Source organism: Phaethon aethereus (assembly GCF_964289735.1).
Source record: "Phaethon aethereus genome assembly, chromosome: 16".
Classification (NCBI taxonomy): domain Eukaryota; kingdom Metazoa; phylum Chordata; class Aves; order Phaethontiformes; family Phaethontidae; genus Phaethon; species Phaethon aethereus.
Window position 1 is genome coordinate 2,293,192 of NC_138592.1, and position 70,192 is coordinate 2,363,383.

Sequence of the window (70,192 nt, forward strand, 5' to 3'; positions counted from 1 at the left end):
TTTTTGTGGTGGCCTAACATGTTTTATCTGAGAAGAAGAAAAAATGGCGTTTTAAAATATGAAGGTAGTTCTATGATGATTAAACTGGTACTAAAACTGCTTGGGATCTGATTTATGTTCTTCCTTAGAACCTCTGTTCCGATGCTGTCACAAGTAATAACTTTCCAGCAAGATAACTATTGCCAATAGTAACCTCAGCAATAAAAGTTGTAGCTGTCATATTTTTGGATCCCATCCCTGTTTGTTCAAACAGGGAAGTAAAGCATCTCTGGATACCTGATAGCCCTCCTCTTGTGGGAGGAAGAAAATCAAAGTCATTACATGCTGGAATTTAAACTACTCAGCCTTGTGCTGTTACTGTTGTACTGGAAAGCTGCTGATGAGAGGGCTGTATTTTCTTGATGCTGGCAGCAGACTGAAAGTTTTTGGCATGGAAGGTGTTTGCACATAGATGGATGGGTTTTTTTCTCCACAGTTACAGTGCTATTGTTTGAATAGGTGTTCTAAGGAAGACTTTTTTTCTCTCTCCAGAAAAATATAGCTATGAAGTAAAAGTGAGCTGAATTCAGAAATCAACGTGACTGGAAAACTGGCATTGCTGAGAGAAATGGCTGCTGGGTTATGCTGTTAGAACACCGTGTGCAGGAACTGTTAGTTGGCTGCTCTGACTGTCTAGCACGCTCTGCAAAAGCAGAAAGCTTCAGGAAGTGTTTAGGAATAAATAGGTGCTATATTCAGCTTCCTCTAAAGGTACAAGTAGAAGAATGGGTATGTTGTACAACTTCTATCAAAATCAGCCCTTAAATCTGGGGCTTAAAGCTTGTGTAGATTTGGAGCATGTAAGAAAACCAGAAGCACTATAGAATCATTTATTTTGCTTCTAAATTGAATCAGAAATGCTATAGGCGCAAACATTCTTTTTATGAAGGGTGAAATCGCGGTTATTTGAAGCTAATGGCAAAACTTCCATTAGCTTCAGCAAAGCATAATTCTGAAGCATTAGGTTATAGTTCCCCACAACATCTGAAAACCATTTAAAAGCATTTGAAAATGCCAAAAAAAACCCTGGTGCAGTCCTCAAAAGACTTCAATATTTGGAATTGCGGGTCTTATATTTATGTTTGCATATTATAACTGAGTCAGCATCAGGTCACTAAAAATAGCTTGTTCTGAAGAGTTACATGTAACTCAAGTATGAGATTATGCATCCTTATCCTTTGGAGATTTTAATCTATGAATTCTCATCTTACTCTTCTGTGGTTTTGAGACTTCAGGCTGTGGTCTGTTCCAATAATGTCCCGAATATACAGGCTTCAGAGAAGAAATCCCATGAAACTGCTCTTTTAAAGTATTTTTCATTGTTTCATTTTTTCAGGATCATGAAAATAATTAATTTGATAAATTGTAATGTTCTTGTATGATACATGTCTTCATTTTCAGATTTGAATTTTGTGAGCCATCTTTTGTTACTGGCAATTGTTTAGAGATTTCTCCGGACTGTACTCAGTATGACCGTGTTTACTGTGGTGCTGGAGTACAGAAGGAACATGAAGACTACATGAAGAATCTGTTGAAAGTTGGGGGAATTCTTGTCATGCCTCTAGAAGAGAAGGTTGAGTGCCTTTCTACTCATACTTCGCTTTCAGTTATTCCTAATTCTGATCCCGGTTTAGTCTGGTTTAGTTCATCTCTTAGTTTGCCCTTCTTGCAGCAGATTGGAGAAACCAAAAAATGCAGCACTTGTCACTATGAGTGGAAACTGAACTCTGCACTCTTCATAATATTTAAGAAATTCAGAGTGCTGCCAGTCTTTCACATATTCTGATCTGTTGTTGTTAATTGCAAATTTGCTTTCAAGCTGCAGAGAAAATGTAGTCAAGGCTTTGTTCAAGTTATATAACCTAGTGTTGTACTTAAGGTAAAATACAAATTTTTTTGCACCCTAACTAGCTTATGAAAGAGTGTGCACATGGTCCCTATTTACAGGTGTCAGTGGATTCTTTTTAGTAAAATGTGGGTAACTGCCCTGTGTGTGAGCTCAAGATTGTCATTCAGATTGTCTTTTTGGTGTGTTGTTTTAATGGGCTTGTATGGCTGAGGGGTAGGTATCTGACCTTTTAGCTCTGTCAGGGTGGTTGAGATGAGCAGAGTGCAGGGTTTCTTCCTAGTAAGATTCTGTGCATTGAGATAGTGTAAGAGATTTGAGCTGCAAGAGAAATCCAGTGATCTGCAGACTTCCTTCAAGAGTGAACGTTGATCAGTGAGTGACATGTTTTCTCAGTGGTCAGACATAGCTGTTCTGGTTCAGAATTGAGGAACATTTGGGAAAGCAGGGTGACTTAAACTGCCAGTGCCCATACTCTGTTGCAACAGAGGAAGTTACTTGGGGCTAATCCTATAAGGAGTTCTGAATTTTCTCAAAAAAACCCCAGTGTTTCTTCTTATTACCTAACTTCTACTGTTGTAGCTTCTAGTACTTTAGCCACTTGTCTGAGCAGAAAAGTTGTTTGTTCACTTTTTGTTCAAAAATCTTACTGTAGTTCACACAATGGACAATAATCTCCTTGTTTTGGTTTAGTTGACTAAGATAACTCGTACTGGTCCTTCTGCCTGGGAGACCAAGAAGATTCTTGCTGTTTCTTTTGCTCCTTTGATTCAGCCTAACCACGCAGATTCAGGAAAATCAAGGCTTGTTCACTTGCGTGAGTACAGACATTCGTGTGTATGGGGGAGGTTTCTTCTGCTATTTGTCTGTAAGCGGCACCTTACTTCCTGAGATGTAGCATCCCTGTGAATCCTTTCAAGGAAAGTTACTCCAACTACTTCCTCCTTTCAACAGTTGTCCAAGTCTTGTGTTGGATCACAGTCTATCTTTGGGGATATTTACGGAGGCCTGGTGCAAGAATCAGAATTGTATAAAATAGATTCTAACTACAAGTGATCTTTTGTGAAATTGTACCTAAACTTTGTGGGATGTTTGGTTTTTGTTTTTGCACATGCAGACATCTGTTTCAATCCTGAATTATGTACTGTCATGGTTCTCAGTCACTGTGCCATGGTGATAGAAAATACACAAGCTGAACCTGTGAACAAACATTAGATGTACTCAAAGGCTCTCATCACCCAGCGATTCAGAATTATCTTGAACCTGGAATGCTTGAGGGATAGAAGTTTTGCAATTCCTGGTTAATTGTTTGAAATGCAGGTTGTATGCAGTGACCTTAATCTTCAGATTAAGACTTCAGTGTAGAGGGGCCTCTTAAGAACACGTGAAGACAGAGATACTTCCATAAAGAGATTAGTCAGGCTTTGTTCTTATTCTGGAAAGTTGTCTTTCCATGACAAAAAGCAGCTCAGTAAGCAGTCCATACAGTGCTATAAAGTCCATTAAGTGCATATTTCAGCATACTTTGGTGGCTTTGTGGCAAGACCTGCATATATATTACATGTGATTTTTTTTTTTTTTTTTTTTTTTCCTGGTTCCTTCATTCAGGTCACAGGAATGCTTACTTGTCAGTAGAAGACAGGGTTTTTTGTTTTGGGTTTAATTCAGTTTAGTACATGGATGTGTGTGCATCAGTACTTTTTTTTTCTTTATGCTGCATGAGTTATGTTGTGCATATAGGGGCTGGCAGCAAATAAATGTAGAAGACAGAACAGTCTTCCAAACCATTAATGTGGGAGGTATTTTAATACAATAACTTATTGTATGCTTCTATAATTACTTTTACCAAATGGTTTCCAGCCTGTCTTCACCCACTAAATCTGAAGCAGTTTTTGAAGAGCATGAATAGTACTCATGTTTTATAAGTGAAGAACTTGGCAAAGTAACTTCTTCACAATACAAAAATAATTTTATGGAAGAGTTAAATAGACTTAGGTCTAGTTACCTACTGTAGGAAAACATCTTTTTCTGAGTTATTCAACAGTCACAGTTTCAGTCACTAAGTCTACATTCTTCTAATCTTTAAGGCATGTGTATCTTAAAATAATTGTGAGGACTTGACATCAAAATATGAAACTCTTCTTTCATCCCATTCTTTTTCTTCAGTTAATGAGAGAAATGCATAATTACATTTTTTGTTTGGAAAGTTACAATACAGCTTATCTGAGTTGACAGGAGTTGAATAGAGCTGTTTTTGTAATCACAGCAGGGAATTCAAGTGGCCTGATTTAATTTGAGCAAATACAACTTTTCCTATGAGTACTCTTGAAGGGGGGTTTCTCCATATCTGTTCATGGTTTTCATTTTGTTTTAGCCCCAGTGGCTGTTCGCAGTCTCCAGGATCTGGCTCGCATAGCCATCCGAGGAACCATTAAAAAAATTATACATCAAGAAACAATGAGCAAAAATGGAAATGGGCTGAAGAACCCCCCAAGATTTAAACGAAGACGGGTGCGTCGCCGTCGCATGGAAACTATTGTTTTCTTGGACAAAGAGGTCTTCGCTAGTCGTATCTCCAACCCATCAGATGATAACAACAACAGTGAGGATATCGAGGATGAGAGACGAGAAGAGGAAGAAACTAAACCCTCTGAACTAAAGCCAGATCCCCCTGTAAACTTTTTGAGGGAAAAGGTCTTGAGTCTGCCTTTGCCTGATCCCTTGAAGTATTACCTGCTTTATTACAGGGAAAAGTAATTTCTTTTGTCTGGAAAGTGGGAAGTAGGCAGAAAATAAAGTACTACTTAGGGCTTGACAAATGTCTACCACTTGCTTGCCTGCTAATATGACCACCCACGGCAGTAGGCTAGCTGGGGAATGTGGCTGCTGTATACTTAAACATTATAGCTTTTTTGAGTTTCTTCTTTTTTCTCAGTTGTGTGCTATAGTCTTATCCTACAGCAGGGATTCCTTAGGAAGCAAGTTGGTGAAATGCTCAGCTGCTTATGGAAAGGAGGACTTAATTCCCTGAAACAAACTGCACAGAGGTATTCTAAAAATCTCATGGCTACTCTACCAAATTGCAGTTTTTAAATATTCTTAAGCAGTTCCCCAAAGACTTTTGCTGTCTATACTCTCTCCCACTAAACCTGCCATGTGTTTACCGTGGTGTGTGTTTAATGGAGGATGAAAATTATTGGTAAAAACTGACCTGGCAAATCTTATTTCTTCCAGTAATCTGAAAAAGCACAACTTTTACAGAAAGGAAAGAATTTTTGGTGTTACCCTTGTGGCATCCAGGTTTTGAATGAGAAGGAAAACATCAGCTCCCCTTTGGTTGGTCTCAGTTTTGCTTATAAACTATATTATCATTTTTCAGTAAAAGGTAAAAGTGTTTTACAGAATATTGGTTTTAATGGGAAACACCTGTGCTAGTGAATTAGTCTGAGATGCAAGGTTGTTGGTTTTGTAGTGGTGTGTTCTTGGGTTTTTTTAGTGATGGAGGCAAGTGAAGAATTGCAAAGCTGATTAACTTTGACAGGATGCTAGGGTAGTCAGGGTCGTGACTGTTGTCTCTGGAAAAGTTTACAGAGTAATTCTGAATGGGGAAGAGGGTAGAGAGGAGATGCGGAGCAATGAGTTTGTGAAAACTGACTGTGAAAGCAGACTGCAGATTTTGCTGTTAGATGAGATAACTTAAGTCTGCAGGGCTGAACAGAGTGAAGTGCGGAGCGCTAGCCTGAGCGGAGTAGCTTGCGTCCTGGTAGATCAGCCAAATGTAGTTTTGTGGAGAGTATGTAGAACCTTCAGGCAGTCTAGAAAGCCAAATTGATGCAGTTCTGGGGTGTTGCGCTCTGTGTGTGCCACTGCTGTAGCAAGATGGCTAGAATACAACTTGTGTACACACAGTAGGTGGAATGAAGTTGGTTGACTTGGTATGTTATTTTATTCCTGCAACAAATAAGTAGATGCTTTAACAGGCTCGTAAAGAAGGACGTTACACTCTGCAATTTTGTGGATGTGAATTCTGATTTTTTTATTCCCAAGTCTTCCTGTAGTGGTGCTGGAAGGAGATACCATGTTTAGAAGAGGAAGTTTACTTGGTTCAGCCTGTTTGAAAAATACACCTAAATGAGTAAAGGCTGGAACAAAACCCTTGAGCTTGTATTAATGTGAAATACTCTTAAAGCCAGGGGGGTGAAAAACCCACTCTCAACAGTTAATGTAGCTATGTTAAGGCTTTGCTCCATCAGAAGCACTTAAGTTGGTATCACTTTGATATCTTTTTTTTTTTTTTATGCTGTCTCCTCATTTTCTGAGGAGGAATGAATGAAGACTGTCTGGCCAAAAATACGCTGGGTTTTTGGTTAATGGTACTGAGTTGCACAACTTAATGATAAATAGTGTTTTAAAGTTCTGTGTGGCTTTGAAAATAAACAGATGACTCTTGTATGTCTAAGCAGGTGGAGAACTCTTCCTTCCTTAATAGGCTTTTTGTATATCTTTGAGAATACTATCTGATAATACAGTGTCATGTGGCCGCTGGCATGTAACAGTTGTAGGCTGTGTTTTGCCTCTGGTTTCCTAAGTCTCAACTTCTGGTCTAAATGGTACCCCAAGCTATCTTGTTCCCTCAGATTTTTATTTCTTTATTTTAAATGGAGCAGTTCTGTGGCCACTGAGCTGATGGTTTCCTGTAAACAGACAAGTACCCATCTTGTAATTCTGGCAACTACACTGAATTTCTTTCTACAAATGAAACTCCTGAATATGGTGGTAAATGGAGGCTTAATAGAATCTGTTTATAGTATTTCTCTGTGCTTCCCCAAAGGTTGTCACCTCTGTTATGTTAGGCATTTCTGCTTAATAGCTGTCATACCAGGTATGTGCCTTTCTGTATTTTGGCACTATTTCCATACCCCTACATAGTATAGGGAGTACAGGGTGCCTCCTACTTTTGGCTACCAGGTCATCCTTCAGTTTGTTAATTGCAAAATTTCTTTTAAAGAAATTGCTTTAAAAATGACATTAAACTTCAGGTTCATATTAGTAAACCTTGCTGAGATCCTGTTTAAGCTGACCAGTTGAGGGAGAATTATCTTTCCTTCATCCCTGTTTGATTTTACCCCCATCCCACTCCCAGTTGTAGAAGGTATTTTATCAGATTTTTCACCATATTTGCCTTTATTACATTTACTAGATTTTTGTAGCTTTCTATAAGATGCATAAAATACTGCTATTTTTCCTGGATAAGGTTGAATAAATAAATATATATACAGGAAATTTATGTTCTAGGTTGTCAGATTGTCCTCTTGTCAAAAAACCCACAGATCCAAACAAACTCATAGTAGAAATTTTATGTGTAATATAATTGTGAAATAGTGTTGCTTATAGCCTGTAAATGAAGGGGAGCTGTAAATAAGTTTTCCCTGTGCACAAGCACTTGCACTGTAGTTTTGTATGCGTTTCTAAGAGTAATTGTAGCATAACTGTTTTTGTATAGTCTGTAAGCTGTCTAGGAATTTTACCTGCTTGACTGTTTCCTTTTGTGTTCTAAGTAGTCTTTGCTTTAACTGTATGTGGTTCCTTTTAGGTCTTGATACTGTGGTAAATTTGCAAAAAGAAATGAACTTCAAGCTGCTTTAATCATTAGTGTGTAAACTGAAAAATCTGTATGTAGAAACTGGAGTTAAATTGGCCTGAGGCATGCAAAAGTGTTAAGCAATTTAAACTTTATTAATAAGTGTTTCTGTATCAATAAATTCAGTAAAGACTTTTTAGCCTTCTTAACATGGCTTTGCATCATGCTGTGATTAGAATACTTTGTAGATAACTTTCATTTATGGAAATAAGTACTTAAGACACTAGAACACTAGAAAAAGCACTTAATATTGTGCAGGTGCATAGTTTTAGATGAACTCCTCAGAATATTATCTCTCAAAAGAAGCCTGCCCAGCTGATGATTTCTAAACCTTTAGGTAATGGAGTTGTGCAAGATGTATTTTGGAGTTACAGAACTGATCTAGATTTAATATATCAGAATGGTTAAAGAGTGAATTCACTTACCTAGCTGTTAGACCTGTAGACAACAGATATCAAGAGGTCACTTAGTCCATTTCTGTACTTCAAGGAATTGCCTAAAGCAAACACGTCAGGAGCTTGTTTAATGCCTTCTGAACTGCAACTCCCCTCTTGTCTCCGGTGTTTTGTTTTGGTGCTTGCTTAATTAATGCAGATTTTTTAAGAGCTGGTGTTCAAGGCTTCCATTTCACTAGTATTGAGAGTAATATTTTGGCTTCAGCTGTAATGGGAAACCAATTATAATAGCAAATACAGCTGTTGCTGATTAAATGTGTCTTAACTTTTATTCCACAGGATAATTACCTGTAGTCTCTGTTTCTTCCTGTCATCTGTGTGTCTGATAGATGTCCTTTTACCAACTGTAACATGGGACTAGTTCAGTGCTAATCTTTTTCTTCACATGATGCTTGCTTGAAAAAAAATCCTTTTCTGCTTTGGAAAGGTATGGATCTGTTGTACAAATGGTATCACGTAAATTAAATTTGTCAGCAAATGTTTATGTTCCCTTCACAGTAAGATGTACAACATGGCAGTTCCCTGGGAAGAAGTGATGAGCTCTTCAGGGGACCTACTCCAATGAAATCTTTCTACTGTGGCAGAAGTGATAGTTAAAAATAAAACAAAGGGTGTAGGGGGGAACCCCCCCCACATCTGAAAAACAAAACCAAACTTCCTTGTGTGCTAGTGGTGTGAAAAACATGTCTAGCAGAGGCTGGAAATGCTTAAGCATGGGATGCAAGTGTTAACTTTCATTCCTGCTGCTTAGGGAGTTAATTCTTGGTTCTTGTTCAGTGCTGCACACTCATTTTTAAACAGTTTGTCATGATGATGGAAGATAAGATGAATTAATGCAAGAGTAAGGGAACTGTGAATTGCTAGTGTTTCTTAACATCTCGCAAATATCCCATGTGTCAGGAAGGGGTGATGAACAAGGTAGAAGCGGCATGTTTCAAGTTCAAGTGAAGATCAAGTGAAGAAGTAAATGTATAGGTTGCAGGATTTGCCTTTTTTGCACTCAAGTTATTCCCAGTGGTATGGCCTCTGTTACATCTGCTGACTTGGCTAAAGGTCCCATTCCTATAAAGTAGTAGGCAAATACCCATCGATCCTTCCAGAAGCTGCCACCCACCGCACAGCCAGGCGCTGAAATAAGATTCCAAAGACAGTGTGCATAGAAACATGTCCGATGCCTAGCCCAGCTCTCCTGTTAGCAATATAAATAAACCTGGAAGAGATTTTTTTTTTTTTTGCAGATGGTTGGTTTAGAGCTCAGAGTTTATCTACCAAGATGTAATTGGAGGCAGAAAGTAAAAGCCTTGTATTTGTAAAGTGGCCAGATGTGCAAGGGAAGATGTTGATGGCTTTCCTAAGTACTGAAGCATGGTTTGAAGAGAGCATTTTTGTTTCTTTTCCTAGAAATACATCTTTACAGAGCAGCTTCTAAGTAGCTGTGTTACCTTATCCTAAGAGTTTAATGTGTTCTGGAAAGTGATGGTATGGGGAGCAGTCAGGCTGAAAGAATGTACGACTTACGTCAAAGTCTTCAAGACCTAACCTGTGTTGTCTTTACTGATGCACATGATGGATGCCCTTCTAATGCACTTAACTTCTCAAATTGGAATTAAGAGCTGTCATTCACTTGGAGCAATCTGCTCTCAGCTGCCAATTGTTCTATAAAGGCTTGAAGCAGGTAATTTAGCCTTTTACAACCTGTTTTTGGGTTGGGTGGCCACTAGAGGACACTCTGCTCAAAACCATGAGTTGGGTCCAACGGGGGAGCTGGGAGAAGTTCAGCCAGCCTGCTTGGATCTGAGAGTGGTGTCAGGGCAAACAAACGACAGATTGCCTGAGGACTAGATGCAGGAAACCTGCAGTATACTGTCCCTTTTATAGCTGCAACAAAAACACAGCTTTTACCATCTATGACATGAAAATCGTAACTTAAACCCTAAAACCCAGCAACCTCTCCCCAAATGCTTAAGAGACCAAGAATTTGAAGGGAGAAGAGAATTGGGGAGATTTAAATGCCACTCCTGTTAAGTAATGTTTTGTGATGTTAATTATATTGTAGTTTATGGTATAAAGCAGACATGCGGGTTAATGGGAAACTTTCATTTGATCTTCCAGGTAATGTGGAATAGGTATTTGGAATTTCTCAAGTACCTTTATATCCTAATGAGACTTGAAGCCTCCTGCTCATGCTAAACCTGCACATTTAGGTATAATAACTTAAAACCTACAGATACGCTGTTTTCACTCTAAACTGCTTTATAACAGTAAAAGGTGATGAATTCAATGGGAAACAAATCCTTTCTTTTGCATCTCAATTTTTATTATCTGTGGGAGAAACAAACTGGGGTCTGTATTTCCTACAGCAGTTCAAACTCCGTTTCATTGGTTTTTTTTCCCTCTTCACCCCTCAATTGCCTTTAATTTCTCCAAAATTCTGACATTTTTCCAACTGACATCCTTTTAGAAAGAAATTATACTAGCTAAAAGGTCTTTGAAATGAATCAGCTTTCACTCTGCATACAAAACTTTGCAGAATGCATACAGTTGAGGTTTTTTGGTCTTTATTTGCAGATTATTTATCTCTGTTACTGATCTCCCTTTTAAAATCATTTCTCTGTAGCATTCCACACTCCCATCAATGGTTGGAAACATACTTTTTTCTGGGTGCGTAACTACATGTAGTAAGAGACAGTCTCCATCCTAAAGGTCTTACTGCCTGATATATTTGACAGGCTGTTAGATAAGACGCTATCCTTGGTTTGCAGAGAGTGTGCTAAGGCAGAAATTTTGACATAAAGAACTCTACCCTGGGCCATCAGCATCCGAGCTCAGCCCTGGAAGCACAGGGTCATTTTTTGGTCACTGTCCACAGAGGTGCATTCTGCATGCTTTCCGTTAAATGCCTGAGGAGGCGGTGAGGAGTTAACTTGCTGTTCAAAATAAGAAACGGGGCAAAAATAAATCAAAAGTAAGAGTTTGTATTTCAGCGCCACAATTAAAGAGGGGTGGGAACAGTCTGATCTTCAGTGATGTACATAATGGCAGAGAGGGTGGGCGGTTGGACTGTCAAAGTGCCTTAATTTAATTGCAAACACATGCTGATGAGTCCCCTCCTCCTGGACCTCAGGGCTGGGAAACTTTTTTTTCTGTCAGCTCCCTGCAGTTCAGAATTGAGGCAAATACACTCCAGTGAAAACCATGCTGATCAAATCTTCAGCTCTTCGAGGCTTTTTGTGTTTTCTCCTCTTGCCTAGTTTCTCCTGCTCCTGTCCTAGTCGCTGCCTGTGCTTCAGGACTACAGTAAGATGCATGCATCTGATGTTGGAAACCATCCCCGATATCCCACCCCAGACAAACATACTGTGAGTAACCATTTCATTTTACTGCCTTCTTACCTGCTTGGTGTTTAGAAAGAAGAAAGAAAAAGCTAAGGCCAAAGGCATGCTTTTGATCCTCGTCCTTTATTTCTCCAGAACTCTGCATCACAGATTGTTTCATGCCTTTAAAGCATAAACCAGAAACTGCTGCTTCTGGCATCAGTTAATTGTTAACTGGATAATCAAGGGAATTGAAAAATGTGATAATAATGCCAGGGCAATCACTGGAAGACAGTTTTGGAGAGTCAAAGGTCACAAATGTTAAACTGAGCTTATAGAAAGGTACACAGTTTACATTTGAGAAGGCTTTGTATATGAGTGTAGGGGAGAGAGAAGAAAATACAGCAGTTCTGGCTTTTGTCTCTACTGGAAAAAAAAAACCCCACACTTTTCTAATACATACAACCCTATTCCTTTCCTAGACTTGAAGTACCGGTTTTCCAGTTTCTCTCTGAACTATACAAAACTTAAGGCTTATTTGGAAAGCAACAATTGTGGCAACTCACAGATTCCTTGAGAAATAAAGTACCTGTTGGAGAGGGAGCTGCTGGCTGAGTCCATTTGAACAGGAAAAGTGGAGGAAAAGGGCGTCTAAAGCTTGGAGATTCCTCGACAGCTCTTACTGTTAAATCCAGGATAGCACTCCCCTGTGATTCTAAATGAATCCTAAGCTTAAAGGTGGCTTTAAGATGCAGTGGCATGTGACAAAATACTTCCCTTTGTGCTGCTCTTAGCTGATCCCTTTGTTTGGAAGACCTTTTTTGTAAATAGTAGGAAAGACTTGTCAAAAATTTATCTGTATTCTCATCCTCCTTAAACCACTGCCAATTGTAAAACTTTTTCAGCACTAGTTTGAGAAGCTTTTCCCTGTGCCTGGAGCAAACCAAAGTTGGTCTCAGCCAGAACATCTATAGTAGCATTTCTCCTGTAAACGTCTCGCTAATATTGCCAATGCATTTTCTTGGCTGGCAGCCTAAGGAACATGATGTGGGCAGGATGCTGGCATTTTAATTGCTGCCATCCAGATCTGCTTTGGTGGATGGAAACCACAGAGGTTCTAGCATCAGGAAAATGCCTACACTTGCTACAGCTGCCAGAGCTGTGCTGTTGGGGAGACTGATTGCAGCTGGGCTGCTTGGGAGCCACCCTGACATGGGGCAGATCAGAATCTGGACTTGCTCTCTCCCTAGGCTAGTGATGGAGTGGTTATTCTACAGTGTGAAACTGGTCAGTGCTGCATGGCTTGTTGCAAACTGCCTGGGTAATGGTTATCTGCTCTACAGCAGCTTGCAGAGTCTGACTCTCCAAATTGTCACCAAACTTTTTTCCCCCTTTACTCCCCTGCATCTTGAAATATTAAAATATTTTAAATACCCTTACACTGTTTATTTTAGCAAAGTAACTTGTTTCTTCTTGTTTAAACGTAGATGTTATTGTGGGAAAAGTTGGGTTCGTTGGCTGAACTGAGATATTTCTGAGCTCAGTAAAGTTTTATTTCTGTTCTCTGTTTGAAATGAGACAACCTTTACTGTCGCACTGGATAGCCGGAGTGTGTTTCTGGTAAAGATTCTTTGAGTGCAGAGGGAGAGAAATTTATTGTGGTCACCAGCTTCTTTTCAATACTGGAATGGATTTCTAAATGCCCTCTGGCAACAGCACACTCCATTTTCTGTGCTGCAGGGGGCAAAACCTAACTCTGGTCCATGGCTTGTCCTTGCAGCTGTAGTAAAATTCCAGGTAGTATCTCACTATAATGTAAATGGCATTTAGTTGTCTGTAAAACTCAATCTAGAAAGGTGACTGGATTTTCCAGTGCACTGTGTACAGTCGCCCTCATTCCCTCTCTGCTCCTCTAACTAGTCTGCGTGTACACTGCTTGTAAATGGTCCGTATTTTCCCTGCTTAACCATGTGGAAAGCTGGTTTATTTAGTTTAACGTGATAGCCACAGCCTTGAATGAGAAATTGCGTTTTTAAACATTAAATGGTATAAGTGTGAGATGTAAGAGTAGTAATATTCCAATTACTGTCTCCGTAATTATAAGCAAAACCCATACTGACGAGTAGTGATCCGCATAGATAGAAAGAAATGTGAGCCTGGTAAGTGTTCTCTGTTGGCAGATCGTGTGCCTTTGTATGGTGTGTGACAGGTAAAAATCCTGATTTTTCTGGCTATCTTGAGGGTCTAATGTATGTAAATGCATTTGCCAGCAGCATCCCGTTGTATTTGTTATAAATAGCATTTGAATAATTAAACTTTCTTTAATTGTGAAAGATCAAAGAATGATTCTTAACCAAGCCCCTGACTACTCCAGCTTGCTGGTATGTTAATCTTTCTCCTGGGAGGACCATTGTGTCAGAGTGAACGTTCAGAATTACAGCAAGAGTAGTCTTGGTCATGGAGTTATTCTGAGTAGAAAATGCGGGTTTGTGATATTTTCCACATTTGCCCTTTGGTATGAATAGGACCAAGTCGGTGACTGCAGATACACCAATCCCAGGCTCCAGCCCAGTTCCCTTGCGGAACAGCTGTAGTTTCCAGATGGAGTTTGCTTTGAAGTTGGGAGTTTGGGACTTTCTGACCTCCATGACTCTGTGCCACCCTCTCTCTAACAATCCTTGAAGAGTGGGGAAGTCTTCTGGCTGGCACATGCTGTGCTTCAACAAGCCCGGTTGGCAGATGTCCCCCTCGGGGCTGTAGCCAGCTGGCGTAACTTAGAGCAGCCCATAGCCTTCTCCGAGCGATGCTGGGATTGGCATGGAACCAGTTCCAGGATTGATGAGCTGTTACTGGCTCCTTTTTGGTCACCATTTCCCTCCTCCCTCCCACTCCCAGCTGGGTGCAGCTGAGGATCTGGCCCAAGGTCTGCTTTCAGCAATAGACTATTTATCTTTGGTAATGAAGTCTGTTCGTTTTATCCTGAGCAGAGAATAGGATGGCAGGAACGGCTACACGTGTACAGATAAGTTAGCTATAAAAATTCATGGTGTATAACTGCAAACGTATTTTGGCTGCTGTCTCTTCAACTGGAACATGATTATCCAGATGTGATCTGCTGGTTACCGCTGGGATTCAAGCAGTTCTTTTCGCCAGCAGCCCAAAGACGGCAACAGCTGTGAACCATACACTCCGAAAATTTCAATAGGTCTTTAACCTTCTAAGTCATTTATTCTACAGTATGACATTTAAAACAATAAGCTTTGAAAAGTGTGGGCATGAGTAGAAGAAATCCATGGAGAGAAGTGCCCCTCTGGCTGGCAGCTAGTGGATTGCAATCCAATTATCCATGGGTTATTCTCCTTTCTGCATTATGCATAGCACATAATGAATGAGTACTTCTAGGGAAACATAGCTGAGGGCACAAGCAAAGGCGGCACAGTATCTGGGATCTGAGCACATTGCTGGCACCAACTGAAGGTGACCCAGTTGCTCACAGACCTGGTTGCTAATTGGGCAGCGTAAGCACAGCCAGCTTGACGAGTTTTGTTTCCCTTAGTTGTTGTGCTGCGTGTTTGGTGGCCGCTTGGTTCCTTTCTTCCTCCCGCATTACCCTGCACAGGTCATTACACTGCAGTAGGGAAGCTCTAGTAGGACAGGGTGTAGCTCTCTTAGCCTGTCAAAGCAGCAGGGTTTTGAAAAGGAACTTAATACATTTGTTGGGGAAAGGTTTAGTGAGCAAATGAGTTCTTGGAAGTGCTGCTCCCTTTGTGGTCTCTGTCGTGCGCTTTGGGTTAAAGAATGGATTACTCATTTCCTCTGCGTGTGATAGTTTTATATGCAGCCATTAAACCCACGCGTTCTGGATGTGCCAGGTGTGATCTCTTTCTAACTTCTTTCACTGTAGTATTTAATCCTCATTAAACCTTTTCAAGGTGACCAAAAGTCTTCTGTGTGTTCCGTTTTTAGAATTCCCTTCATTGGAAGGAAAATGGGGAGGGAAGGTATTTAAAAGATATTTTCTTCTACAAGTGTTCCAGCATCTTTTGATGAAAGCATCCTAACGGTTGTGATTGTAGCTACCTTAAGTGTTTAGAAATCCTGCCTTTGCTGAACTTCACAGTGCTTCATCATCTGGTTCCCACTTGAGGATTTGCATTTTTGTTGACCTCACCACATCCTTCTCCCCATAGGTATACCGGAATTTTTTTCTGTCCTTTTTACGGAGAAGTCAGTATTTTTTGGTGAAGGAATGTGTGTGTATTCTGAGTAAAGACTTAAAAGGTCATGCTCTTTAAAGAGAAAAAAGCTCATGCCTGTGCTACACGGGACTCGATATTACAGGATGCCCCAGCGTTCATTTAAGCTGGCATGGTGCTACTGCTTCTTGGACTCTATCAAAAAGGTAAACGTATCTTTATGCTTGGCAATTTTCTTTTGCTTCCTCCAGATCAGGGTCAGAAAACACTTCAGGAGGAGGGAAAGTTGTCTTCATTTGATGTGGGCAATATCTTGAATAGATGGTGCAAAGGAAATATGCAGTAGGTTAAGAGAGTCCTGCTCCTTGCTGACATGAATGCCCAAGAATAGACTTAGCTGGTTTGATTAGGATCAGACCCTAATCTCCATACCAGCTGTTAATACATAATAGCTCAAATTATCTGAGATTGATGAGGTCAAGAGTTTGCTGTGTAATCTCCCTACTTGAATATGTGTCTAGGGCCAAAACTGTTTTGGAGAAATTCCTTGCTCCTGCCTTTACTGGCAAGACCTAAAGGGATGCCCTGTGGCATGATGCCACCAGGGATGAAGCACCAGCAGAGCTCTCCTGCCCTGGCACTGCCTTCAGGGCCAGGCTCTGAGGTGCAACATTGACGCCAGCTTACGTGCACGGAAAAGGTGGGATCAAAACAGCTTGGTACGTTGACTGCCAAATTCCTATCTTGCCCCGGCTGGCTCAGAGGGAGTCCTTTTGAAAATCTGACCCCTGTTTGTGGGAGCTGAAATCTTACAGGGCTGGTTTCAGGAATGCCTGTGGTATTTGCTTCATTAAAACGCAGCATGCCCATCCCTGAAACTTCAAAACGTAAGTGGTGTGGCAGTGCAGCGGAGCCTGTTCTGCAGCACCAGGCGCTCTGCCTATGCTCGCTCTCCTGTGTTTCACCCACGATCTTCTAATTTGGTTTACTGGTATTTCCATGCTGAACATATTTTCCTCCCTTTTCACCCTTTGAAGAGTCAAATCTTGATGTATTAAGCTGGTACACCCCAAAATAGCCAGGACTTGGAAAAACCCCCAGCCCTGAGCCTCCCTGCAGTCTCCTCATCTGTCTAGCAGAGATGGCAATGCTCAGCTGTCCATGTAGGGATTTGGAGATGAAGGCTGTCACTTATTAAAGCCATTTGGGGACTCGTGTGTGAGAGGGACATTCCTGAGTTGGGGAGCTGATGACAGTGAATCTGGAAGACTTCATTTCCATCTCAGCAAGGCTCTTTTCCCTTCCTGCCAGGACTGGAGCTGTTTGGCAGGATGGGAAACCTGCAGAGCCGACTCCGATATTCTGTGGATAAGTAAGAGAAACAATCATCTTTCTGATAAATGTTCTGGCTCTTCTTATATATGGGAAATTGGACTTAAAAATTATGTTTAGGATGTTTTTCACACCCTCCCTTCCCCAGGAAGGACTGGAGGGAACCTCAGTGTCTTATCTCTGTTTGTAAAACCACCTTTATTCTCTGTGTCTTTGTTGATAATGATTGGGTGGCTGCCACTTACTCAACCAGTTCTGGGTGAAATGGTCCAGCATCATTGCTATGCACAACGTTTTGAACACAAAAGGTGCTTCAATGAAACAAACCCGGTAATTTCCATGGAACTGCAGTAAAATGCCTCTTGTAGGTAATTATCTGCTTGGTTAACATAGTAATTCATGATTCTGTAAAAGCCTAAATAGATTCAACAGACGTGGAAGTTTCTTGTAAAAGCCATTGATTGCTTTATGTGCTAATCACTGATAATTATTTAATACAGTGCTTTCAGAAATGACTGTTGGGATAGCAACTGAAAGGATCAGAAAGATTCAAGTGTCATTCTGTAAAGACATTTCCCCATTCATTTGCAAATTCTGGTGTTCTTGGTAAGCCTCTGCAATGGGGTTTAAGAATTCCCAGATTCAGCAAAGGCGAGTTATTTCAATACCAGATCCTAGATTATCCATGTATTCCAGCCCAGTTTCCTGTCAGAGCTATGGTGCTTTGGCATGAGGGTTTGGTGAGATACTTTGCTGAGCCAGTCAAGCTGGTATTGCCCGGAGGGATCAGCATTGCGTGCCGCTGTCCCGCGCCTCCAGCGTGGGATCCTTTAGCAGTAGCTATCCCCTTTGTTCCTTGTGGAAAGGTATCTTGTAATCCCAGACCGTTGGCCTTGAAAATGTCAGGGAGAGTTAAATCACAAGAGGTTTTCCCCCCCATTTTGCAAATTCCAAGGTGGAAAGGAGCAGGCGGGCGTGAGGGAGCCCAGCTGCTGGTGCACGCAGCGGCTGGGACGGGAGCAGCCGTGCGGCGGGTCCCCGTAAAAAGCACACTTGCTTGTGAAAAGAAACTTGAAAGTGTCCAGGGTGAGTGCCCTGGGAATAGAGAGAAACAAACATTTCTGTGTAAGAGGGGACAAACTCCGTAGGGAATGTTCTCAATCAAATACACACAAGCCAGGAATTTCCCAGCGCAGCCTTGCGTGGCATTTGTTACCCGCTAAGCTTCAGGCTACGGCAAGGTCTGGAGGAGAACACTATGGAGGAGGCAAAGCCAATTTTTTTAAATGCAGTGGTGAGGAGGAAGATGGGGGTTCCTCTGTGCCTCCAGGGGCTTGCTTTGCTGTGCAGGGACATCCACACTGGCTTCTTTTTACTACTTTACTACTTCTTTTACCTACTGCTTTCGTAGGTACAGGGAGCAACATAGTCTAGTCCATCCTTCTGCCTCCAGGGCAGCATCCACACTACCTAAACCATGTGCAGCTAATGTCTGTCTCACCTGCAGTCCCCCTGAGTGTTTTAATACCCTTGCTACTTAAGATACTGAAAACCAAAATCTGAATCTGCAGTTTTAGTCAGTGACTATTTTCCCTTTTCTGTTTGTGGCAATGTTCTGACATAGTTATTGTATCTATGGTTAAATAAGCCATTTCGGTTCTTCTCATTGTCATGTTTTCTAGACTTCAGATTGTTCCCATTGCTTTCCTCTGCATTCTCTCTGGTTAATTCACATAATTTCTTGAAATGAAGCACTCAGAGTAGACATGCACTGTTTCAGTTTCCTTTTTTGTCTGTGGGGAAAGCTGTTGCCTTTGTGTGATGGAGAGCAAACCGGAGAGTGAGCTTTCCAAAGGAGCACAAGACAGCTGGGGTCCAGGGAATCATTTGAAGGTCTTATCTGGAACAGAAGGAAAATCCAGATATTTCATTAAAATAATAAGCTACGTTTTATTATATGCTCCTTAGGGATGATGTAGGGGAAAAGTTCCTTCACGAACCCAGACCCCCGTTGCTTGCTCAGCGATGGAACTATCAGGACGCATCTCTCCATCCACGCGCTTCTCAGCCACAGGAGCACCACTGAGAGGTGGTCCAGCCAAGCGACAGCCGTGAGACCTCTCTTAGTGACACAGGGCCACTCCTGCCGGGCTATGCAGCCCAGGTTTGCGTTATTGCTCTCGCAGGTGAAGAAACCCACCTCCCGGGAGGTCAGACTTGCTTAGGGAGCTGGAGGCCCAGTGCAGACTTGCACAGCACCGTTTCCAAGGAGTTGTTTTCGGCAAGCGACGGATAGTGGAAACAAGCCCGGGAGCGGAGGAGCTTGTGTTTTATTTTTCTGGCTCTTCGGACTGTTTTCAGTCACCTCTGGTTCTGGGTTTTGCTTTTAGTTTCAGCTGTGGAAGCTGCGAGCTTATGTGTGAATGCGGGGGTGTGAAGGATTGCAGTTGTCTTTGTTCATTAAAATACTCTGATTTTTTTTTTTTTTTTTACCCACCTGCAGCCCATGACCCAAAGTGGTGTTTTACACTTCACTGCCTGCTTCCTGCTGCCTTCCATGAGCATCAACAGCTTCAGCCCTGACCCCTCTGTATTTCTTCCATTTATTTGTTATGTTCCCTATTACCTGTAGCCAGCTGCCTGGACTAATTACGCAGCTCTTTACAGCCCCTTGGGGCAGGCAGAGTTGGTGTCTGTGTTACAGTGTGTAAATCAAGTTTGCATTTCTTCACCTTTTTTCATGGTCTAGTCTTTCCTCATTTCCTTTTAACGAGGCCGTGGAGAATAGTCAGCACGTTGTGCTATCGCTTTTGCCAGTGTTTAATTGTATTTGGCTTTATGGTGTCAGCCATTGCCTTGAAAAATCTGTACAGATATCCTCAAATTCACATCATCAGGGGAGAGGGATATGTAACACCTTCCAACAAGAAGAGTGAGAAACGCACATTTGAAGCAGTGCAAGTAAAGCCAAACACACCAGAAAATGTCAAAGGTAAAGTTACTGTTAAAAACTGCAATTCCAAAGGGTGATCCTTCGGGACTGCGGTTTGCAGTGGCAAATGGTGCTTCTAAGTTAAATTCCAACACTTTTTTTGAAATACTGAAGCTGTGTTCCTTCCTGCCCTCTAACTCTTCTCGGTCCAATACTTGTCACTAAGAAAGGGGAGAGACTTCTCCCTATGTTAGTCTTCTCATTCCTTTATTCAAAGTTGAAAAGTTACAGAAAGGAAAAAACAACAACAGAAAAGGCAACTTCCACTGGCATGTGTTCTGTTGTGTTAGTGATGACGGTAACAAGGCAGAGATTGAGTATTTCAGTGTAACGGGTTAAGTAGAAAGGTTGTGCATTTTCTGCCTAAAAAGTAAGAAAATTTAGTAGGAATTTTTAACATAGAATATCTAGTTTTGCAAACTCTTAAGCTAACGAAACATTACATCTTAAAATAAAATCAGCTTTACTTACTGTGTATCCTCTTCTTGAGTACTTGCTCAAAGATGTGTCAGCCCCGTTGGGCTGAACAGTGATACTCACTGTCAGTTCAAGTTTACAGCCACCTGCAATGAATGTCCCTCTTTCTAATCTTGATTTTATAAAGGCCTTGTTGATGCCGGTTCTAAAAATGAGTGTTGAACTTGTAGCTATTTGTAGCATTCTTGTTTTAAACTCTGCCTCGAAATGCTCTGTAACTCACCACCAGTGATGGGCGATTCGGCACGTTCATGTGTTTTTTTAGCTCTTAAAGCAAATGCCCTTAAAAGGCTGCCTTAAACCAAGAAATAGCTGCGTATTCTCTAAATGTGATAGATCAGGCAGCGTAGAACAAAAAAAAAAAGCAACTTCATTGTTGTGCTTTGGAGAGAAGCTAGCAGCAAAGAACATTCGTCAGTCTTTTGCCGTTTGTTATAATACGTTGGACGATGGAAGGTGCCAAATCAATGCACATTCCCTATAGAAGTGTTTCTACTTGGTTAACCAGGTTAAACCGCTTAGCTCTTCTTTTATTATCTCATTAGCAATCAAAAACCTATGTTTTAGGGCTCCAAGTCGATGTAGTTACATGGACAGCCCTTGAAATTTGCCAGAATCCCCTGGACTCCACTAATTCTAATTGAAGTTGGCACAAATGTGAAATGCAGGCAGCGATAAGCCGTTGTGAGTCTTGGAGCATTGCGAAGCAAAATGTGAAATGCTTATTATATGAGGTTATTTGATCAGATTTAACCATTTTAGGGCAAAGATAATTTTGCTAAGGAGCTAAAAAATGGGTCACGTGATGATGTGCATTCCTCTACAAATCACTATGAGATGCAAGTGTTATTGCACGTGAACTTGGGGTGTTGAGCAGCAGACCTTGTCAGATGTTCATGGAAATGATCACTTGAGTCCTTTCAGTCTTTAGTTTTCTATGAAATTAAAATGAATTTTGTAAACGTAGGCTTGTCCTCGCTGTTGGCTGACATTGCGGACAAGAGTAGACCCCAGCCATCATTCCCACTCCTTCTCCACTCCTTTCCCTGGTCTTTGTCTCCATTTCTCCAGTTTATATAGGCCTGGTATAATAGACCCTCCCCGCAACCCTCTTCCCTTCCTCCCGTGGATGATGCTGATTGCTAATGGCTTGCCTATATTACGAGTGCAATGATTGTATTTTCTGCTTTCAGAGATTTACGCTTCAACCACATCAAGGAGATACAACCTGGAGCCTTCAGAAGACTGAAGAACCTCAACACACTGTAAGTTCCACTCAGTGATCCTGCAGTGAGGATCAATGCATTTATTACTTGTGTTGGTACTATCTCCTATAATGGTTTAAAGATGGCCTTGGTCTTCTAGTTATTTCAGCTAAGCTGTGCATATCCAGCTAAAGCTTTAAAATTACCTCTGTTCTACCCTGGATCATGTGTCTCACATTTTTAATTAAATGTGCTGCTTAATAACTTTAATTTTTCACAATTAACCCGTCCTTTTTTAAAAAAAAAAAAATCCTGATGCATACTATTACTGACTGAGGATGTTTGAGCAGGTATGGCCTTAGAGTAGCCCGTAAAAACAGTTCTGGCCTGGGATCAAGGTAGTGGAGGGATGCATTGAAAGCTTCTTCCTTTCCACGGCTGCCTCAAATGCGTGAACCACATTAGCTGCTCTACACGATTTTGAATGAAGTGAGAGTGCATCCCTCCAAATGCCACCTTGTCCCTGTGCCTTGCCCTAGAACAAATGCCTACACCTACCCTACTGCAGATAGGAATGGGAGTAGAAGGCAGGTCCTTTGTCTGGCGTCCCAGCCAGAGCAGGCATGCTCACGTCGGTATGACACACTGCTCTACTAACAAGTTTCTCACTCTGCTCAAAGGAAATAGTGGGAGCCTTTGCTGCTTCTTGCCGCTGTAAGGCTGAGGGTTTGAAGATGGATATGAGTACATCTGCACTGGGTAGCCAAGAAGTTGAAAACAAACGAGCTCCCAAATCAGGAACAGAAGCTGTGTCAGCACAGCGCTGTGCTGGATGTAATTGGCCTGTTGAGACTCAGATCTGATTATTCAAGCTGTAACACAGCGCTAACAGCTATAGGATTTCCAGGTCCAAGCTTGAGTCTCTCTGTGAGGCAAACCAGCTAGCTTAGGAACCCGCACTGCACAGTAGATATGCTCAGATTTCCTGGGTTCATACATTCATGGTCCCAAATGGTAAGAGAAAGTCCAGATTGTTTTTTTTTTTTTTTTCTCTGACCTTGAGAGATCTGACGTCCCTGATCCTGTGAAGATGGCAATGCTGAAAGAAGGAAGACCTGGGCAATAGGAATTCAGTCAATTGTATGAAGATGTAGGAAGAGTGGGAATACAGCAGAACTCTAGCATAGAGCACTGTTCAATAGCTATCTTTTAAAAATCAGCATTTGCTAAAGATTGTCCCACTGTGTGTGTGGGACTCATTGGCCAAACCATGACTGCACGATGCTTCAGAGTATCGTGGCGCAGGCCCCTGCTCACAGGACGGGGTCAGCAGGTAGATAGGTAGAAAACTTCATTGCCAGTGATGCTGTTCATCCAGAGCACAAGAACAGCCCACGTTAGTCACTCAAGCAGCACCATGTAGTACTTAGTTACCAAAAATAATAGAGAGAAAGGATACTTTGGATGGATTTTTGGCATTTGAGATAAGGTCAGATAGGTGATAAGTGTGACTAAAATATCTAGAGAGAAAATAGCGTCCAAGTCCATTGGGTTTTACCTTATCACAAAGCTCTGCTGAGGCATCTTGATCTCCAGACCTGCTCTTCCACCCCTGAAGCTCTCCTGAGTCGAGAAAACAAACCGTTCCAAATTATGTCATCTCTGTGTGATGCAGACAGATGTTTGGCAGGCAGCACGGCAGGACCGCCAGGCTAGTTTCAGCCAAACCCTGGGGAAACTAAGGATGCTGGCAGACCTTCACTTGGAGAGACACTCCACCCAACCTGTGGAGCTTTGTAAGAGATCCCAGATCCTGCCCTGCCGGTGCCTGGGCAGCAACTTGACATCTGCAAGACTTCTGCTTCTGTCTTCTGGCTCCTGCCACTCTGCTTACAGCTAGATAAAGATACGCAGCCTGACTGAGCTGGAAAGACCTGTCTCTCTATAACACTCGTTTATGCTCCATGAATTTGTCCGATTCTTTTTGTTTTCTGTCTCCGCACCCTCCTGGACAGGGACCTCAAGGACAGCAAGTCTATGAACAGATGCTAAAGGGACTAGGCATGAATGTACCCCGTAATATCCCTAATCTCATGATTGTGGATGCCGGGGCAGAAATGTGTTTTCGCACAGATGATGAGCAGATTCTCCTGCTTTCCCTAAGTAGCGTCCTACGGCCATGGTCAGAGCTGGAATACTGGACTAGACGAAACACTGCTCTAACAAAATACAGCATTTTTGTATTTGAATTCTGAAATCGACTAGTTTTGCAAATTCAGCCTTTCCATTTAGGTAGCACTCTGTATGCTTGGTTGTATTTCCTGCTCTGGCAAACTGGAAGGATCAGTTTTTCTCACACTCGTAGTAGTTAACTCCCATGGATGAGCAGCATGATAACTGAATGAGAGAACGTCAGACCTCACACGCCTAAAGCAGCTTTCTCTCCAGGAACTTTGGTTTGTCCAATTCCCACATCAAAACTGACAAGAGCTGAAGAATTTGCTGATGTTTCTTAGATGGTAAACTTTTACCTGAGGACTCATACAGGTCTTCAAGTGATAAGGAGAATAAATCCTTTAAAATCCCTGAGAGACTTGCTGGGAAAGTTTGGCCAGAATATTTGAAGTAAGAGGTTTGGCGGACAGAGTAGCTCAGGTTCCATTATGCAGAGCTCTGAGCTTGCAGCTTTCTGCTATGAGACTTAAATCTTCCTTAAGCAAATAAATGTTTTTAAAAGAGCCTTTTCCTACAATGCTTTGACCTGGTGCAGGAAGGGCAGCAGATTCTGGTGAAGTTTCTGTTCTGCATCTCCTTTTGGGCAGGATGGCTGTAGTATATCCAGGTTTGACAGTTTATAAACCCTGATAAGGAAACCTTTGTAGCCTGCGTTGGATGTGAAGAGATGGGCTGTGAGACCGACGGAAGAGGAGCCTGCCGTGAATGCCCAGTGGGGCTTTTCAACAGTTCAGACCTTCCCCCGGCTCTCCTCTCTTCTCTCCCTGGTGTGGGAGATTTGATAAGTCACAGAGCACTACTTTAAAATTAAAAATAGGAGCCCTGCTTGTCTGTGGAAGAGATACAGTCATATGCTTCTGGCTGGGGTGTCCTGGTACAGCACCGCAGGTAATTAGCAATTATACTAAATGCTGCACCCGCTGGGAGCTTGCTTGTTGGCTCTCTGCAATGTTGTGTGCATTGGAGAAGTCCTCTTGGGCCAAAGGTCTTGGAGTTGTAAGGTTTCCTCATCCCTTCCTATTACTTCTTCTCACTTCCCATGCAGATGTTGGTGTCAGGGTCTCCTTTGTGTATTTTTAAATTCTTAATATGTTCCCTTGCTAAAAAAAATAGGGTGGCAGGGAGAGGGAGGGGAAAAAACCTCTTTTATGCCATCCACAAAATACCCACAGCTCCTCAACAGCTGTTTTGCTTGAGTTTGCCAACGCCAACTGTGTCGCTTAACCCAACATTAGCTCATAGCAGGTGGTGGACTGTGGAGAAGAGCAAACACATTGCGAGCCCATGGTGAGGCATAGCATCTCATTGCTTTCCAGTTTTTGCTCCTTTAGGTCATCTTTGGGTGGGGATGGATGATGACAGCCCTGCATGACTGTCCCCTTATGTGTTTCCACAGGTCAGCACCCTGCCGTGTTGACCCAATTCGTTGATTGCTGTACTTTCAAACCAAGACCATTACAGCCAAATGGTTGCTGCTACTTGGGTCTCTCCAGCATCAACTATAGAAATGTCCAGCCCTGGGACCAAAGCAGTATTTCTTAACTTCCCCAGTATGTATGTTCTGCCTGTGGAGACCGCATCATCGTCTGTGCTTCTGCCTGGGCCTTTGCCCTGTCAGTGTCATTGCTCACATCATATTTCTCTTTCTGCTTAGGTGAGAGCAGGAGGCACTTCTGGTGAGCTCTGCAGCTCTCCTTCAGATGCTGCTTGTAAAGGGTTTCAGGGTGGACGACAGGAGTAACATGGAGGTTCTGTCTTAAACCCTCTAGTAGCTCTTGAGCGAACGTGTTCCTGCCAGTAAGGAGGGGATGTCGGAGCCTGCTTGGATCTCAGAATAAAAGTTTCCCCCTCAAATATGGGAAGTGGCTATTCCAGATCATTCTGTCAACAAGGGAGGATGCATGGCTGAACATTAAACTCACTTGTTCTCCCACTTTAAATACACTATGTGATGATTTCTGCTAATGGTGGGAGGAAGAAAATAGCTGTTATGTCACAATGACTGTAGCAAGTGGTTTGTCAAATGAAAAGAGGAAAGAGTGCACATTTTGAGTCTGAATTCTGCACGGCCACATCATTTAATACATTCTTCAAAACAGAAAACGACTCATTTCACGCAACTTAAGCCTGTGCTTGGCAACCCGGAGAGAGGGTGGGGAAGGAGAAGGGAGGGGCAGTCAGGACATAAAACCTAAAGGAAACTGAATGTAAAATGTTCTCTTAGTGAATCTGGGCCAGATCTCATGATGCTTGTATATCTCAAACCTCCCAGAAGAAGTTTTCAGGAATTAAACCTGTATGATTGAGTCCACCTACTCATTTGGAGCCCGGTTCACCAGCTGGCACCAAGGGGAATGCCACATCATTTTGCTGTCTTTTGATAAGCTCCAGGAAACGTACTTCTGATACTTTTAATTTAGCTTGTTTTGCTACAGGGTATACTTAGGATACGCATCGATAACAATCTTTCCAGCTTCTCTCTGCCAGAGCATTTATTCCCAGCAGATCTGGTTAGCAGTAGGTCTTAGTTTTCAATCTTCTTTAACATTTAGCAGAAATTTGGGCATTTTTGCTATTGATTGCAGCTGGGATCAATATCCAGGTCATGCCAGGAGTTTGCATACTTCTCTGCCTGGGTGACATGCACAGGAGTCAAGGAGCAGACAGCTGTGCAGAAGCCATCTAAATTCTTTCTAGGAGGCAGATGTGCTGCCTCATTTATGGATTTCTCTGAAAGCAGCATTTTGGAATATGTGGACTATGATGGACTTCATAAATTATCTCACTTCTGAGTTTTTTCCAGGACGTATCCTTCTATTACAATGGGGGATCCTGAGACAGGAAACAGAGATGGCTTCTTCCATACGCTTTTTAAACTTTAATCGGGCAAATGAACAATTTCTTAAGTATTAGATGATGAGATAAGAGGCTTGCATATGCATGCCATCTGAACTTCCAGAATTTGTCTTATTTGGCTTGGATGACTGGTTACACCCCCTTGAGCTGTCCTAAATAGCCAAGACAACAAAACAGACTAGGTTGATGCTTTTAAATAGCACCAAAATGCAGCCAGACAACATGTTGCAATTTGAAATCCCCGCCGGACTTCAATCCTGGTCTAAACTCATTGTGTTAAAGATAAATGGCATGGGGTGCTGCTCAGGTTGTTGGCGTGTCCTTGCCTCCAAGACCTGGTCATTGTCCCATGTTCCCTATGAAGTGAGTGGCCGATGCCAGTTGCGTTGCAGGGGACAGGTGCTCATGTCCATGGAAGTGACGTCATAGCTGGCACCCGTCTATCAGGCCATCGAGCGTCCTCAGAAGTGGGGCCAAGGATCAGATAACGGAGCACAAGCTGCCTTCGTCCTCCGCTGGCTGAAGATGAAAGCACGCTGATAGAGGGCAGGGAAGGAAGCGTGCACGGCTGGTGCCTGTGTTGTCTTTGTCCTGTGGGTAAATAGACAAAAGCCCTCTCCCGTGCCGCTCTGAAGCGGTTATTTCCAGTCCTTGGGTGTTCAGTCATCAAATAAATCTTTGGGTTGGTGTTCAGGGGCTGTATTTCCACTCAGCGTATCTGGCTGTCAAAGCAGGACCGTGTGTTCCAAGAACTTGACATCACTTTTGCATCCTTATGAGTGAAATCGGGTTGTTTAACCTCAGCCGTCTGTATTGAGCCATTGCTTCCAGCTGTGCAGAAACTTTCCAGCCACTTTCTGCCTTAACCTCTTCGGGCTGCTTGTCCACAGCCCTGGCAGTGCGCGGTGTGTAGTAGCGCACATGTCCGTGGTAGCAGGGTAGCTAATCAAGAGAGGATAATCAAATCAAGGATACTGAGATTTTTCTCAAATCCTTGTTGCTCTGACTTCCAAAAGTTTCTTTGTACTCGTGTTTCTCGTGTGCTTTTTGGATGCTTAGTGTAATGCTCCACCCGAGAACAAGCTGGTGGAAAGCTGGCGTGACTCGGGTGCCTGGCAGTAACTGGTGAAGCTGCCGTAGCACATGCATGTTTCTGACATCTTTTATCTTTGCGTCCCTGACGCGTTTGATTTTATCTTCATCATCTTTTCCCACGTGTTTTCTTCCGTTTCGCTGTCTCTCTTTGTCTTTTCTCTCCGTCCTTTACCTGCACAACTGTTCTTCCCGGGAAAGAACCTTCGCTTGTAGTGCCGGAGGCTGGATGATGCACTGCCTACCTACCCTATTTTCTCCAGCAAAGGAGGGCAGAAGATTGGGCTTTATTGCTAGGAAAGTGCTGAACTGTCTTCTCACCTGCTCTCTGGTGGCAGATCATTTCTGAGGAGCATGGCTATCACAAAAAGGAGCTTGTAAAACAAAAGATGCACATCCAATGCACATGCTGAATTTGACCCAACATTGTAAGGTCTGGCTGCTTCCAGAGGGAATAGCAGTTTTTCCTACAACACTAGAAAAACAGATCTTTGCAGTACACGGTTGTAGCTCTCCATCCACATCTCCATTTACAAATTTTAAAAATAAGTGTAGCTGATGAAATCCTTGCTTTGAGCTATTGGGCTATAAGCTCCACTGGCTCTGCGGACGCAGTGAGGTTTGCCAGATATGAACATCAGTGGGACACCACAGTGAAAGGCCCGCAGGACTGCGGTTGGGCAGCCACGATGAATAGTCAAACGTCGTATATTAAAGAGCTATTTATAAGTGATTTATTTCGTTTTCTCGGTGTTGGGCTTGGCAGTGGTTGCAGAAGAGGTTTTCGTAGCGTTCAGCTGCGTGGTTACCGCTGTTGCACACAGCATGGTTATTACAAGGTTGAGCTGTGGTTCCGGTTGTTGGCACTGGCCATCATTTGCATGCACAGTCATGGCAACTGCACATACAAGGCAGAGGTTGCTTGCCAACACGACATTGTCCACAGGTTTTGTATTAAAATCTGGCACGAGGCTCTCTAGATCGAAAGAGGCTGTCTCTGAATAGCCTTGGGAGTCAGGTCTGTGCATTTATTTATTTTTCATTTGCACACGTTTGTATACAAAGTGATTAGAACAAAGCATTACCATTTTATAACTCCACTATGAACTGCTATTTTAAACTGGGTTTGTACTCTTAAAAACTGGCTCTGCATGCCCCTGCTCACACATTGTTGAACACAACCATGGACCTTCAAAAACCGTTGCGGTTGTATAGGAGTGGCAGCAATGATTTAATTTCTCCTTCCTCTCCACTTCCTTCTGCCTGTCTCTCTTCTGCTCATCTTCTTCCTGGCCGAAATTGTAACTTTCGAGGTGAAAACCACTGTGGCAAAAGGTAAAGAAAAGTACATTGTACATATTGGAAGTGCTTGGCACTTCTGGACGAGAAACCTTCTCATTGACTTAGCTGGTGCGAGTATCCAAACTTTGATCTGCTAACTCCTTTAAATCTTAAACTCTGTGAAACATGGGCTCAGGATTTTGCAGTGGACATCAGGAACAGAAATGCCACAAGTCCCACACGTGCTGAATTCACTGGCTGTGTTTTTCTTTTTTGATTTGAACAGGCTGCTGAACAATAATCAGATAAAACAAATTGTGAGAAGATCCTTTGAAGATCTGGAGAACCTGAAATACCTGTGAGTTGGTAGCTCAGTAATTTCTTAACCTCTTTGAAATTCAACAACCCACTTTTAATGTTTGCCACAGAGACATATTTTCTGTGCTCAGAATTTCTGGATATTAATGTCACAGGCATAAAACATTGCCCTTGAATCCAATCAGCAAGCTCTGCTTTGGGTTGAGGTTCATAGCTGTTTTCTGTGTCTTTTTAAAACAACTGTTGATCAGTTAGCCTAATGTTTTTTATTTCTCTCTTTTTGAAAGCTACCTTTATAAAAATGAAATTCAGAGCATCCAGCAACATGCCTTCAACGGGCTCCATTCTCTGGAACAGCTGTAAGTACAAATGAGCCTTTTTTGTTGCTGAACGTGATGTGCCTAAGAGCTGCTTTATTGGCTCTTCTAACCTGAGTGCTGCGTTTCCAGTAGTGGAGAGTACCAGACACTTAGCAAAGAGTAGGATGAGGCTTCTACTGTTTTATCATCCAGCTTTGCAAGACTACACTGGCTTCATTTGAAAACAGCTGGTCCCAGTACTGATTTTGGTTAGTTAATGCTGAGGTCTTTTCCTACGGACGTCCTATATGTTTTCTCCTGACCCTAAGCCTCTGGAGCATAGGAAGAGCCCAGCTGTGCTTCTGATTCCCTTTAAGTCCAAGCACCTTACGACGGGAGGAGATAGGGGTCTGTAGGATGGCTTGAAGTGGAAGGCAACTGGCCTGCTGTGTTTATGTCTGCTGGGACTCCTGGAGCAGAGAGTAGGATCTGGCCCTTTGCTTGAATTGAGGGTGCTGGTTGAGTTTCTCTCTTATCCAAACCTTTGCTGAAAACGCACGGAAGAAGTGCAAGCTGAGAGCTGGGGCAGCGGGGTATTTTTGGGAGCGATGGTGGTGCTCGCATGCTTTAAAGCATCTGGAAATTGCACGGGGGGCGGATGATGGATCCAACCAAAGTTCTGACCTTCCCTCCAAGCTGTGTGGCACTCCGGGATGAAAGGAGCCTCGCATGTTTTCCTGGCAGCTGGAGCCCATCACAGTGACGCTCTAGCAGTCCTTATTTGCTCCCCTTCTGTGTATTGCAAATCTGTGCTGTGTATGCAATCAAAGAAGTTTTGTTTCTTGACTCTTAGTGCTCCATGCTCAAGGTGAGATGAGAAGACTGAGGTCTGACTCTTCTAAAAGTGTCTTGCTAAAGTGAGATGGGATTTTTCATGCCAGGGTCATGATATATTATGTACATGTGTGTAAATACATGTGTATATATGGAGAGAGTGTGAGCATGGATATTTGAAGTATAGGAATTATTTGCATCGTTGGAGAACTGGGACCAAAGGTGAAACCGTTCTAATTCATGGATTGCGCCAAATGGCAGCGTTTATAGGGCTGGAATGTAACTAAGGATTTTGCTGTAAAAGGGATAGGATGCAGCTTGTTCTCCAGGCTGGCAGCAGAAGTGGACCGAGTGTCACGGGAAGTTTCAGGAAAGCGTAATAATAGGTGTGCTGCCAGCCTTGTGTACAAGATGGTTTTTCACCAGCCTGCTCGGCAAGGAAGCCTGGGAGAAAACATAGGAAGCAGATACCAGCTTAGCTACACTTAGAGGGGTGATGATGCTGGCCACAGTGATATTTTAACAATAAGCGTTCCAGACTTGATGTCATGAATAAAAGAAAAAAAACCCCAACAAAACCACAAAACCAACAAACAACCTGCAGAACGTCCCATCTGTTTTCAATCTTGGGCAGGCATGATTCCAAAAGAATTAGATTTGCTCAAATCCTACCCCGTTTTCCTGTACCCCACAAGGCAGCTTTTCAAGAAAAAGCGTAACCCAGTTGATGGACAGTATCAGATGCCTTCCTCAAGGTCCAAACCAATGACAGCAGACATCTGAGACTTATTAAAACATGTAGGTCTCTCCCCACTGTTGCCCTCCACTGCAGAATCTGAGTCACAGTCTCTTGGTTTGTGCTCTGATAGTGGACCATTTATCACGAATCCTTCCATTACAAATCAAACAGCCATGTGGTGGCTTAGGCAATTATTTCTCAACGCAGTCAGCTACAATAGCAGAACGAGTATTTGTAGATCCGTGATTAATCAGTATCTGCTGTGAAACTTAGGTCTGTGTAAAAATAACGGGGAAAAGTTTAGGCAACTTTGAAAGCATCTAAAGGTCAGGAACATGTCACTTATACTGGTGAATGTCACAGCTAGTGGGTGTCTTGGGTGTCGTGGGTGTGTTGCTCTGCAGATGCCACGTTTTCTGTGCTGATGCCAAGGGGTGACCTGGGGCAGTGCAGAAGGTCTACCAGGCCTCTGGAATAGGTCACACTCGAGATTTTAGTGGAACAAAAAATATTAACCTGCATTAGCAAGAACTCGGCTGTTCACATCAGTGTGCCGTTTAGGTCCAAGTGTTCCAACTGACTGAACCATCTCTTGTCTTTGGAGACTGTGCCTTCCCTCTGCAGAAACAGAATAGCCTGACGGCAGCATTTCCAGATGTTTCTGCTCTTGCTGGGTGGATGCACATGCTGGGAGCCCCTGTTAGAATCACAGACAAATGCAGGCTGGAAGAGACCTTTGGATGTCTCCAGTCCCAGCTTTAGCAACAAGCAGGACCAATTTCAGAGTTTTATTAGGTTGTTTGGGGCCTTTATCTACAAATTAATTCTTAGCAAACTCATGAACCCACTCAGAAATGTTGCAATTCCTAAGCTAGGAAAAAGTGCCTTGTAGTAAGGCTATTTATTCCTCCCCGACGATCCAAGGATGTGTTGGGGAATGCTGAGAGGCACTAGGGGAAAGGTAGGGAAAATTCCCGTACGGTGCTCAGATGGGAGCAGCTGCTGCTGGCTCTCCCTGGGCAGCGGTTTCATCCTGACCCTTAACAGTGCAACAGGCGATTCACAGTGAAGGTGGTGGTCTTAGACTTCAGGGAAGAGCAAATCTGTCCTCCTCTGTGTATGTGTTTTAGTTTATTAAGTGAGACTAAATAATTGATGGAATAGGGAAAAGCCAGTGTTGGCTACTATGTTTGCATGTAGACAGCGAAGACACTAAAGTGAATGCTGGCTTCTCCACATCTGTCCTGCGACATGTGGTGACGAATTGCTGGGTGTTGGTGGATTGATCCAAAAAGATCTTCTGTCTTTTAAATTGCAATCTGTAACTCTGCCTTTTGTGATTTCCTGTGTGACAGCTACCTGCATTTCAACAACCTGGAAAGCCTGGAGCCGGAGACTTTTAGTGACCTGCCTAAACTTGAAAGGCTGTAAGTAAAGATGGGACCTTTCTTGTGAGTGAGGGGATGAGGAGAGGGGGAAAAAACCCTCAGCATGAAGCGTGATCTTCAAAATGGAGCGGAATGCAAAAATAAGCTTCCTTAAAGAAGGAGATTTTACATACTTGCCAAATAGAAGGGTTACTGAGAATAGGAAGGGAATTTCCCGTGTTGTGTTATGTTCACAATTCCACCTAAGTAGGAGTAAATCTGCAGAAAGCCCTACAGTTGGCCAAGCCAACTGGAATTTTACTCTGACCATAAGGTCAACATTAGTCACTGTTGGGCTGTGTGTACAAAAAAAGGGGGTGGAAAAGGAATAAAGTCAGAAGAAAGTCTAACAAGAAAAACACACATCCTTCTTGAAAGCACTTAGGAAAAGAAGTCCTGCATCTCCTGCTCCCCAGGATTGCTTCTAGTGGTAATGTAGCCACTAGGACAAAAGTTCACATGGTGGTTCCCACTCTGTGGTGAAACCAACAGACCCTTCTATGCTGCATGGAAATGTGCCCTATGTCCAATGATGCTAGGAAAATAAAATCATGGGATCCAAACACCCTTAGGAAAATTCAGACCTGGATCAGTACCCTATGGCTGATCTCAGTCTCTGTATTTGATCCAACAAAAATTCTGGATTTAAATTTTAGAGGAAGGTTTGTCAGCATCCAACTAGGCTGACCTCACACATACGCGTGTGTATGCAGACATTTGCGTGCAAGCTGTACTGCTGCTGTATGTATTTCCTGTTCCACCATCTACTAAAATTGCTTCCCGTCTTTTGTCAATGGTCTCTTATGAGTTTTAGGTGTAACCGACAACTACATTTCCCCCTCCATTATGGGAACGGAGAGTTAATTATCCCACCTGGGTCCCCACTGATGCATTTTAGTGCAATCAGGGTTTTTTTTTTCTAAAAACTGGGGAGTCTTACCTGTGTGCTAAGACTCTGGAAATGTGGATTTGCTTCAGCTTTGTTCAGAGGTAAGCCCAGTTCAGGCTGTTGTCTGAATTAGATTTACTCATGGATTTGGGTTAATAACTACGTTGAGTCTAGGGCGTGAGTTGTTTAGCCTCTTCTGCTGGAGCCTTACTTCAATGGCTGCCCTTGTAAAATGGCCATATCTTCTGCAGGGGGGAAAAGAAGAGGTCCCTTCTAAACTGGAGCTGACCCAGGCACAGAAAACATAGGGTGGGTCCAGCCTGTGGGGATTTCGTGCCCTTTCTCCTCCCTTTGCAGAGCATGAAGCAGATTAACTTTAAGGTTCCAGTTTAAACCTGTTACATCACATCTTGAGTCACCGTTTCCAGTCCACGCCCACTCGCCACTTTGGTGTATTGCATTGCACTTGCAAATGAATGAAATCCCTATAGCTCATGGAAACAAACACAGTAAATTTAAAAACTAAGCTCCATTTTGATGACCCTTTGTATTTAAACTGAGTTTTGACCTGGGATGTTATGGTCTGCATAGTGCAAATATTGAATAATGTTTTGGCATGGGTTCTCCCGTTGCAGATTCTTGCACAACAACAAGATTTCCAGGATTCATCCAGGGACATTCTCTCAACTGGAATCCCTCAAACGGCTGTAAGTAAAAAACATTGCCTGCAAAGAGCAATTGTTTATCTTTGATCAGATGGCCAGGACCCAAGGAAGAATGTGCCTGGTTGGCAAAGCTTTTAGTTGTTGCACTTCTAAGGTCACTGCTAAGTTTATAAAACAGTTTTGATTGGACATGAGAGCTGATTTAACCAGTTAGTAGTTTATTCATGCTAGTGTCTAATTACAATCTAACTGTAATCATCTTACAGCTCAATAATGACACAGGAATGAACATTCCTGGAAAGTCCTCACAACCCTTTGCTGGCCTACCCAGTTTGAACCCATAAAATATCCGTCAAAAATGTAGGAAGTCCAGGTCACAGCTATGACCTCGATCATGACTTCAGATCAGTATCTAACATGGAAGGAAAAATCAGTCGTAAAGGAAAAGGCTTTTTTTCTAGAGATTGAAAATGCTCAGAGGGGTGCCGAGGTACTCAGTTCTCATCCTGTGCAGGAATGCCCTGGTGTGTTATTCCCACATAACCTGGCTGTCTCTTAAGCTTTCTTTTTGCTTGCTTAAACCCCCAGAGCTTTGCTTTGTTTGCCTTTCATGAACTCTGGAAATAAGTTCTATGATGTGTTTTGGGGGAAAAGGAAAAACTAAAGAATTTTGATTTTCTGCCATGATTTTAAACTACAAGAAAATAATGTGTTTCTCACTGCAGCCCTCTGTGATTTCTGCAAGCAGGTAAAATTCTTCACTTTTCTTTAACGGGGAATAACTTGTGAAATGTTGTCTGTATGTGTCAGAGAAAAAGGTGGGGTGTCTATAAAATGCTCTGTCATGGCCTTGTGCGAAATCTCACAATTCTCAAACGTTTGTCCCTGGAAACATTAGACCTTTCTTCCATGTTTTTTTTCAATGGCCTGACCCATCTACTGTAAAACTGTCAGTGGGGAAGGAGGCATCAACTAATCCCCGGTGGATGGTCGGTGGAGGGAAAAGCATGGGTGCGCTGGGAGGTCAGTGCTCCCATTTGATGTGGGTCAGACTTATGTTGCAGTAATAAAAGTTCTTATAGTTGTGCAGGAACATTACAGCCTCTAGCAGCTGGCCGCAGAGAGAGATTGAGCCAAAGCACACTAAAATCAAGGGGGAGGTTTTTTTGAGCTAAGAGTAAAAGGGCATGGAAAGCTCTAACAGAGACGGTGTTATCTGCCGCTCTCACAGAATTCAGTAAAGGTGGAAATCTCCATCCTGAGGGAAATACCAGTATTTCAGTGCCTCTCTTTGCCTCAAATTAAACCAAAAATGCATAATCCAGTTTAACAGAATAATTTTCATTTGAAACTGGAATGGCTGATGGGTAATAGTTTTTCAATTAAACCTTTCCGACTTGGTTAAGCATCCTATTTAAACGTTGTGGGAATAAAAAAAATCTCGAATTTTCTTTCAGGATATAATCACATGCAAGGAAAAATAACCAAGCGTTCCTTCACTCCGGCAGACTGTTCCCCTCCTGTGTCCTGGAGAAGGAGGCAGCAGCCAGAGGCTGGGAAATGAATCGCCTTTTCCTTGGTCTTGCAGGCGGCTGGACTCCAACGCCTTGCTTTGCGACTGCGACCTGATGTGGCTGGCTGAGCTGCTGAAGAAGTACGCGGAGCAGGGCAGTATCCAGACAGCCGCCACCTGCGAGGCTCCTCGGGAGCTGCACGGGCGCTCCATCGTCACCTTGACCGCCCAGGAGTTCAACTGCGGTGAGTGAGGTCAAACCCCTCCACCAGCCACCCTCAGCCCGTGGAGCTGGGCTTTGGTCTAGGAATTGCTTCTTTCACCTTTTTCCTCCCTCTTCCCCATCCTGGCATCCTGCTTAGACTAGATATTAGGAAAAATTTCTTTACTGAGAGAGCGGTCAAGCATTGGCACAGGCTGCCCAGGGAGATGGTGGAGTCACCATCACTGGAAGTGTTCAAAAAATATGTAGACGTGGCACCTTCAGGAGATGGTGGGAGGAGGTGGGCACGGTGGTGTTGGGTTGATGGTTGGTCTTGATGATGTTAAAGGTCTTTTCCAACCTTAATGATTCTGTGATTTCTCCCTCTTTCTACTGCCGAAATGGAAAAGTCCCAGTGGGGTCACAGGAGTGATCGGGATAACGCAGGGAAAGCTGACAGTTTGCTTGGGGTTGAAAGCAGCTCTGCTTTGGCTGGCAGGTGTTGTCGTGGTTTTTAGGTAGAGTAGGGCCAGTAAAGGACCTGCTGGGTCAGTGGTTGAACCAGCAACCAGAAGAAATGTCCCACAGTGGGCTGAACAGCAGGGGAGAACTGCAACGGCTGGAAACACAACTGAAAACCTGAGCAAACTCTTAGCAGATACGTAGCTGAATGCTTTGTTTGACTGTGGTAATATTTTGTGTTCGTTAAGCTGTTATTCTTTAAGTTCAGATAATTTCTCACTGAAAAATGCCATTTTGAAACAAAAGGTTTTGTTCTGAAAAATTCCCAAGTTAAATATTTAATATAGAAAAAGACAGAACTCTGACTTTCAAGTGCAGGCATCAGCAGAAGATGGTACAAGCGTCAGCTGTGGTTCCCTGATCCTTCACTGCCGGTAGATTCAGTTTGAGATGTTGCCACTAGCCCAGGCCAGCTATCAGCATCCCTCCCAGTCCAGCTGTGAGTGTGGCCATGCTGTGAGCCAGATGTTTGAGATCAGCTGGATTTTGAAGAGCGCTCCCTTGAATTCAACTTTTCTCCTATGATTTTATTAATTATTTTTTTTTAAAATCTTGACCACTTCGCAGCTTAATTTAGGGCACAGCCACGCAAAGAGTTGAACTGGTACTAATGGGTCCGTAACCTCAAGTCAGGGGGGAATAGGGGGGGTCTAGAGAAAGCAGCTGGGGACACACGGAGTGGGACCCGCTGCAAGCGGATGTGCCATACAACGAGCTGTCCCTGACGCACACCCAGTGCCACGGTACAGCCGTTAATGTAAATTTGTTCTGGTTTAGGCATGGGCACACAGTGGGGTGTCTGTCAAATTAGCCAGAGCACCTGGTGGGAAAATTTTGCTGGCATTAGGCTTTTACGCTGGTATTGTGCCAGCTGGGGAAGACAAATGATGCTTAACTCAGCGTAGAGCTCTGATGATGCAGGCAGCGGATATCTGAGTCAGTACGAAGCCTGCTGGCAGCAAGTGAACCCATCGCTTTTCAGCAGATGTGGACCAGCGGGGCAAACCTGCAATGGATCGGCATTTTGTACCCTGGGGCTGTGGTGGCTTTGGTCCTGCACTGGCATCGTGGAGGCTGGTTGCCAAGCCGTTGGCTTGCAGCCTAAGGAGTGAGAGCACAGGTCTTCCACTGGAGAAGGTGGCAGGTTCTCACTTAATCTTACGAATAATCCAGCTGGATTATTGGTGAGCGTACATATTGTTAAGCGGGTAAGTATTCTACTGAATCAAGATCAAGTGCTCCAGACCACGTACATAAATTCCTTCCTATTTTAGCACATCCTTTAAATGTTTAACTTAGTGCTTGAGTACATCTTTAAGCGAAGCACATAGCGAAAGGCTTGTCTGCATAGGGGTAGGCTGATGAATTAGGGACATAATGAATGAAATCCCATTGCAAGGGAAGTGGTGTGGTTTGCAGAGAGCTGACACTGTGTTCAGGTGGAGCAGGCGGTTGCTGAGAGCAGCAGGATGCCGGGGCAGACAAACAACCCGAGTGAGGATGCCAGTGACTTCTTTGCTTATTTTGGGGGAGACAGGGCCCAACTCCTGGGGCAGCTAGAGTGAACCAGTGTACAGCCAGGTCTGTTTTTTCCCAGTGCTGCCGTGGGGCTGTGCGGGGAGCTGATGCGCTGCCCGATGTACCAGCAATAGGAACAGCCACTTCGCTTCTGCAGGGCTTTTCCTATTGCGGGCTCAGGTGAACGATGCTGTTCCCTCCCCGATACCACTAGTTTTGCTGATGTTGGTGAGAAGTCTTGGGGTGGCTCTGAGCATTGTACCTAGGGCTCTGCTGGTGCCTGCTCGCTCGGGGGCTGCAGGGTGGGTTGCGTTACCCACCGCACTGGGGTTGGGCTGTAGGTGGTTTTGTGCTGCTCTAGACTGGGTTGTGTTAAAACGGTCTTTTGCAGAGAGGCCTCGTATAACCTCAGAGCCCCACGATGTCGACGTCCTCTTGGGAAACACAGTTTATTTCACCTGCAGGGCAGAAGGCAACCCAAAGCCTGCTATTATTTGGCTGCACAACAAGTAAGTCACACACAATGAGCCCTGGGGTATCAAATGTTTTCAAGCACTGAGCTCTTCAGTGACTGCCTGTAATTACAAAAGCTGTTTCACGCAACATTAAAAAAAAAAAGTGGATATTCCATGGGTTGTATTTACCTTCCTTTTAATAGCATTCTCTGGTGACCATGTAATCCAAGTGGTGTTTTCATCTGCGTTTGAAATGTTTCATCTAGATTTGTAATGGATTCCAAGAGCTTATAACCTTCCCATAAACATACTCTGCAGGCTGAAAGCAATTGTCTTTTGACCAGAAAAAAAATAAAATTAGTATTTCATGTTTCTCTAAGACATCATGCTTGCCATTTATTAACTGCTGAAACGCTTCTAGTTTCTATGTTTTTCTCACTGAAGGCCTAGCATGCTGGGAGAATGGCTCTTTTTCAAAGGGAAAAATCACTGTGCTCCACCGAAAGACAGACCTTGCAAAGCAGTGTATAGATTATCATTCTATACAGCAACACTGGAAAACACGGCTACGCTAGATGCCAGAGTGTTTCTGGGAAATGCTACACAGTAAAATATTCTGTGCTCGAGCAGTTGCCCACTGTGGAAGTGAAGTTACTTTGCTGCTTTATGAGCTTCTTGTGTGTGGGAGCCTGAATAGGGCTCGGTTATTAATAAAAATGATCAATGTGTGCTTCTTCAGCTAACTCCTCGCCAGCCAGAGTTTCAGCACAGAGCGAAAGTTTATGGCTGAGTTAAGTCCCCCTGGAAGGAAGGTTTTGTTAGGGAAATGCTGGCAGGATCCCAAAGACAGCATTGTAAGAGGGGTAATGATAATAAATGCTCCGCAAACGAGATATAACTCGAGTGAGGAGACATCAGGGGAATTAAATAAATGCCCAGCAAGCGTATTAGTTTGCGTAGTGGATTCAGCCTTTGTCCTAGGGGCAGAGAAGTCCCTTCTCCCTTTTCAATCATCTGCTGCCATCCAAGATTCCTTCGTGCTGGGACAAATGGGATGCAGCAGTGGGACCTTCTGCCACGGGCTGGGATCCAGGAGTTGCAGGTCATTGTAGAAAGAAGGAAGACGTTTCACAGCGCTAGGGTTGGAGTCCAAGCTGTGTTGGGGTCCCACAGAGAGATTTTTGCCCCCCTGAGATCTTTGAGCCTGTTTGAATAGAAATGGCTGCACACAATAACAATATTAATTCATTATTGTATTTGCACTTAGTAAATAATGAGAACAAGCTTTCTGGGCCTAGATGCCCTGACAATACAACAATGCTATTGCATGGGAACAGTCTGCTCTCCTGATGGACTGTAAATGTCGCATGTAATCAGTGGTGAGAGAAAAAGTAGCTCACCCGGGGAGTAAATTGGAGCTGGAGCTGAAGTTCACTGCTGTAAATCATAACTCTTGCTATAAATTTAATATTTATATTAAAGAATAGCTCCAAGGAACACCAACTTACTGCAATGCATGCCCCCACCCCTCCAGCAGCTCGGGGGAAGACCCACCAGTCTTTACTCCTTTCAGATTTTGCCTCTTTGTGGCTGTTTTTCAGTAACAAGATCGACATGAAAGATGACAACCGCCTGAACCTGTTGCAAGACGGTACCCTGATGATCCAGAATACCAAGGAGTCGGACAAAGGCGTCTACCAGTGCATGGCCAAGAACATAGCCGGGGAGGTCAAGACACAAGAAGTCGTGCTGCGCTATTTTGGCACCCCATGTAATTGAGCTTGTGCACCCCTTGAAGGCCCCCCTCCGGTTGGGGCTGGCAGTGGAGCTAAGTCAGAGCCAGTCCCGGCTTTGTATGTGCCAAGATGTTCTCGGTGTGCTGGGGAAGAGAGTGCCTAACAGCACAGCGTGGTCTGAGCTGTAAGGGGGTTCCTTCATGGCAGTCGGAAATTGGGGGTTTAGAGATCAAAGGTAATTTGGGGCTGGGGAGGTTGTTTGGAGGCTGGGATGAATTCTGCAGCACCGAAGTATCAAGGGTGAAGGGGACACACGGGTGGGGATGCTCCAGCATGAAGTGACTGGGAGGGAGGAGGTGGTAGGAAGAAAGTAGTGCTGGGGGAATTGCTCACATCGAGGATTTGGAGGTCAAGGAAGAGCCAGGTGACTGCTAGCTGGGCTGCGTGAGGAGTCCAAGTGATTTAAGCCGGTAATTGAGCAGCCAGCAAGGCTTCTTGTTTCTGAAGCGCTCGTTTCCTTCCAGCCAAGCCCACTTTTGTGATCCAGCCGCAGAACACTGAAGTGCTGATTGGAGAAAGCGTCACCTTGGAGTGTGGGGTCTCTGGGCACCCCCACCCTCGCATCAGCTGGACCCTTGGCACAGGCTCTCCTTTACCCCAGGATTCCCGTTTCGCTATTACCAGCTCTGGAGGACTCTTCATTCAGAACGTCACCTTCTCAGACCAGGGGCAGTACAATTGCAACGCCAGCAACACTGAGGGGTCCATCCAGGCGACGGCAAGGATCATAGTGCAGGGTGAGAAGTCCCAGGCTGATGACATTTCTGGGATACAGTGCTCTGTCAGGAGGGTGTATTTAAGCCCTGTGACTGATTCTGCTCCCGTGAACTGAGAATTAACCTGAGCTTGCTGCCTGAGTTTTTCCTGCTGCTCAGTCATTGTTTTCTCCTCCAGATTCTCCCAGGTTTCTCCTCATTCCCACTGATCAGACAGTAACTGAGGGACAAAGCGTGGATTTCCCCTGCTCTGCTGAGGGTCACCCTCCACCTGTGATTGCCTGGACGAGGGCAGGTACTGCCTCACTTGACTCGCAGTTTCTTTCTCTCCCATGTCATCATTCACGGGGTGTGGGTGAGAACAACTGAGCTGCTGGTCCGGGGCGATGACTTGCAGTGGTGACACAGGACAGCTGGAGATCAGCACAGACCTAGTCACATTAGGAGGTACGTTGTAGATCACCAAGGATGGTGTTAAGCACTGAGGAGGAAGCGTAGCCTCAAGGTCTTTGACACACTAAGTCATCGTGTCAGAAAGAAGGAATATGCCATTTTTCATCAGCATGAAACCCATGGAAAGCCTCAAACTTCCTCCTGTGGTGGCTTCCTACCTACTTTGAAAAGGCAGAGCCTGGACCCTCCAGGTTGGTGGGTATCACCATGTACCAGCTCTTCATCGTTGTCATTGATTTGCTCCTCTTGGGGAGCACGTTGCAGGAGACATGCCGCTGACAGCCCTCTGAGGTTTCTTTTAGTTTAGGAAAAACCACTCTGGGCCAACAGGTGGTGCTGAACTTTTAAAGTCTCGGACAATTGTTAGAGCTGGCTCCACTGAACTGATCCCATCCAACATTTCTGGGACAGGAGCCAATAACGCTTGGCCCAGAGGCCCTCCAACTTTTACTTATGCTTCACAAGCCATAATTAATGGTTTAGTGCTGTGGAGAATTCATGGCTATTGTATTCCAGCTTCCACAGCAATAGCCCTGATGCAGAGTTAAGAAGGATCAGCTGAAATTCTCCTCCACCAGCATGTTCTCCATCTCCTTTAACCTGTTTTCCTCCACTGCCCAGATTTCAGAAGGTATCCCTTAGAGATGTGGAAAGGAGCATGGTGACAAGAAGTAAGGTTAATAACTGTTTTGTAACCAGGTTTGCTAGGTCACTCAGAAATCCACAGATTAACCAGGCTTTACCGTGCTTTCGCAGAAGGCATGCTAAGAACCAGATAAGAGGGGGAGAAGTGATGGAGCATTGCTCATTCTCAAAGCCACTTTTGACAGTGTGGCGAGGATTCAGATTCCTTTTGGTATTTGGGATGAATAAATAAAGCCCTTATTTGTAGGAAAATGGAATATTAAAAAAAAGTCACTAAACTGAGAAATTCTAATAATTTTGTTTGGGTTTGGTAAAGCATTTTAATTTTGAACTTTTCTCCTTAAATAGAGGAAATACTGAAACAATGCAGTTTCCAAACCAAAGAAAATCAAAATACCAAATGTTAAATGTTTCCATTTATTTGATTAAACAGCCAGTTTGGATAATTGAACACAGATTTTCTATCCATCAGGTGTCAGTAAATCTGCAGTTTGCACTAAGAAAAACCTTATGAGGAAAGAAAAAGGGTACCAGCTCCTTTCCAGCTGCTTCGATAAGACAATTCAGTCATGATCCTAGGTGTGGGAAGAGCAGCATCTGTCCTGTTCCTCACTTAGCCAGATGAAGATGGTATTTCAGGGTGGCTGATGTCATGCTGGGAAGGAAATGAAATTTTAAGTGTTGCACTGATACCTCCAGTGACGGGAAGGGAAATCTCGCAGACAATTAACAATTTGCACTGCTTGTTTGACCAGGTGGGCCACTGCCGAATGACCGGAGGCACAGCATCCTCTCCACGGGCACCCTGCGGGTGATGAGGGTTGCTTTGCATGACCAAGGCCAATATGAATGCCATGCCATCAGTGCCATCGGCGTGAGGACCCTCCCGGTACAGCTGTCTGTGACCCCACGAGGTAAGCTGGTGAGGCTGTGGGGAATAAGGGCTGGCAAATGTGCGTCATTAATTTAATGTTGTGGTAGATAACACACTGTCTGACAAGGCAGGGAGCTGCCCTGGTTCCTATGGGACAGGATTTTGCTTTTCCCTGGGAGCAGACATCTAGCCATGAGAGCTTCATAAGTTGGTGGGAAACTTTAAAGAGGTTCCCAGAGTGCCAAGATTTCTAAATTGGAAGAAGCTGCTTCGGTTTTCCTTGAAAATTTATCTGGTAGTCTAGAAAAAGTATAACCGTGGGAATGAAGCTCATCTAGCGTGGCCAGGGAACAGGATGGTATCGGTTGGCATCTGCACGAGTAAACACTTGGGCAGGGTTATGTGATCAGAAATAACCTTTAACGCCCATCCGATGGGCTCTGATATATCTGGCCAGTTTGAGTGAAAAATGGGGCCCTTTAATGTGTTTGGGAGTTGTTATTAAGAAAATTATTTGGTAAAGGAAAGGAGACAAAGGATTTTTGTCAGAGAATTTACAAAAAATTGTATTAATTAAATTATTCTTAGTGATTTTTCTTTCGCTATTTTTAAATTTTGGCTTTCTTACAGACTGAATGGTAAGATTCATTTTAAAGCGAAATATTCTAAAAAAATAAAAAAGATCCCTTCCATGGAAGATTTAAGTCTGGCTCCAGATACATTTTTCTTAAACATTAGCTACCAGGTCATAGGTTCAACCTAAATTTAGGTATTCTAAAATCAAGCCTCTGTAAAATACAAGTCCTACAGGAACACTTTCATATTTTAATTTTCTTTTTTGTTCGCATATAAATAGTCATTCTAAACAAGAAAACGTCCTTGCTCTTTCACAAACGTGGCAAAATTTTACTAATGCTAAACTGGAGGGAAGGAAACTATCTAGAAACCTGAAATTAGTGATGCTTCAAGCCCAGAATTTACAGAATAGTTTAGGACCAGCAAGATCAATATGATTATTTAATCTAACCTGACGAGCACTTGTCAGGGATCCTCTTCAATAATTCCTGAATCAGAGTCACAATCCTTGTTTCAGCTAGAGCATCTTTTCTAGAAAGCCTTTGAATTAAAGATTTTTAGATGACAGAGAACCCAGCACATTCCTATGTAATTGCCCCAAGTAAAGACACACAGGAGCAAAAAATAATGAACATAAATTACAGATGACTTGGTGGAGAGACAGAGAGCTTGGGTAAACTGACACCCCTTTGAAGAGCCCTTGCAACAGCAGAAAGAGCCCAGCAGCTCTGGCCTGCCCATGCTGAGATGTTTTGCATGCAGATTTCTCTATTTTCCTTGATGCATGTCTTACACTTACGACTTTTTTCCCAATGTCGCACAGTGATACCCGTGTTCCTTCACCCCCCGCAAGACGTGGTGGCAGAGACAGGCCAGGACGTTGCCATTACCTGCACCGCCCAAGGAGATCCACGGCCCACCATAACATGGGTCAAAGTAAGAGATGATGCCATGTACTCAACAGACACCGGGGAGCAGGACGGCTCCTCCGCGCAGGCTCTCCCGTTGAACACCTCTCCCAGCTAAACTAGCTAAATCCGCTTGTGCAATGCCCAGGGAAGAAGTCGTGTTTGATGAAAATTTGAGGACCAACATTTCCACTGATTTGGGTTTTTTAATGGTCTAAAAGAATGTTGCTCTTTCTCAGGCTCCAAGCCTTGCAATGCACATTCCTGTTTTCTTGTGCTTCCTTCCAAACAAGTAACTTGAAGCCAGTGACCTTCCAGGATGTTAGAAACACTTGATTCACTATTCCTGGAAAAAAATGAAAATGGATTTTTTTCTAAGTAGATTGTCCTTATTTCCAGGATTCCCACTGGTGGAACTGGATGATGCTGGTTGGCTCCAGCTTTGATGGGGCAAAGCCACGGTCCTTCACAATCACGCTGCAGCCTGGCTGCTCTTTTCAAGAATTCATTAGACGAAGCTCTTCAGGCTTTTTCCTGCTGTGCTGTAGTACAACACCCGTGACCTTCACTGGGACCTGCCCTGCCTATAAGCACAGTCAGGAAGAGAATAAATTAGAGAGGAAAATGCTTGAGCCTCAGTTGCCCTGCAGAGGCCTCGTGGGAGGTGAGCTTGCACCTTGCCTTGGGCTCCAGCCAACAGTGGGAGCAGAAGAGAAGAGCCTGGGAGGGCAGCAGAGTAAGCAGTAGATTGGGGCAGGGCAGCAGAAACATGTTGAAAAACAGGAGAATAAAAAAGTAAAACCTGAAGGCACCAGCCAGGTTGAGAGGTGAGTTTTGAACACGCTGCTGCTCAAAGCACTTGATGAGCGATGCTGCCCAGAGCCAGCAAAAGCCGGTATCCGCAGTTCAAGGCCAGTAAAAATCCATTGGTTTCAGGTTGTCCCAAAACTGAAGACATTTAGACTTACTTATGTGCCATGAAACTTCTGTGACAGCATCAGGGCACAGCACTGGCTCCAGCCAGCCTGTCTGCAAGAAGTGCAGAGAAAGGCAGTGAGTGCCTGGAGGTAGACCAGGGTGAAGGAGCTGAGCAAGGACCTCATCGCAGTGCGTCCAGGCAGGAGCCGATGTCCTTGGACGGCTTTCTGGTTTCTCTGGAAGAGCAGTGCTAACATCTGGTGGCCACATTAGCGCGTTGCAGCCATCTGCGGGTTTGCTGCATAGGCTGAAGGCTGGGACGGTGGGAAGCTTTCCGCACCCTGACACGTTTTCTGTCTTTTGGTGGTGCAACAGGAGGGTATCCAGATCACGGAGAGCGGCAAGTTCCACATAAGCCAAGACGGGACCCTTTTCATTCAAGACCTCGGCGTGGCTGACCAGGGCAGATACGAGTGCATAGCAAGAAACCCCTTTGGCTTCACCTCCAGCGCTATGCAGCTCACCATCACCGGTAGGGTATCTCCTGTAGTCCTCGGGAGCCTTCTCTCGCCCTCGCGTGAAGAGGGGCCACGCTGCGTGGAAGCCTCGGCTTTGGAGGGATACCCGTCATCTCTTCAGCTTCTTTGCAGACGGGTCCCTCGCAGGCGCGATCGGGGTCCTCAGTTGCGTGAGCTGTTTCCTCGGCTGAGCTGCAGTTGCTCCCTGCAAAGCCAAAGGTGTCGTCTTAAACGGCTGCCGGCGTGTGCATAGTTCCTGCCTCCGCTGGGAGGGAGAAACTGATTAAAATGTGCCAACACGCTCACGAGTCATCGTCTGGCCGTAACCTCGCGTGCCAGAGGAGGCGGGAGGAGAACAGCGTTGTCGCTGCAAATACGGGGCTTTAAGCGTTGGCTCGGCCCCTTGGGGATGGGAGAGAAGTCGCCCGTTTGCAAGCTACTGCTCCGTGCGTTAGGGAAGCCGTAATGAATAAAGAGGAGTAGCACTCCTCTGCCGGTCAAAGCAGAGGTCAGGAGTGGAAATTGTACTTCTTAGAGGGTAAGGAAGAACTGACAAGGGAAAAAAATCAAAGGCAAGCAAGAAGGTTAAAAGTATAAGTAGAGGGCTATTCCTCAAGCACGTGGGAATAATCAGCGTGAATAGAGAGCAGCTTATTAGATTAATTTAGTATCATTTTCTATACAGGGATTGTGTGCGAGAAGCTGAGAACGATCTGAAATTTCTTCGTTGTTTGAAATTATGCCTAAGATAATTTCTGTGATTTATTCTTGATTGGTACCTCATTTTCCAGCTGGCTGTTGCATACGTGGTAGCCAAATGGGAACTGGCTTGTTCAGCTGTGACAAAGACCCTGGCTTAAAAAATGTATTCTGTAGGAATTTTTAAGAATTCATGTGTTTACTTCCAAAGGTATTCAAACAGCAGCTTTCTTTTTTGTTTTAAAATGATGTATCTGATGTGTTAACAGTAAATTTGAACTGAATTAGAAGTGTTCCACAAATGGGAAATTAATATATGAACAATACATTCAAATTAGTTTCATGACTTTTAGAAGCTTCCTTTGTGGGAAGTAAATACATTATTTTGGGTTAACTTGCTGTGATTTTTACATTTTCTTTTTCCAGTTTAACCACCAACCAAACTAGGCATTTATTTGCAAGGCTGTACAGGAGCAAACTCTGGATATGTGTTCCACGGCCGTCTCCTGAAAAAATCACCTTTTTCAGGCTGTTAATGTCTTCTTCAGAATATCTGGGTTTTTTTTTAAAAAAAAAAAAAAGCTTAATGGTGTTTATATTGCAAATGGAAACGGAATTCGACCTGCAGTGGAGTTACTACAGGGCTTGTACTGACATGCAGATTTTTTTGAGCTTGGAAGACAAATTAATGTCAAAGTAAATTTAGGATTTTTTGTTCTTTCTGCTCTGGAAAGCCACAGATGTCCGTCGGAGCGGCGACACGTTTGTAGCCACATCGATACGGGAAGCCATCAGCAGCGTGGACCACGCCATCAATTCGACACGCACTGAACTGTTTAGCAAGTAAGTGCCTGAAGCAGCACGACCTGAGCCTTGAAGCAGAAAAGAGATAAAAAAGACAATGAATGAAGCTTTCTCAAATCTCATTTTATCGTTGACAATCCCCAAATGAAGGCTGCAGTATTGTTTTGGGTATTGGAGGGTGAAGGTGCACCATGTAGATGTAAGGATGTGATAGAGCTTCGTACCAGGCATTTGGGATTCTGGAAAAATCTGATACACAAATATCACCTCTTGTGTCACTTGTATCTGCAACGTGCATTTTGTCAGCTGGAGTTGGCTCCAGAGACAGTGCGTAGAAAAGAAAATAATCAGCATAGTCCTTTTATAAATGCAGCTGACTTTGTGTAGGGTGAACAGAAATAATATAATAATTCTAACCATTTCCTCAATGAAAAATGACTTCCCGAGTGAATGGTAATTCCCCTGTCTTCCACCCCAATATATGTTTTTATTGAAAAGACAGACAGTTTGTATTAAGCCCAAAACCTCTGGGTTTCAGCTGTTGAAAAGTGAAGAATAAATTACTATGGCAGACAAAAACAGAGATGCTGAGGAAATTAAATATGTGTATTTTCCTGGGGAAGAATGTCCTTTCTTTAATCATCTGCAATACGCAGGCAAGCCACATCCTTCTTCTGCACTAGTTTTGGGGGTCGAGCACCAGCCCAGGCTTAGAGCCTGACTCTTGCTGCCTGTAGGATCTCATTGCTCTGAACATAGTCTATTTATTTTAATGTTCCTGCGTCACTTCTAACTCCTTGTAACAGACGCCCCAAGACACCCAATGACTTGCTGGCTCTCTTCCGCTACCCCCGGGACCCCTACACCCTCGAAACAGCCAGGGCAGGCGAGATCTTTGAAAGGACCTTGCAGCTGATTCAGGAACACGTGCAACAAGGTCTAATCGTGGATATGAATGTCACAGGTAGGAGAGATTTTATCTCCCTTCTTAACTTTGTGCAGAGGATTAAATTAAAGCGACAATGTGTAGACATCCAGAAAGTTTAAAAAGTGCGATTTTGGGTGTGTCAAGAGATGTGTTGTCTGAGCTGCAATGCTCTCTTACATCTCACGGTTTTCATAACGGCTGGAGGGCTGGTCTTGATGTTACTGTACCAACCCAGGACTCGGGAAAGTGACTCCGTTCCCCGTTCTGCTAAAGATTTCTTGACTGGCTATGAAAGCCCTAATCTTTAAAATTATTTACCTGTCTAACTCGCAAAGGAGTACCTTTGTGGATCTGAGGTTCAGGCCCTCAGCAGCGTGGTCAGAGAAGTTTCCTGCCCTCCAAGCGGCGATGAGAATAATACTGACAACTCTGGCGTATTTGGTGCTGTAACAGAGGAAGGGGGATATCACTCCTGACTTTCTCCTCTGTCTCTCTGCCACTTTGACCTCTTAGCTACAAACTCAGATGAGTTCCAGCCACTCAGGCTTCCTTTTATCGAGGCAGGATAGCAAGCAACAAAGCAGTGCAACACCAAAAATGCCTGGTGAGGTCCAAGCATCCAGCAGCTGGACTCCAAAACTTGCTAACTGGAACTTCCTTTATACACAACAGACATCCCCATACACTGCATGTTTCTACCTGTACGTGTAAGTCATCATGTAACAGGCGTGTACGTTCGGGGCTGTCTTTTTTTCCTGCCTGGATGTGTTCCAGGCTGCAAGGAGTCTCTCTGCAGGCTGCAGGTCTCGTCTGGGCTGGTCGGACTGCCAGCCTCTCCTCCTCATTGCCCTGTCAGCATCCGCAGAGCGCAGCGTTATTCAGCGCTTTCGCGTGGCGTAGCGCCCTGGCAGTCACCCACAGCTTCCCTGCTGCGCGTCACGTAGGGTTTAAATGGTCCATAATAACCCAGAGATACATAAAATAAACCTGGGATGGAGACCAAGACCACCCCCACAGTTTGGTCTGCCAGTCACAACATTTCTGGTTTCCACCTCCGCACAGGTGGAAATACTAAACTCTTTCCCCCTTCTTTTCTTCTTTGTGGGCCTGATATGATCCTGTGCTTCATTTGCCTTCCATAAATTACGTAGCAACACCATGATCGGAGACCCGGCCTTCCCGTGCCCACCCTGACAATCCCAGCAGCGGGTTTCACACGCAGCCCTTAGGCGGGATGGTAGGAACTGGCTGGCTACGACGGCCGTGGTCTGACCCTGGTGCTTTGCCTTTACCTTCGCAGGCTACCGGTACAATGACTTGGTGTCCCCTCACTACCTGAACATGATTGCCAACCTGTCGGGCTGCTCTGCCCACCGCCGCACACCGAACTGCTCGGATATCTGCTTCCACAAGAAGTACCGGACCCACGATGGGTCTTGCAACAACCTCCAGCACCCGATGTGGGGTGCATCTCTCACAGCCTTCCAGAGGCTCCTCAAACCCGCCTACCAGAACGGATTTAACCTCCCCCGGGGGTTTTCCTTGGCGGAAGATGCCAGGGACCTGCCCCTTCCTCTACCCCGCCTCGTCTCCACCGCCATGGTCGGGACTGAGACCATCACCCCCGATGACCAGTTCACACACATGCTCATGCAGTGGGGCCAGTTTCTGGACCACGACCTGGACCAGACAGTGGCAGCCATTAGCATGTCCCGCTTCTCAGATGGAGCACCCTGCAGCGAGGTGTGCAGCAACGACCCGCCTTGCTTCTCCGTCATGGTCCCTGCCAACGACCCCCGCGTGAGGAACGGGCGCTGCATGTTCTTCGTCCGCTCAAGCCCCGTGTGTGGCAGCGGGATGACCTCCCTGCTGATGAACTCTGTCTACGCCAGGGAGCAGATCAACCACTTGACATCTTACATCGATGCCTCCAATGTTTACGGCAGCACAGAACAGGAATCGCGGGAGCTGCGGGATCTGCCCAGCCAAAATGGGCTGCTGAAGCAAGGGCAAGTTGTGCCCAGCTCGGGGAAGCATCTCCTTCCCTTTGCTGTGGGGCCACCCACTGAGTGCATGAGAGATGAGAACGAGAGCCCTGTGCCATGCTTCCTGGCAGGAGACCACCGTGCCAATGAGCAGCTGGGTCTCACGGCCATGCACACGCTTTGGTTCAGGGAGCACAACCGCATTGCCATGGAGCTCTCATCCCTCAACCCCCACTGGGATGGAGACCTCCTGTATCACGAGGCACGGAAGATTGTGGGTGCCCAGATGCAGCATATCACCTATGCCCAGTGGCTTCCCAAGGTCCTTGGGGAAGCTGGGATGAAGATGCTGGGTGAGTACAAAGGCTACAACCCCAACATCAATGCGGGGATTCTCAACGCCTTTGCCACTGCTGCCTTCCGCTTTGGGCACACCTTGATCAACCCCATCCTGTACCGGCTGAACGAAACCTTCCAGCCCATCCGCCAAGGCCACATCCCCCTGCACAAGGCCTTCTTCTCCCCTTTCAGGATCACGCAGGAGGGTGGGATCGACCCCCTCCTCCGTGGGCTGTTTGGGGTTCCTGGGAAAATGCGGGTCCCCTCCGAACTCCTCAACATGGAGCTGACAGAGAAACTCTTCTCCATGGCACACTCTGTCTCACTGGACTTGGCCGCTATCAACATCCAGAGAGGGAGAGACCATGGCATCCCACCTTACAATGACTTCAGGGTCTTCTGCAACCTCTCATCTGCACAGGAGTTTGAGGACCTCAGAAATGAGATAAAGAACTTGGAGATCAGGGAGAAGCTCAGGAGGTACAGTAGCCTGGACTCGGAAGCATCAAAATCACTGGAGATCAGTCAGTGAAAAGTTTCTGCTCCTCCCAGGACACCCATCAAATAACCTTCCCAGATATTGCTACCCACAGATGTTAAGACAGGGTAATAGCTGTGGTTTAAGAACGGGGTAAGACAAATGAGGTCTCTCCAAGTGATCGGTCTGGTTCTGAGTGGAATGTCACCAGGCACTGCTGTGGTGTAGTTTGGGAGCAGATTGAACCTTGGAGCGATTTTCCAGTGAGACTAAACTGCATCGTATCTGCACTGGCTGCCTCTTTCCGAGGCAGGCCTTTATCCCATTGTCTTTTAGATAAGACCATTATAAATATTGTCCAGAAGATTTCCTTGCATACAAATTCCTATGATGTGATCAGATTTATTTTATCGCCACTCTTTGACAGTCTTTTAACTTTTTTTTTTTTTTTATAATATCTTTTATCCTGCAGTTTATATGGAACTACCAAAAATATTGACTTGTTTCCAGCACTGATGGTGGAAGATCTTGTCCCTGGTACCAGAGTTGGACCAACGCTGATGTGCCTGTTAACGACACAGTTCAGAAGGCTGAGGGATGGAGATAGGTATTATCATCAGATCTTTGGTATTCTGCTTGAGGGGGGATTTGCTCCCTACAGGGAGAAACAGAACCTATAATTTTTGATTATTTCTGGTCTTACGATATGAGGAAGGGTCTCCCCTGTCCAGCATGTTTGCAAAAGGATGCACCACAGTTACTGCCAATGTGTCCTTTCCCGATTTAATGATTCTTATTTCACTCCAGGACACTGGGCACCATGGGGCACGTGCCCAGTGTCTTCTGAAAATGCTAGAAAATGTCTGCAGGAGCTTCTTTCTAAGTCCTGTTTGCTGCTTGTGCGAATGACACGTCTTTGCCTGGTGATGCACGTAGGGCAGGAGCGTTGTTCACCCGTGTCCCAGCCTGCTGCAGCAGAGCTGTCTGAGCCTTGGGATTCCCCTGCAAGGGGCTGTACCTGCAGGTGGTGGCACCCTGCAGCCCTGGCCAGCAGCTCACGGGGGTTCCTGGGTTCAGAAAAGGGCAGTCTGCGTTCGCAGCTGCCTGACGCCAGGATAAAAGCTCCTTTTTAGGGGTGTGGGTGCTGCCGCACAGATGCAGGGGAACTCTTCTCCCTCTCCCAGCCTCATTCCCCTTCCTCCTCTCTTACTCCTGAGTCATGCTGTGATTACAACCCGCTGCAGATTTTGGTATGAGAATCCTGGAGTCTTCACGCCAGCGCAGCTGACTCAGATCAGACAGACATCCCTTGCTCGTGTCATCTGTGACAACAGTGACCACATCCAGCAGCTCCAGAGAGACGTCTTCCGAGTGGCATCTTACCCACAGGGCATGGTTGGTTGTGAAGAGATTCCCGTGGTGGACCTCCGCTTGTGGCAGGACTGTTGTGAGGGTAAGGAAGGAGGAGGCTGCTGCAGCACCGACTGACGTGGGGATGGCTCTGGGTGGCATTCGTCACATGCCGTCAGCTTATAGGAAATGCCAGGAGCTGGTTTCATGCTACACCATGAGAACCGTGTGTCAGCAAATGGATGCAAAGAGGAGAATAGAGTAGAGTAGAATAGAGTATTTCAGTTGGAATGACCTGCAATGATCATCTAGTCCAACTGCCTGACCACTTCAGGGCTGACCAAAAGTTAAAGCAAATTACTAAGGGCATTGTCCAAATGCTTCTTCAACGCTGACAGGCTTGGGACATCACCCACCTCACTAGGAAGCCTGTTAGCTTCATTGAATCTGGCTGAAGGTCCACCTGGTTGAGGGCTTCTGTGTCTGGCAGCAGCCAGTAGCGGGGGGATGCCTGGGGGAGAGACTGAAGCAGGACATAGGCATGGTGGTCCCCACCACGTATGACTTTACAGATTCGTTTGGGAGTCTCTAAAACTCTGCCATTAAATCACAGATCCTGCCATGGTCCCTTTGTGCTATATTCTGGGTACAGATACCCAGCTGAGACATATGGGAATCCATGCACGATGTGTGCCCTGTTACACACCCTTGTTTCCTCCTCCTCTCCCGAATAAGAGATGTACCAAGGGGGGATGGTGGAGTGGAGCAGCGCTGCCTTGTGCTGCCTGCAATCCATATGGTTCTGCTTTAAACGTGAGTGCTGACTGCAGACTTTCCCTTCCTTCCCAAGACTGCCGGACACGTGGGCAATTCAGGGCTCTCTCTCAGCGGTTCCGAAGCAAGAGGTCTCCTGGCTTCAGCTACCCAGAAGAAAACCCTGCCAAGCATAAGCCTGCCTTCCTCAGGTATAGTATCACCGCTTCTTTTACCTCCATTTTGTGAAGCATAAGAAAAGTTTTTAATAACTCAGTCCATGCAGGCCTTTGAAATTGGCATTCTGCAGAGGTCTGGAGGTCAGGGGTAGATAGATTCTGAGCTCGGTCAAAGTCCTCCAATGCTTTACTGCAGAGCCCCACTCTGATATTTAAATGTTTGGGCCGAGTGGCTGTTTGGTTGGCATTTCTCGGCGGGTGGATTTGGGTGTTGGGCCCTTCTGTTTGATGCTTACTTGGAGGTTGATGTTGGAGAAGACAGAATGATTCTCTCATCCAGGAATCTGGCATTTGCATAATCCCTTTCACTTTTTATCCCTGACCCCAGAAATGAGGTGCCTTCTCCAAGCCCTTCCTCCAGAGAGAATCTCGAGTCCCTTGTGGCTGAACTGGAGAAGACAGTTGCTTCCCTACGGAAACAGGTAAAACTTTGTGCCCCAGAGTTTGGCTTCTGTGGAGTCACTCCAGGAGCAGGATTTATCTATTTGCGATGGGCAGCCCCTGCGACTCCTGTGCCCTCCAGAGCCAAGAGCAACCACCCGATCAGAGGGAACTAGCAGCAGGTACAGAAGAGTAGGGAGAGAAGAACTGAAGCTGAGCTCTGTGGGCTCAGACCTTTACAACTGTAGGGTAAAACGCAAGTTTGAGCCTTAGTGAAGGTAACTTGAGCCGGCACTTTCTTCTTGTATTTGGGACGGTTTCAAGATTATCTGTGCAATGGTGCACGCTCCTTTTAGAGCTGCTGCTTTTTCGTCCCCACCAGGTGAATGCACTGGAGAGCCAGCTGAGGTGGCCCCAGAGGAACACCAGCACGCACGGACAGGGGAAGAAGACTGGAGACAAATGGAGAAAAAGATGACCATGTTGCCTGTTTGTATAAGGTCTGTGTGTTTGTTCTGGCCTGGGGTCCGAGAGGTGGATCAACACGAGCGTGTGGTGGGACGCCTCGGTAGTCTCCACATAGAGAAGAGACTGTTGCAGAAAGGAATGGAGCAATCTGGTGATGAATGGGACAGGAGTTAATAGGCTTAAATACAGCAGGTTAGACACCTATTTCTACCAGTAATGATTAGTGACTCACTGGAATGGGTTGTCTGGGGACTTTGTGGCGTATCCATTCCTGGAGGTCTTTTAAGAACTGGTTTGGCAAAGATGGGGAAAGACATAAGTATAGGATGGATTAGGTGGACTGGGTGAGGTCTCTCAGGCCTATTCTCCTGGGACTGTGTGTAGGTTTCTTCTAGCAACACTTAATATCCCAACCCCAAATCCAACAGCCACCAAAGGACCTTTGTGGGGAAGATATCACAAAGCGCAGTGATGGAGTAGATGGACTGGTTCCTCCTCAGGGCAACAAGGACATCTGGGCAGATGGAGCAATCCATCATTTGCTTACATATTGACAGAGATTTCCCCCTCAACAACTTAGTCACCATGCACACCTCTTCTGAAGGCACCAGCCCTCTGTTTGCTCAGCTCGAGCTGAGGGAGCAAGGCTGTCCAAGTGCGTGTTTAAAGTCACTGTCAGCACCTGCCAGCCTGAGGACTCCTGCTGCTGCTCAGCGGCGGCGGGGTGCTGGCAGAAAGCCGCAAGACCTCTGGTCCCTTGCGTAAGGGAGCACAGACTGAGCTCCCTTAGCCCGCTTTCCGTGGAGATTCCTGCAGCCTTGAAAGGGAGGATGAACAACTCGCTGGCACCTGCCGGTCTGGAGGAGGTGTTTAATGGTTTTTATGTGTTGCAAATGATTACTCCAGGGATAGGAGCAGAGGAGTTGTGCAGAAGCGCTGCTCTGCCAGGCAGCCTGTACTAGAAGGGGCATCCTCTGGAAGTTAGATTACAGGATAGGGCAAGCAAAGGCTGGTCAGTGCCGATAATCTCAGCAAAAAGCAGAAGGGGAAGCCTGTAGGCTGGCCACACTGTTTCTCAGTCTGATTTGGTGTGCTGGTCCTCTATAGATTTTCCAGTCGAACAGCAATTCCCCTTTAGAGATCTGACATAAGCCAACTCGTGTCACACTGTAATTTTTCCTTGCCAGATCCTTGAAGATCCTTTTCAGATCCTTGAAGAGCATTCTAGGATTTACAGGGCCCCTGAAAAGTATTTCTGTGGGTTTAAAGGGCTGCTGCTGTTTTCGTGCTGCAGTCATGCGCGCCCCAGACCCGCCAGGCACTGCACAACCAGCTCGCTCTGCCTCCAGCTGCCTCCCATAGAGTTTTTCTGCTTTCCTGTGCTATTTCAGGTGGCCTGTGACCTGCACTCGTGCTCTCCCCCAGCCAGTCCAACCCACTCCTACAGGGCTAAGACACAGCAGCCACGAGACCCCACGATGCTCTGCCTCCTCCCACACCTCCCGTTCCGCTCCCTGTCCCAGGACGACTGTACTTCTGCCTGTATTGAACCCTCTGCACCGACTGCCCACGAGCCCCTCAGCCCCTGGACCGTTCCTGCCCGTGTCAGCCTCCCAGGGATGGGCTCTGCCCTCTTTGATGGTGACAGACCAGCAGTCTGCCGAGATGCCACTTTCTTCCACAGGCCCCAGGAAATGGAGAGTAATTGAAGCTGCTTTAGTGCCGCCGTTCTGCTCCTCTCCTCTTCCCCTGCAATGCTGGCATCATCCACCACCCCTTGTCTGAAACGCCCCATGAGCACTCAACCGAAACAATTCATTAAAAAGGCAAAACCTTTCTCAAATGCACCGTGGTGCCAGGAAGCATCTGGAGGAATCTGAAAAAAAATGACATAAATTAAACACGAAACTCCAACCAAACCCCCAGCCATCTTCTCGTGCCGACGGCAAGAGGAGCCTCAGGGCCCTGGCAAGCACTGTCTGGGCTGGGCTTGCAGCCCCTGCCGGCAGCGCGGGGGTGAGCCCAGGGCCAGGGGAAGTCTCGCGGCTGTTCGGGTGCTTCAGCACAGGATGCCAGACGCTGCCGACTGCGGCCGCCCATGATGCCGAGAGCAGCCGCAGCTCTTTGCCCGTCGTTGGGTAACGACTGGTGCGGCCTCAGTGACCCTGCGAGCGACCCACCGTTACGTGCCCGGTGCTCAGAAACGCCTTCCTCCGTGTGACCCGTGTTCTCCGACCTCCTGATGCTTTGGGGGGTTAATTGGATTTAAGTTGCTCTTCCTTCCCCCACCCCCCCCAAGGCTCTTTTTCTGGAAGATGTATTTGGAGTGTAAATGTAACAGGACCTGGAACAGAACCTCAGATAATTAGATGTAATGGGCATTCTCATTAGTGGAGGGGAGCTGCTGGTTCCTGTCAATTAGTACAGGAGAACACGATGTGCAGTATTTGACACACGGATGAATGCAAAGTGCTGTTTGTGTTTATTGCTCCCAGGTGCTCTGCAACAAAACCAGGACTATGTAGCCAGCTCCACTGAACAAATCTTCTGGTTTTGTTGCTCTTTGGAGGTGCTCTTTAGTGGTGCTAGAACTAAAGTCCCTGTGTATCCACCTTAGCCCCAAATCTGTGGAACAATCGGGTTTTATACATCCTTGTAAGCTGGTCACAGAGACTAAAGAGAAAATACTTGATCCGTTAGATATCTGTGCCTTCCTTATCTTTCCTCCCACCTTCCTTCCCGCAGTGCAAGGACCAGAAACTTTTGTGAACGTGCTTGTTCTTTTTCTCCCCACCCCACCCCCCATTTTTTTTTAGGTGTGTTATAGTACCAAAGGGATTCAAAGCAGCAAGGATGCTCCTGGAACTTAATAGGAAAATAAAAAAGGTACTAGAAAAAGGTTGTGATTTATCAGCGATTTCCTGGCGTGGGCCTCTGAGCTGTGCGCGCGTCCCGCGCAGACGCGGGTTGCAGCGCTGAGCCTGTGCTATGCATGCCTGGTGCGTTCAGCTCAGAGGCAGTATTTAGTCCTCAGGGATGTTTGTCATTTCGGAGTACTCTTTCATTTAGGTGCAAATCAAGATCCAAAGCCTTGTTATAAATCAGCTGCACTTGTCTATCGCCTGTACCACTGGAGAGTCCGATCTGGCAAAGGTCAATAAAGGTAATCGGTCTCCAGTCTCCTTCTGCAAACCGCAAGTTCACCAAGTCCCCATTCAAAACAGTAAAGCATAAACGTTCAGTGCTTGATCTGATCAGATGATCTCTAAATGCATAACCAAGCAGCCCATTTGCCTCCTGATGGAGCGTGAGGTGAGGAGCAGACTCGTCGGAAGCGCTGCGGAAGGACAGCAGAGGGGATGTCCCTTCCCCAGGTGCCGCGAAACCTTCTGCGCTCCATCCTCTGCTCCCCTCCCCGCGCCGAAGCGCGAAGGATACCCCGAGAAATGACACATCCCTGCGTGCCACCAAGAGCGAGGATGTGTGCTGGGCGACCTCGGGGGAATTAACCATATATTCAGGTGCTACTTTGGTAGGCAGGGAGCTGAATATTTTATTAGAGAGTCCCTTTTTTCAGAGTTCCCATCTTCCCATCTGTGCAGCAACAGGCAGAAGCTCGCTCACAGAGCGCTGCGTACTCCTTCCCTCTGCCCTGGGCTTCTCTGCCTGGGAGAGGGTGGGGGAAAACGCTGACCCCCGAACGCAAGATGTTGAAATCCAGCTTTTGCAGGGTGATGGGGTGTCGTGGGACACGCAGGACAGGGCAAGCCCAGAGCTGCTGACCCAGGGACAGCTCCAGTTTGTTCTTCACATACCGTATGGTTGCAGTCCGCAGCCAAGACCCCTACAATAAAGTTTCCTCTTTTTTTTTTTTTTTTTTTTAAACAATCTCTTTCAAAACCCAACTGCATACCCAAAATGAGCTACCCAGGCCAATTACAAGCAGAGGAGGATTGAAATAATGGGCTCAAGGCCAGGAGGGGAGTTGCCAGGCACAAAACTCCCGCTAATTAGATGGAACAGTTAAGTGGCAAAACCCAGGGGAGGCTGGCATTGGAATTTCTCACCGGAGCAGCGATCTTCAGGCGGCTCAAAGTGCAGATGAAAGATGCGAGGTGGAAATCTCCGTCCTTTGGCTGACGTCTGTGGTTGCTGGGCTTGAGCAGGGGTGTCGTAGCACGTCTGCATCCGAGCGTGCCCGGGGCTGTGGGCAGCGTGGGTGTGCTGATGGCAGCGGGAGCTGCGGGTCGCGTGCCCGGCTCAGCTCCGGCTGCCACGCAGGCGCCTGGGGCTGATCCAGACCCCGCGCCAGGCAGGAGCCTCCTGATGCTAAGAGGGACCCATCTCTGCTGGAGGCTGAGCAAGCACCGGATCCTGGTGGATCTGGGAAGCGGATTCCCTAGAGATCTTCTGCAATGGGGAATTAGTGGGAGGAGGCAAATGCTTTAGTAGGGTGACCCTGGGAAGCCACTGCAGTCTGAAAAGAAAAAGGATCTTGCATTATAAGCCCCACACTATCTACCCAGCAGATTTCCAGACCACTTCAGATATCTTGTAAGGTTATGTCCTTAATTCTGTTTTAACTCTCGCACATTCGTGGGTGCAGTTGTTTTCCTATGGAAAAAAAAATACCCTCCCACACAAGTGAGATCAAGACTATTAACTGGAGTCAGCCACTTGTCACAAGAGCTGCTTGAAGAACTCTGGTAACAAGCAGGAGAGCACGCTTTAAAATAATAATTAAGAAGAAAAAAAGCCGTTCTCCTCCTTCGAGAGCGGCAAGCCTGGCTCCAGCTGTGCTCGTCTCCCAGATGTGCCCGCGGGTCTGAGCGTGGGACTCCCGCCTGCAGACTCATCCCGCCTGCAGACTCGTCCCACCAGATCAACCAGTTTCACTTTCAGAAATAGGAAGTTCGCCGGGAAGGGCCGGCGAGCGCCCAGACGCGCGCGAGGGACGCGGGACGGCGGCATGAGCCGCCCAGCCGGTGACATGAGTCCGGGATCACCCCTTCCTCCGGCCTCGAGAAGCGCGGTGGCATAGACCACCTCATCCACCGCATCCGCTGGGGATGGAGCAGTTTGTCCGGAAGCGTTTGACCTTCCTGACATCCTTCTGGAACAAACTCCGTCCTCGCTCCGTGCCGGAGAGCTGCTCGCTGGCGTATCTTGGTTCCGATTCCGTTTCGCTGCACTCGGAGCCGAACTCCATTTCCTTCATCCCCAAGTCCTCCCTCTTTATCGCTTTATACGCTTTCACAGCCCGGAGCGCAGAGGAACTGAGCGTAAGCGCAGGGGACAAGCTGCGTGTCCTCAGAGAAGAAGGAGAGTATGTCTTAGCCCGGCGGCTGCTGGGGGAGCCGGCCATGGGCTACGTTCCTTCTGCGTACGTGGCCAACCTCAGCCAGGGCACCTCCGCTCACCGGCCGTAAGTATCCCATGCTCTGGACCCGCAGGGGGATGGAGGCTGGACCAGGGTGGCGCGTCCCTGCCCAGGGAAAGGCAGCGCTTGCCCTCTGCGACGGTGGGGAGCACGAGCTCGTCCCCTGCTGTTGCTACCAGCGGTGGTGGGACCGAGCGGGGACATCCCCTCCCCTGGGCATCCCCACCGCGAAGCTCCTGCAGCTCACAGCAGCGGGGTGGAGGTATTCAGCACATCCTGGCTGGGGGGTGCACAGGAGGGGCAGAGATGCTGGACCCTCTTCCTGGGCGCATCACCCTCACACAGGATGGGGTGGCTCCGGGCTGGGACATGGTGCAACGGTGCGCATGGGTGCAGCTACGGTGCCGAATGGAAGGGCTGCTGCTTGTTCCGGCTCCTCTCCCTCTCACGCGGTGTTAAAGGGGAGGGAGAGAGCTGGGGAAGCTTGTACCTCAGCCCTGCCAGCTCCAAAGAGCCTGGGAGTGTGGGGAGAAGCTGCTGGGTTGGGACCTGCCGGGGAAGCCTGGAGCCCTGTAGGGCCAAGCCCTGCCACTGCCGCTGCCGTCCGGCTCCTGCTGATCCGGGGCCAGGGGCTCTGTCGGTGCCTCTCCCAGCCGGCGTGGAGCTCCGGTTGATGTCTCAGCCCTCTCGCAGCTGGGGAAAGCCCAGGCTCATCACTGCATAAGGCAGCCTGGTCCTGACACGCTGGGCGAAGCGCCCCGAGACACTGCTGCTCCCTCGGTGCCAGGCCCTGAGTCACGCCGAGCGACGGGGAGCGCACGGACGGGGCGGGTGCCATCACCCCGCAGACTCCCCCGGAGCTCGCCCTGTGCTGCCCGGGTGCAGGGGTAGAGGAAAGGAGCCCGGGAAGGGGTCCCAAAGCGCAGGGGCAATGGCTACAGCCGGCAGGATGGGAGAGATCTCGCTTTGGAGAAAGGTGAATCCAGCTGGCTGGGACCGCGCTGGGACCAGGGGGGTCGGCTCGCTGCTTTAGTCCCGTTGCACAGAGCAGCTGGGCAAGCTACAGCTGAGGGTGCGTGGGTGCGTGTGGGTGCACAACCTGTGCGCAGTTCCTGCCCAGCCCCGTCCCGTGGCTAGCGGGATGCCGCGGGGCGGGAGGGCGGTTGGCAGCAAACGTGCGTGGCTTTGCAGCCGGAGCGAGCCAGGAGCACGCCGGCTCTGCAGAGCCGCGGGTTGGAGCTGGGCGGTAATTTGTTCAGCTGCCGTAACCCCATCACGTGTAATTTCCCGCATGGCTTCGCAGGCGCCGGTGATCCCAGCTCATGACGAAACCTTCGGCTTCACGCATCCCGGCATCCAGCCGGGCCACCTGCCTTCCCTCGCCGGAGATTTGGCCATGAATCTCGGCGCTGCTCAGGCGCAGATGAGGGCTTTGGCCGGGTCCTCTCTCCTGGCTCCTTGCTGCCGAGGTGCCCACCCGGCACTGCTGTGTCCGGAGACACCTGGAGATGGTTTCATTGGTGTGGTTTGCTCATGGACTCTGAAACCTGCTTGTGTCCATGAGCCACAGGTCGGGAAGCGCAAAGCGGTCCTGTGCCTGTAGCTGTTGCTCTCGTGGCAGGACGCGTGGGCGCAACCCCACCAGAGCATCTTCCACGCAGCACCGGCTGGTTGGTGCTTTACTGATCGCGCGCTCTCGGCCCGGGGGCTCACCTCCCGCAGCACTGAGCCACGGGCATAAACCTCCCGATTTTGGGATGGAGCTGAGACCTGGCCCGGTCGATACAGGATACAGCGATGGAGGAGAGGGTCTGCAGTCAGCAAGCGGCAACAAAATGCAACAAGCGCCTGCAGAACCAGCCCAAGGAAGCAGCCCCGACGCGGGCTGGCGACGGCGTGCGTGGCAGCCGCGCTTACGGGCGCCGCGCCGCGGGCTGGCCGCCGTGCCGCTCGCTCGCTGGCTGCCAGGCGTCAGCAAATGGCGGCGGGGGGGGAGCTGCGACCCCTCCCCGGCTCGGAAGGCGCGGGACCCCCCGGGGGGGACACGGCCCCGTCCGTGCCCCATCTCCTTGCGCCGCGCTAACCCCTCTGCTCTGCCCCCCCAGCTGGTACTTCAGCAAGATCAGCCGCAACGAAGCCGAGCAGCTTCTCCTCTCGCCTCCCAACCAGCACGGCTCCTTCCTCGTCCGGGACAGTGAGAGCAGCAAGGGCGAGTACTCCCTCTCAGGTGATTTTGTGGCAATTATCCAGAGAAAACGAGCACGGGGAAAGGAACCGGGCTGTTCCTTAGGGGCAGCTCCTGGCTTGGTCAGCACAGGGTGAAAAACACGGGAATACGTTTAAAGCGCTTTACAGACCTCGTTAAGGTGAATTGCTTGCTGTCTAAAAGCACGGGGAAAGCTAATAGATGCAGGTGCGGATTGCCAAATTACTGTGGCAAAAGAAAGTACGTCGCTGCCGTCCGGGGTATGAAAGCCATAAACAGTTCACAGCGGCTTAATGATGGTTTCGTAGCGCTAACTCTCAGGATTCCATTCCAGCAGCTTTGGTCATCTGAGGGTTGTCCATAAAAATATGCTGCCGCTGCAGGTTGCCAGGGCCTGGGCTGCTCCCACGTACGGAAATAGGAATTCGGGGAGTTTTGGACCAAGCAAGCGCCGTTACGATCTGGTCCGATCCATGCAAAAATGACCCCAAGAAATTCGGGGCGAGCCCTGCGTCCCGCCCGTCGGCCCCCCGGGCTGCGGCGTGCCCGCAGGAGGTCCAGCCGCCGCTGGTTTAGCCGCCTCGAGCAGCCACCGACTCCGCCAGGCTCCGAGCAGCGCGTTTGCGTGGGGAATCACCCCTTCTCCTAAAGCATCGCCGCCCCGGGCCGGGGGAGCCCCGCTCGCCCGCAGCCCCCCGTCTCCTGAGCGAAGGGGGTGACGGGGAGGGGGGGGCGATACCCCAGGGGCGGGGTGGGTTGCTGTTGGGTGAGTTGATAGACCTGGTGGCCGGAAGGCAGAGAGGGAGAGAGTCCGCAGGGAGGTGGGAAGGAGCTGGCGGCTGCACGCGCCGAGTTTTCCCCGCAGTGCGCAACCACGCGAAGGTCAGCCACTTCCGAATCTGCAAGAGCCCCGCGGGCAGCCTCTACATCCAGAAGGGACATCCCTTCCCCGACATGGAGGAGCTCCTCGCCTTCTACACCGAGCACTGGAAGGTCATCCAGAGCCCCTTGCTGCAGCCCTGCAGCCCCGCGGTGCGTATGCCGACGGCACGGCTTGGCCAAGGTGCCAGAGATGTCCAGGGTGGAAAAAAGGAAAGAGAAATTAGGGAAAAATAGGGAATAATTAGTCTACCTAGTTGGGATTTGAGCTTTATTAAACTAAATTTAAAATACACGATTAGTATAGCTGCCAGCATCACCTTTTATCAGCCATGTTAAGGCCGGGCATAACATTTATATATATTTTTGACTAAAGTGCACAGGCTTTTCTGAAATGTCTTCTCCATCTCAAAGACTAGAAATAGTGTTGTTACAAACCCCTTCGATACTGAATCTGGAAATACCTGTGCTTCCAATTTTTTTCCTAGCGTATAATAAGACCACATTGCTTTTACGTAGTTTTCGCGCCAATTAGTGTGGCACTCCTAAATCCAATTGGAGTATTAATCCCAAATTGGCGACTCATCTCCTGATTAGAATTCCATTCACCGATTATGACTTGGAAATAATAATTAAACACGTAAATAATTCCAGAGCGAAATTGAAAGGTGTAAGATAAAAGAAATGCTTAATGAGCTGAAGTCTAAATCAGCCATAATATGCAGTAATATTAATTTACTCATTTTTATTTATTGGTGCAAATGGAGAAAAGCCACCTTTGAGGTCTGATGACTTGACTTCCTGATATTTCATGTAGTCTTCTAAAATCTCCCCCCTTGTGTACATCGGCTCCCAGCAGAGGTAACGCAGCGGGCGCCCCACATGCTGTGTGTCCCCCGTGAACATTTAGCAGAGGGAAAAGCAATGCACAGGCTGCGGCACCGGTGCAACCGGGGTGGTGGGGCATCATGTCCTGCTCGCTCCTCTGCAGCCACCAGGCCCTGGTGGGCACCAAGAGCTGGTGCAGGCTCCACCAGCAGGTCCTGCCCGGCTGGCTGGTCCAAGCATGCAGTGCCCATTTCACAGACCCCCCCTGAGAGGGACGGCTGGGAACGCCCACGCTGGGAGTTCACCTTGCGGAGGAAGCTGGGCGAGGGCTACTTCGGAGAGGTGTGGGAAGGACTGTGGAGGAACACGGTGCCGGTGGCCATTAAGATCATAAAAGGTAGGTGGAGGAGCAGATGTTAGCAGTGGCCAGCTGGGTCTCTCGTTCACTGCCACATCATTCACCCCCTTTTGTTTCCTAGTCCTCTCGGTCACTCAGTCTGTCTTATCAAGCAAACTGTGGTAGGGCTTGGCAAGTAGCCACTGGACTATTTCTGTGGACCCACCCAATCTTGGGCTCACCTTTATAAAACGGATCTGTCCAGTGGGTTTGTGGAAAGTCATGTCAAGCCAAGTCAAATGGGTTTGTGATAAGTCAAGGCAAGTCAAGTCCAATGGATTTGTGATAAGTCAAGTCCCAAGGGGACTATGATCCTGAAAACGGGATCCAAAGCCCCATGGAAAACATCTCTTGGGTGTTTGAATCTGAGACCCAGGGTGTGCAGACATGAACTTTGAGAGCAGGGGTGGGCTGTAGGGAGGAAAAAGGTCCTCATCCCAGTTGGACACACTGAGCTCCCAACATCTGCATAAGAAAGTAGCTTACAACAGCAGCGTTGGCTTTCTCCCCCAGCTGACATGAAGGCAGAAGACTTCACCAAGGAGATTCAGAACCTGAAGCGCCTGAGGCATGAGAAGCTGATCCAGCTGCATGCCGTCTGCTCGCTGGATGAGCCTGTGTACATCATCACTGAGCTCATGCGGAAAGGCAACCTCCACAGCTACCTCAACAGTGAGTACCTGTGCCGGCACCATGGCCGCCGCAGCTCCTGGGGCAGCACTGCTCTGCGAATGCTTTCTGAGCCTCAGAATGGCCCTACCAAGCCAAGTGGGGACCCTAAGAGAGCGCCAGCCTGGTTTCAGTCCTGTTGAGATCAGTGGTAATGCAGAGCAATCCATGGGCACGTGGTGGAGATGGTCTTGGTTGACCCCAAGACCCAAAGACACAGTCTGGCATGATCTTTTTGATGTCCGTGCGGCTTGGGTCCATGTCAGTTCCTAGGAGCCCAAGCATGTTGGTAGGGACCTTCATCCCTCCTTCATCACCCACCCATGGTCTGCCAGCTCCCACCAGTGGACAGAAACCCCACTGCCGTGTTTGGGGAACTCTGCCTCTGCTAGGAATGAAAGGGCCAAGCCTCCGCCTGGGCCTGGCAGCATGGTTTTGTTCATGTGCAGAGCTAGTAACAGGCCACGGTCCACTCATCACCCGGCTGTCAGTTTATTTTTCTTGGCCTTTCTTTTCCTGACCCAGTAATCAGTCTTGAAGGGAAACAAGACAAACAGCTCCCACCAAGACCTGTTTTTCTACTGGGTACACCCCCCCCTCCCCCACACTGACCTTGTTTTTTGTTGGGGCTCCAGCAGCATTTGGTGCCGGAGGAGCTGGAGCTTGCAGGTAGGACAGGTTGAAAGGCTTGGCTGGAGATTTGCATGGTAGAAGGTCACCTTTAGCTTTGAACGAGCCACAGACATCTGCATCCTCATTGCAGTGCAAGGCGCGCTTCAGAGCTCATCCCAGTGCCATGAGAGGCACATGGCTGTGCTGAGCTTCCCACGTGGCACAGCCAGGACGGTTAGGCAGGACCTCTGATTCGAGGTTTTTCATGTTCCCCGGGTCCCACATTCCCAGTGCAGGGTCTCCGTCCAAACCAGGACACCCAAAATAGATGTTGCTAGATTGCTCCCAACGCTTGGATCATCTGGGTTAACAGGTCCTGAAGGGAAGTCCCTGGGCACCTCCCACCTGCTCAACATCGCCTGCCAAGTGGCCGATGGGATGAGGTACCTGGAGGAGAAGCACATTGTCCACCGAGACCTGGCAGCCAGAAACATCCTGGTGGGAGAGGAACTTACCTGCAAAATCGCTGATTTTGGACTTGCACGGCTCCTCAAGGTTGGTCAGCGGGATGCTGTGGTCCCTCCCATCACCCCAGCCCACCAAGCTGCCCCATGCTGCAGCTGTTCCCCTGCCACCCCCTTTCCCAGCCCACAGCCCCAGCAAAGCCCCAAAAGCAGTGGCTGTGTTCATCACATCATCCCTCATGACCCATCTCCCATGGCTTTTCAGGATGACATTTACTCCACCAGCAGCAGCACCAAAATCCCGGTGAAGTGGACAGCCCCAGAGGCAGCCAACTACCGCACCTACTCCCTCAAGTCCGATGTCTGGTCCTACGGGATTCTGCTCTATGAAGTCTTCACGTATGGACAGATCCCATATGAAGGTAGGGCTGCCTGCTCCCTCCAGTGCTGCTCCGTCCACATGCCGGGCAGCTTGCCCATGGTCCCCAAAAGCCAACGTGTCATGAATTGTCATACTGTCTCTTCCACAATGGATCTGGAAGCAGCTCCAAGAGCACGAGCAAGTTATTGTCCACTTTGAGGATTGCTTAGAGGGATTTTTCAGTGCTTGCAGAGGGGCTGCAGGAGCTGGGGGTGGGAAGGTGGTATGGGCTGGATGATCTCCCACAGTCTTTCCTCTACCCGCCTCGGGGCAGAGAAACACCATTTCACAGCAGTGGCAGTCGACATCTTGGCCCTTTGCAGGTGTACCTTCAGGCCGTCCTTTGGGGGCATTAGATTGAAGGGCATCTTCTCCGTCCTTGCAGGAATGACGAACCAAGAAACCGTACGGCAAATCACCAGGGGCTACCGCCTTCCCCGGCCCAGCTCCTGTCCTCCCGAGATCTACAGCATCATGCTGGAGTGCTGGAGCGGCAACACAGAGGAGCGCCCTACCTTCCTGGCCCTGCAGGAGAAGCTGGGCTTCATCTACAGACGGCTGCTCAGCTCCCTCTCCTGAGGGACCCCTTCCCACCATCCTTCCTGCACAAGCCCCTCCAGGCCAGCTCTTGCCAAGTGGCTCCTTCCTTCTGGTTTGCCCTCCGACAGGGCTCCAAGGAAAGCACACCCCCCCAAAAAACAGCCCATGGTCCCTCTCGGTCAGGATGCAGGGAGGCAGCCAAGGGAAAAGGCAACGAGATGTGGAGAACGCGTTGCTGGCGCTTGGCTGTGTAGCAGTCTGGAAAAGCCCCGTGGTAGTGAAGGCATCACCCAGAGTTTACATCTTCATTCAGCCAGTAGGGTGGGAGGTCCCTGCCGCTCCCCACGCCAACGTGAAGGTTTGCAGTTTGTGTTCAGTTGTGGCTCCGCTTGATTTTTCTCGTAGTGTGTGTCCGGTGTATTTATCAATAAATGCGTGCGCATCCACCCACAGGAGTCCTTGCAGGATGCTGTCCTCACCATGCTGCTCATCTCCCGCCCAGAAAGCAATGGTTTGCAACCAGTCCCACTCTTGCAACCACAGGTACACCCGTCTTCGTGTCTGGTCTCTGTTCATCCGGGTGCCCATGCCAACCCCTTTCCCAGGGAGTAGCCCTACTTGCCCCGAGGACCCTGCACAGGCAGCTCCTGCCTGTGCCGCTCCGCTCTGGCTCCTTGTCTTGCTCACCATCGTTTGGCTGTTCCAAGAAAAATGTGTGTCTGGGTTCAAATATTCAACGCCTGCTTAGCTCAGGTGCAGGCAGCGCTCGGTAAAGCACTGCTTCACCCCCGTCTGCTCTTCGTCACAGCCACGGCGCAGAGCCAAGAGATGCTCCCACCACCCCCAGCTCCGCGCAGAGCCCCTTTCGCCCGTCCTGGGGTACAGTGATACACAAGGACCCTGAGCCTCTTGCCCCCCCCCGGCTGGGGGGAGCGTTTGCTCTGGACCAACACCTTTTTCCCCCGCCCCATGCACGCCCTCAGAGACCAGGCTGTCCTTGGCAGCCGTGCAAGGACTCGCTGAAAAGCGGCACCAGGAGCAGTGCCAATGGCCCCGGCCGGTGCGGGCAGCCGCCCTGGGGCCGGCCCAAGCGGGGCTGCTTGAGCACTGACACGCTCGGGGCACTGGTGGCAGGGAGCACATGCCGTGGGTGAAAGGCAGCTGGGGCTGCCTTGGTTTAGGTTTCCTCCTGACAAGCGCGTTTTGCCTGTTTGCAGGAAAGGGGGTGCCTGGTGGGACTGAAACAATGGCAGGGTTGGAATATATAAAGCTAATTAATAAGGTTTATGCAATGCTCTCCCTGTCCGAGCAGCAGCCGTGCTGTGCAAAAGAGCAGAAGCAAGTCCAGCTGTTAACTGAGCAAGTCTCCGTGCACGAGGGGCCTGGAAAAGGGAGGTGGGATCGTGATTTAGGGGTGTGATAAATTCTGAGCCAGCCACGCTTCAGGTCCAGCTACAGCGAGGCGGGCGCCGAGCCCTCGGGAGCTGCGGCCGTGCCCTGGGAAGGTGGCAGCTCCGGGTTAGAGCGTTCACAGCTGGAAAGAGCAACAGGTTGGGTTTGCCGTGGCGTTTGGACACGGTTGCAAGAGGAAAGCCTTATCTTGCGAAGCGTTTTGCGGCCTGATCAAACTCCCAAGCGGAGAGCACAGGAGTCCAGGTCCCCTCCTACGGGAAACCAGAGACCGAAGCCGCGTCCGGCAGGTGGTGGATTTATTGCACGCCGAGGCAGGGCTGCTGCAGCAGGACATTGAATTTGCAGGTCTGGCTGCCACCAGATGGAGCTAAAAATTAAGCCGGAGGAGAAGGGTGTGCGTGGGGTGAGCAGGGCGGTGGGGCTGGCGTGGGGAGCAGCGGTGCGTGGCCCGGGTCCCTCGAGAAGCCGGTGGGGCTGGCAGGGCTGCAGGCAGCCCCCCTGCCTGCGCTGCGCCGTCAGACACGCGGCTGCAAAGCCGCCCACGCCGCGGCAGCAACGCCGTGCTGGGGGGTGTGGAGGGGGGACGGGGGGACGTGGGGACACGGGCCAAGCCCGCGCCGCCCGTGGCAGCTTTTCCTTCCTCCTCCGCAGCCGCCGATGCGCTGCCTGGGTTTGCCCTCCAGCGCGGTCTGTGGGGTTTTGGCATTTCGCTGGGTCGTTTCTTGTTCCCTAAAAGTAGTCAGAGTTGGCGGTGGGGGGAAGCCCAGTTCTTCTCCCCGGATCTCAGCCCAGGCTGGGCACTGCAGCAACCCCCAAAACTGGGGCTGCTACGAGAAGCTGGCTCTTTCCAAAATCCATCCCACAAAGCCAGAGCTGCCGGGGCCCCCGTCCTTTCTGAACCCTCCGGTTCAGCATTGCAAATGCTGTTGTTAAAGACCTTTGCCTGCTCTGGTTTCAGCCTGGCGTGTGCCCGGCTTGCGGACTCCACTTGACCGAGTGGCATTTGAAAACAGCGTCAGGCTAATGTGATGTATTTGAGACGCACAGTTTGTTTCTATTTTTAAGGTCCCACATTGGCCTTTGAAGGGTGAGGGGAAAGCAGAGCTTGCTGGGGGGAAAAAAACACAAATTCTCCAAGCAGCAATGGCAGGCAATGAAAGGAAATGTTTCTCACGCTGCTGTGAGAGCTCCTCCAAGGGCAGCGGGGTGGCACGAGGGCCGCTGCAAGGGCCGAGAGCCAGCGGAAAGCACCGACTATTTTTTGCCCAAACACGAGTTAATCAACAGTCAAAACTCGGAGTCTCATCCAGTGGCACGAGGCAGCAGCGGGGCTTGGTGCCACAGGAGGCGGGTGCTTGCCCTCCGATAGCAAGCCCAATGGAGGGGGGGATGCTTGGGGAGGGGAATGGTGCGTAAAGAGCCCCTTTGCTCACCTCTGTTGCCCGATGACCCAAGACACAGGAACTCAGTTGGCAACAGCACTGGGGACGGAAAGAACACCAAAACAAACGTGCATGGCTGTCAGATGGCTTTCCAAAACACAGCCGAGTGCCATGGTGGGGCAAGAAAGGCCCCACAAACACCAGGCACCCAAAGCAACTGAGGCATTGCCAAGGTCTTTGCTCCCGGCCACACCACGAAGCTGCCTGGCAGCACGGGGTGGGGGGGCACAGGCTCTCCCTGCTTCCCCCCCCCCCCCTTTTTCTGGCCCCCAGCAGAGCAGCAGCCTGAGTCTGTGAGACTTCACAGACATCCCAAAAAAAACCCTTTAATCCAGCAGAGTTTTTTCAGGCAGTTTTGCTGGGCTGGACAGGGAGCCGCTGGCATCGGGGCAGCCACTCGCTGATGCTGCGGTCCCTGCTGTAAATCCAACCTGCCTTGCAGCAGCGTGGGGATGAGTTCAACCTCCATGGAGCATCCAAAAACGGGATGGAGGGGCATCGATGCGCTGGTGGCATCGCAGCAGGCAGCTGGAGCAGCTCACCCAGAGCTGGGTCAGACTGGGGAAAGTGCCCAGCTGAAAACCAGAGATGCCAGGATCGGTGCCTTGGCTCTGCCACAGCCTCCCCAGGGGCCTGGGGACAGTTGCTGGGTTTGAACCTCCGCAACCACAAGACCAACAAGCAAATATGGCAATATTGACTTTACCTTTGTGTGTCCACACTTTAATCTGCAGCCTTTGAGGCTGCAGGCTTGCAAAAAAATATTTGTCT

At 47.4% G+C, this 70,192-nt stretch overlaps 3 protein-coding genes across 4 annotated transcripts in view; all 3 read left to right on the forward strand.

The window, feature by feature from the left end:
* The window catches only part of PCMTD2 (protein-L-isoaspartate (D-aspartate) O-methyltransferase domain containing 2), a gene marked incomplete at both ends in the record, with an annotated part of 6,751 nt that extends 2,109 nt beyond the window's left edge, over positions 1-4,642 (forward strand). Inside the window, 3 exons of one of the 2 annotated variants that reach the window (XM_082007022.1) lie at positions 1,441-1,612; positions 2,579-2,702; positions 4,260-4,642. In XM_082007022.1, the coding sequence (XP_081863148.1) occupies positions 1,441-1,612; positions 2,579-2,702; positions 4,260-4,642 (679 nt within the window). The remainder of the gene's footprint in view (positions 1-1,440; positions 1,613-2,578; positions 2,703-4,259) is intronic. The other variant, XM_082007023.1, reaches the window with a different exon arrangement.
* A 6,534-nt stretch (positions 4,643-11,176) lies between these two features.
* On the forward strand, positions 11,177-54,180 carry LOC309410644 (peroxidasin homolog; the record flags this gene model as incomplete). Its single annotated transcript, XM_082007085.1, has 22 exons — positions 11,177-11,340; positions 21,486-21,557; positions 29,248-29,319; positions 29,567-29,638; positions 32,507-32,578; positions 34,103-34,174; positions 35,721-35,890; positions 38,279-38,396; positions 39,944-40,113; positions 40,603-40,875; positions 41,033-41,149; positions 42,708-42,866; positions 44,226-44,338; positions 45,604-45,760; positions 47,180-47,288; positions 48,056-48,213; positions 49,478-50,981; positions 51,452-51,586; positions 52,224-52,432; positions 53,180-53,294; positions 53,650-53,743; positions 54,085-54,180. The coding sequence occupies 22 exons, from the start codon at positions 11,177-11,179 to the stop codon at positions 54,178-54,180; spliced, it is 4,221 nt and encodes a 1,406-aa protein (XP_081863211.1).
* Positions 54,181-59,229: 5,049 nt separating this feature from the next.
* On the forward strand, positions 59,230-66,605 carry LOC309410946 (tyrosine-protein kinase Srms-like; the record flags this gene model as incomplete). Its single annotated transcript, XM_082007451.1, has 8 exons — positions 59,230-59,595; positions 61,656-61,777; positions 62,622-62,788; positions 63,722-63,860; positions 64,374-64,532; positions 65,515-65,696; positions 65,871-66,027; positions 66,412-66,605. Exons 1-8 carry the CDS (start codon positions 59,240-59,242, stop codon positions 66,603-66,605), a joined length of 1,476 nt encoding a protein of 491 aa, XP_081863577.1. The 5' UTR covers positions 59,230-59,239.
* Between the last annotated feature and the right edge of the window lie 3,587 nt (positions 66,606-70,192).